The following is a 65,712-nucleotide window of genomic DNA, read 5'->3' as shown; positions in this document are numbered from 1 at the left end:
GGGGAATGGATCCCAGAGGGGAATGGATCCTAGAGGGAATAGCTCAAAGGGAGAATGGATCCTAGAGGGGAATGGATCCTAGAGGGGAATGGATCCCAGAGGGGAATGGATCCAAGAGGGAATGGATCCTAGAGGGGAATGGATCCCAGAGGGGAATGGATCCAAGAGGGAATGGATCCTAGAGGGGAATGGATCCAAGAGGGGAATGGCTCAAAGGGGGAATGGATCCAAGAGGGGAATGGATCCAAGCTAGAGGAGGGAAGATTGAGATTGGAGGTGAGGAAGAAGTTGTTGCCCATGAGGGTGGTGAGAGCCTGGCACAGGCTGCCCAGGGAGGAGGTGGAAGCCTCAGCCCTGGAGGTGCTCAAGGCCAGGCTGGAGGTGGCTGTGAGCAGCCTGCCCTGGGCTGAGCTGTCCCTGCCCATGGCAGGGGCTTGGAGCTGGCTGAGCCTTGGGGTCCCTTCCAGCCCTGACAGCTCTCTGTGTCTGTGGCAGGGCTCTGGGATGTCCCTGCTGGCTGCAGGGGGCTTGGACTGGGTGAGCTGTGGAGGTCCCTTCCAGCCCAGGGCTGTGAGCACCACAGCCAACATTTCACACCTGCAGGGCTCTGCCCTTCTCCTTCCCTTCAGCCTGAGGCAGTGCAGCTTGAAGCCTCCCCCAGAGGCCTTGAGCCTCTCTCTCTCCTCAGTGACAGACCAGATGGAGCTGACAAGCTCCAGACCTCTGCTGGGAGCTGCTGCCCCCTCCAAGGGCACCTTGGACCTCCCTGGGGGCTTTGGGTGAAGCTCTGCAAGGCCCCTGAGGGGCTGCTGGCAGCACAGCACCTCCCCCAGCTGTGTGGGAGCTGTCTAGGAAGGATGGCTCCAGCCCAGGCAGCCTCTCACCTGTGGGCTTCCACTCCCTGGCATTAGTGCTGCAGGTTGGGTAGCCACTGGCAGCTCAGCTGGGCTGCAGCAGAGGCTGAGCTGGGCTGCAGCAGAGGCTGAGCTGGGCTGCAGCAGAAGGCTGAGCTGGGCTGCAGCAGAAGGCTGAGCTGGGCTCCAGCAGAGGCTGAGCTGGGCTGCAGCAGAAGGCTGAGCTGGGCTGCAGCAGAAGGCTGAGCTGGGCTGCAGCAGAAGGCTGAGCTGGGCTGCAGCAGAGGCTGAGCTGGGCTGCAGCAGAAAGCTGAGCTGGGCTGCAGCAGGAGCTGCTTGGTTCCACCAGGAGCTGCTGAGTCTCACCAGGAGCTCCTTAACTGCACTAGGAGGCCCTTGGCTCCAGCAGAGGCTGAGCTGGGCTGCACCAGGGGCTGCTGGGCTGTAGCAGGAGCCCCTTGGTTCCAGCAGGAGCTGCTGGGCTGCAGCAGGAGCCCCTTGGTTCCAGCAGGAGCTGCTGGGCTGCAGCAGGAGCCCCTTGGTCCCAGCAGGAGCTGCTGGGCTGCACCAGGGGCTGCTGGGCTGCAGCAGGAGCCCCTTGGTTCCAGCAGGAGCTGCTGGGCTGCACCAGGGGCTGCTGGGCTGCAGCAGGAGCCCCTTGGTTCCAGCAGGAGCTGCTGGGCTGCAGCAGGAGCCCCTTGGTTCCAGCAGGAGCTGCTGGGCTGCAGCAGGAGCTGCTGGGCTGCAGCAGGAGCCCCTTGGTTCCAGCAGGAGCTGCTGGGCTGCAGCAGGAGCTGCTGGGCTGCAGCAGGAGCCCCTTGGTTCCAGCAGGAGCTGCTGGGCTGCAGCAGGAGCCCCTTGGTTCCAGCAGGAGCTGCTGGGCTGCAGCAGGAGCTGCTGGGCTGCAGCAGGAGCCCCTTGGTTCCAGCAGGAGCTGCTGGGCTGCACCAGGAGCCCCTTGGTTCCAGCAGGAGCTGCTGGGCTGCACCAGGAGCCCCTTGGTTCCAGCAGGAGCTGCTGGGCTGCAGCAGGAGCCCCTTGGTTCCAGCAGGAGCTGCTGGGCTCCACGTCCAGCATGCAGCCACCTCAGCCAGGCCACGTCCCTCCTGCAGCTGGCCCCAGCAGGTCTCTGCAGGGCAGGCTGGCTGCAGCAGGCCCTTTGTGCAACTCCCAGGGCAGGGGAGAAGCAATCCCAGCTCTCCTGTGGGGAAAAACATTCCCTCCCTTTCCAGGGGCTGGCTCCACAGCCTCTGCCATGATAATTAGCAGCAGTTTTCTGCTGAGCTTGCTGGCATGGAGGTGAAGTGACCTCCCCAAGCCCTCTCCAGACCTGCAGCCAAAGCAGTGTTTAAGGTCAGGATGGGCTCCACCTTCTCCTCATCCCCAGACAGGGCTCAGGTCCTCTTCCCTTGCAGCTATGGAAAGTGATTGTCTTGGCTCCCTGGGATGTTGCAAGGCTCTCAGGCTGCAAACTGGGCAGCCCAAACGCCCCAGAAGCCTCCCAGGTGGCTCCAGCCAGAGCTGGGTGTCCCAACAGGGCAGGCTGCACAGCCTGCAGCAGCCTCTGCTACGTGCAGGCTGCCTCCAAGCTGCTCTCCTCCATGGCCACCACCGAGGTTGTGACCTGGAGATTGCAGCTCCACTCCTGCAGGCTGGGGCAGTGCTGCAGCAGGAGGGCTGAGGGGGAGGAATCCACCTCCTCCTCCTCCTCCTCCTCCCCCCCTAAAGCTGCTGCTCTCTCCTCTCCAAGGTCCAGCTCCAACCCCCACTGCCTGCTCCCTCTGCTCTCTGCAGGGCTTGGTTGTGCTGAGGGTGGGAGGAAGAGCCTGGCCCAGGCTGCCCAGGGAGGGGGGAGCTGCCCCAAGGCTGGCACCAGCCCAGCTCAGCTCAGTTGGGGCTGGTGAGCAGCCTGCTCATGGAGGAGATAACCCCCCCCAGAGGTGCCTGGAACCCCCCCAGAGGTACCTGGAACCCCCCAGAGGTACCTGGAACCCCCCCAGAGGTGCCTGGAACCCCCCCAGAGGTGCCTGGAACCCCAACCCTTCTGTGATGCTGGGGATGTGCTGCTCAGCCTGAGCTGCCTGAAGCTGTCCCTGTTCTGCTGCAGGCCCTCTGTGACCTTCCCCCTACCCCCCTGGCAGGGCTGTGCTCCAGGAGCAGAGCTCAGCAGCAGCAGGAGGCTGCCTAGAAAGCAGCCAGGCAGGTTCTGCCCTGCTGGAAAGCATCCTGGGTCCTGCCCTCAGCAGAGCCAGCAGCTGAGGCCTGAGCCAAGGTCGGGGCTGGGACTTTCCCCTGGGCTGCAGCTGCAGCTCTGCAGCTTCCAGAGCCAGGGAGGAAGCTGCAGGAGTGAGGGCAGGGCTGCAGGAGAGGCAGCTGGGGACCCAAAAGGCCTTCAGTTGCCCAATGAGCATCAGCTGAGGGAGTTACACCACAGCTGGAGGCAGCTTCCCACCCTGGGATCCCAGCTGGAGCCTGGGTCCAGCCCAGCCTGCTGCAGTGATTGCATCTGGGGAGCCTGCACTGATTGGAGCTGTGGGCAGGTGGGGGAGACAGGACCCAGATAGGCCCCAGACAAGCCAGGGGTGATGAAACCGCCCTCAGTGTGGGCTGGAGGTGGCCCTGCTGCTGCCAAGAACCCCAGCAGCAGCCTGGGGAGCTGCTGGGCTGCCCCCCTGCCACCTCCCTCAGCCAGCCAGGGAGCTGCTGAGCTGCTCTGCTGGGACCTCACCTCCAGTTCTGCTGCCCCCACTCCAGCTGAGAGGTGTCCCTGCCCCTGGCAGGGAGCTGGGAGCTGAGGAACCTCTGAGGTCCCTTCCAGCCCTGAGCCAGAGCAGGATTCTGAGCCTCAGAAAGGTTGGACCTGGAAGGGACCTCCAGGACCACCCCCAGGAAGGTGGCAGCTGGGTGCTGGTTGGGCTTGAGAGGTGTCCCTGGTCCTGGCAGGGAGCTTGGAGCTGGAAGGGACCTCCAGGACCAGCCCCAGGAAGGTGGCAGCTGGGTGCTGGTTGGGCTTGAGAGGTGTCCCTGGTCCTGGCAGGGAGCTTGGAGCTGGAAGGGACCTCCAGGACCAGCCCCAGGAAGGTGGCAGCTGGGTGCTGGTTGGGCTTGAGAGGTGTCCCTGGTCCTGGCAGGGAGCTTGGAGCTGGAAGGGACCCAGGAGGGTGGCAGCTGGGTGCTGGTTGGACCTGAGGAGCTGAAAAGGTCTTTCCCATCCTGATTCTCTGACTCCATCCAGTCCCAACCCCCCCCTGCCATGGGCAGGGACCCCTCCCACCAGCCCACACTGCTCAAGGCCTCATCCAGCCTGGCCTTGCACAGCTCCAGGGAGGGGGCAGCCACAGCCTCCCTGGGCAGCCTGTTGCAGAGGGCCAAGGTGAGGTGAGGGGTCCTGGGGTGGTGCCAGGCAGCATGATTCACCCTCAGCCCATCCCTGAGTCACTTTGTGTCAGGTAATGGCCCTGCTGCCTAGGATGTGTCTGTGGTGCAAGAGCTGGAGCTTCATTTGGGCTTATCTCACCTGCTCCTCATCCACAGATCCCCCACCCCCACCCCCACCACTCCCTGAAGCAGTGTGGGCTGGTGGGAGGGGTCCCTGCCCATGGCAGGAGGGGTTGGGACTGGATGGAGTCAGAGAATCAGGATGGGAAAGACCTTTTCAGCTCCTCAGGTCCAACCAGCACCCAGCTGCCACCTTCCTGGGGCTGGTCCTGGAGGTCCCTTCCAGCTCCAACCTCCTTGCCAGGACCAGGGACACCTCTCAAGCCCAACCAGCACCCAGCTGCCACCTTCCTGGGGCTGGTCCTGGAGGTCCCTTCCAGCTCCAACCTTTCTGAGGCTCAGAATCCTGCTCTGGCTCAGGGCTGGAAGGGACCTCAGAGGTTCCTCAGCTCCCAGCTCCCTGCCAGGGGCAGGGACACCTCTCAGCTGGAGTGGGGGCAGCAGAACTGGAGGTGAGGTCCCAGCAGAGCAGCTCAGCAGCTCCCTGGCTGGCTGAGGGAGGTGGCAGGGGGGCAGCCCAGCAGCTCCCCAGGCTGCTGCTGGGGTTCTTGGCAGCAGCAGGGCCACCTCCAGCCCACACTGGGGGCAGTTTCATCACCCCTGGCTTGTCTGGGGCCTGTCCCTTCCAACCCAACCCACTCTGTGCATCCCCAAGGGGGGGGGGGAGGGGTGGGGAGGGGGAGGGGAGGGTCTGCATGGGAGAGCCTCACTTCTGTGGGCACAGGAAGCTCTGTGTGCAGCCTGGCTTTGGCCAGCCAGGGGCTGAAGGCACTCTCTGCACCTCCTTCACCTTGCCTACGTGTAGGACAAGCCTGGGGAGGAAGCAGAGGGCAGCAGTTGTGAAAGAGCTGGGAGCTGTGAGCTCATCCCCAGCAGGACTCAGCCCCAGGAGGCAGGGCCCTGGCACCATATAAAGGTTCTCCAATCTCCAGGCTCCATCACCCACTCCACTTGGAGCCTCTCCCTGCTGGCTGCCCAGGGGTAAGTCAGGGAGCACCAAGCCCTTGGAGGGGCTTTGCTTTGGCCTTGGGCTCAGTTTGCTGCCTGGCTCCTGGCAGGCAGAGTTCCTGGGGGCAGGGGGGGGGAGGTTTGGGGCTGGTGCCTCTGGAGGTGCCAAAAGAGGTCCTGCCAAGGAGAGGAGCTGAGGGCTTTGGGGGGGGTGGCAGAAAGCAGCCTGGGGATGGCTCTGGCAGGCTCTGTGTGGACCTGGGGGGAGTGAAGAGCTAAATTAGAGCCCTTCTGGGGCAGAGGTTAGAGAAGTGAGGTTGGGGTAAGCAGACCTGAGCCTGAAGGGCCTCCCAGAGCTCCTGCCCAGGCTCATTTGGGCCATGCACAACAAGAGGAGCTTCGAATCTTGGGTTGCCCCTGAGGGATCCTTGGGGCAGAAGGTGGATTGGGGAGGGGGAGAGGCTGCAGGGAGCAGGGTGGACAAATCCCTGCTGCCCATGGCCAGGGCAATGCCTCCCTTGGGCTGGAGATGCTCTCAGCTCCTCCTGAAGGCAAAGAACCAGAGGCAAGAGGGGGGTGGGGGGTTAGGGAGGGTGGTCTGGAGGTGCTGGGAGGATGCAGAGGGGAGGAAGGAGATGCTTTGAGGATGAGCTGAGAGGAGCAGGCAGCAGCAGCAGCAGCGAGGCAGCGTGGACCTGAGCACCCTCAAAGGATCCTCTGCCTTGAGGGGGCTTCAAAATGCCCCTCCCAGCCCCCAGGAAGGCTGGGGAGGGACTGCTGAGAAGGTGACAGCAGGAGGAGAAGTGGTTTGAAAGGGGAGCAGGGCTCAGCACTGCAGCAGGGCTCAGCACTGCAGCAGGGCACAGCAGGGCTCAGCACTGCAGCAGGGCACAGCACTGCAGCAGGGTGCAGCAGGGCTCAGCACTGCAGCAGGGTACAGCACTGCAGCAGGGTGCAGCAGGGCTCAGCACTGCAGCAGGGTGCAGCAGGGCTCAGCACTGCAGCAGGGCACAGCACTGCAGCAGGGTGCAGCAGGGCTCAGCACTGCAGCAGGGCTCAGCACTGCAGCAGGGCGCAGCACTGCAGCAGGGTGCAGCAGGGCTCAGCACTGCAGCAGGGCTCAGCACTGCAGCAGGGCACAGCACTGCAGCAGGGTGCAGCAGGGCTCAACAGTGCAGCAGGGCACAGCAGGGCTCAGCACTGCAGCAGGGCACAGCAGGGCTCAGCACTGCAGCAGGGCTCAGCACTGCAGCAGGGCTCAGCACTGCAGCAGGGCTCAGCACTGCAGCAGGGCACAGCACTGCAGCAGGGCACAGCAGGGCTCAGCACTGCAGCAGGGCTCAGCACTGCAGCAGGGCTCAGCACTGCAGCAGGGCACAGCACTGCAGCAGGGTGCAGCAGGGCTCAACAGTGCAGCAGGGCACAGCAGGGCTCAGCACTGCAGCAGGGCACAGCACTGCAGCAGGGCTCAGCACTGCAGCAGGGCACAGCAGGGCTCAGCACTGCAGCAGGGCTCAGCACTGCAGCAGGGCTCAGCAGGGCTCAGCACTGCAGCAGGGCTCAGCACTGCAGCAGGGCTCAGCACTGCAGCAGGGCTCAGCACTGCAGCAGGGCTCAGCACTGCAGCAGGGCTCAGCACTGCAGCAGGGCACAGCAGGGCTCAGCACTGCAGCAGGGCTCAGCACTGCAGCAGGGCTCAGCACTGCAGCAGGGCTCAGCACTGCAGCAGGGCACAGCAGGGCTCAGCACTGCAGCAGGGCTCAGCACTGCAGCAGGGCTCAGCAGGGCTCAGCACTGCAGCAGGGCTCAGCACTGCAGCAGGGCACAGCAGGGCTCAGCACTGCAGCAGGGCACAGCACTGCAGCAGGGCACAGCAGGGCTCAGCAGGGCACAGCACTGCAGCAGGGCTCAGCACTGCAGCAGGGCTCAGCAGGGCACAGCACTGCAGCAGGGCACAGCACTGCAGCAGGGCTCAGCACTGCAGCAGGGCTCAGCACTGCAGCAGGGCTCAGCACCTGAGGTTCCTCCTGCCCAGGAAAATGACTTCAAAAGAGGCAGAGTCAGGGACTGGGCTGGGTTGGAAGGGACCTTCAAGACCACCCAGCTCCAGCCCCCTGCCCATGCCCAGGGACACCTCCCAGCAGCCCAGGTGGCTCAAGGCCTCATCCAGCCTGGCCCTGAGCACCTGCAGGGAGGGGGCAGCCACAGCCTCCCCCTGAGCAACCTGTGCCAGGCTCTCCCCAGCCTCACTCCCAAGAATTGCTTCCTCCTCTCCAGCCTCAATCTCTCCTCTTGCAGCTCAGATCCTTTGCCTCTCCTCTCCTCCCACTACAACTCCCAAGCTCAGAGTTCTGTTTTCCTCCTTCTCTCTCTCTCTCTTTCCCCTCCCTGCCCCAAAACAGCCTCAGATGTTTGTCTGCAGCGTTCCTGCTCCTGTTCTGCCTTCCCCCAACCGTTACCTGCCAGCTCCTCTCATCCTTCCCCCGCTGGACAGCAACCGAGAGGCGCTTGGCAGGTTGGGAAGCGGCGAAGCAGCAGGGGGGGAGAGCTCTGAAGTGTAAATCAGCTCCGAGTTCAAAGGAGTGGCTCTGCCTCGGCGAGACCTGACAGGGCTGTCCCACGCAGCAGAGCAGGGAGGAGATGAAGGCAGAGAGGCAGAGCAGGAGATGAAGGCAGAGAGGCAGAGCAGGAGATGAAGGCAGAGAGGCAGAGCAGGAGATGAAGGCAGAGAGGCAGAGCAGGAGATGAAGGCAGAGAGGCAGAGCAGGAGCTGGAAGGCAGAGAGGCAGAGCAGGAGCTGGAAGGCAGAGGCAGAGCAGGAGCTGGAAGGCAGAGGCAGAGCAGGAGCTGGAAGGCAGAGGCAGAGCAGGAGATGAAGGCAGAGAGGCAGAGCAGGAGATGAAGGCAGAGAGGCAGAGCCGGAGCTGGAAGGCAGAGAGGCAGAGCAGGAGATGAAGGCAGAGAGGCAGAGCAGGAAGGAGATAGAGGCAGAGCAGGAAGGAGATGAAGGCAGAGAGGCAGAGCAGGAGATGAAGGCAGAGAGGCAGAGCAGGAGATGAAGGCAGAGAGGCAGAGCAGGAAGGAGATAGAGGCAGAGCAGGAAGGAGATGAAGGCAGAGAGGCAGAGCAGGAAGGAGATAGAGGCAGAGCAGGAGATGAAGGCAGAGAGGCAGAGCAGGATGGAGATAGAGGCAGAGAGGCAGAGCAGGAGCTGGAAGGCAGAGAGGCAGAGCAGGAAGGAGATGAAGGCAGAGCAGGAAGGAGATAGAGGCAGAGAGGCAGAGCAGGAGCTGGAAGGCAGATTGGCAGAGCAGGAGCTGGAAGGCAGAGAGGCAGAGCAGGAGCTGGAAGGCAGAGAGGCAGAGCCAGGAGCCAGGAGGAGAAAGGAAGAGCAAAACCCTCCCTGAGCCAACCTGCCCTGGGCAGCCCGGGGGGGGGCAAGCTGGGAGCAGTTTGCTCCCGGGCCGGGGTGGTTGTGACTCTGTCACCCTGCTGCCGCTGCAGTGACTCTCTGGCATCTCTTCCAGGTCCTTCTGCTGCCCTGCCAAGATGTCCCTGAACCAGATGCAGCTCAAGCAGGAGCTCTCCCTGCCCCCGGGGCTGGGCAAAACCCTCCCTGGGCAGAGCCAGGAGCCGGCGCCCTGCCCGCAGCAGCAGGATGAAGCTCCCCTCTCAACACCTTGCCCAGAACCAGTGCCAGTGCTAGTGGTGTGCCCAGAGAAAGCAGAGCCAGAGCCAGCAGCAGCCCTGGAAGCAGGCAATGGAGAAGTGCCTGTGGTCCTCGTGCCCCAGTGCCCACCCCAGGAGCAGCAGCAGCAGCAGCAGCAGTGCAAGCTTCCACCAAACCTCTCACCTGTTGCATGCCCTGAAGAGAAGAAGCCAGAGTGCAAAGAGCTGCCTGTGCCAGCCCCTGCCACCTGCTCTGAGCCAACCCCATGCCCTCAGGAGGAGCAGCAGTGCAAGGAGATCCCTGTGCCAGCCGCTGCTCCCTGCCCCCAGGAGAAGCAGCAGTGCAAGGAGGTCCCAGCGGCAACCCCTGCCCAGTGCCCTGAGCCTGCACCATGCCCTCAGGAGAAGCAGGAATGCAAGGAGCCCCCCGTGCCCACCCCACAGGAGAAGCAAGAGGGCAAGGAGAGCCCTGTGCCAGTCCCTGTTCAGTGCCCTGAGCCTGCTCCATGTGCCCAAGAGAAGCAGCAGTGCCAGGAGGTGCCAGTGCCAGCCCCTGAGCCTGCTCCATGCCCTCAGCAGAAGCAGGAGTGCAAGGAGGTGCCAGTGCCAGCCCCTGAGCCTGCTCCATGCCCTCAGCAGGAGTGCCAGGAGGTGCCAGTGCCAGCCCCTGAGCCTGCTCCATGCCCTCAGCAGAAGCAGGAGTGCAAGGAGGTGCCAGTGCCAGCCCCTGAGCCTGCTCCATGCCCTCAGCAGAAGCAGGAGTGCCAGGAGGTGCCAGAGCCAGTCCCTGTTCAGTGCCCTGAGCCTGCTCCATGTGCCCAAGAGAAGCAGGAGTGCCAGGAGGTGCCAGTGCCAGAGAGGTGCCCCCCCGTGGAGCAGCAGCAGGTGAAGCAGCTCAGCCAGTGGCCACCCGTGCAGAAGTAGCTGGCAGCTGGGAAGGGAAGCCCTGAAGAGAGGTTTGCAGCCCCAGAGCTCCTTGCAAGCAGAGGTCACCTTCCTGCCTCCCCCTTTCCTTCCCACCCCCCTGCAGAGTCTCTGCCAGCACCACAGCCCCCAGCTGCCCACCCAGCTTAGTGCCAGCCTCGCCCCCAGCCCCTCACCAGCTGACCCCTGGGCACCTTCCCCAGCTTCCAGCAGGGGTCTGGGCACCTCCTGCCCTCTCCCAGCCATCCCTTTTGGGGGGCTTTGAGAGGCCCCCAGGCGAAGGGGAGAGCCCCCAGAGCAGGGTGGCAGGCAGGGGGCTGAGCAGCCCAGCCCAGCCCAGGGGCAGCCAGGGCCCAAGAGCTCCATGGAGCCTCCTGGTGCTCACAGCCTCCTCCCTACCTCCTTCTCCTCCAGTGCCAGCTCCAAGCTCACAATTTAGGCCTGGAATTATGGGGGTGGAGGTTTGTGACTCATCCCAGAAAGGAGTTGGGTTGGAAGGGACCTTGGAGATCAGCCAGTCCCAACTCCCACCCCCACCCCCCCACCAGCCCAGGCTGCTCCAAGCCTCATCCAGCCTGGTCCTGAGCACCTCCAGGGCTGGGGGGAATCCACAGCCTCCCTGGGCAGCCTCTCCCCAGCCCTCACTGTGAGGATCTTCCTCCCTTCCTTCCTCCCTTCCTTCCTCCCTTCCTTCCTCCCTTCCTTCCTTCCTCCCTTCCTCCCTCCCTTCCTCCCTTCCTCCCTCCCTTCCTCCCTTCCTCCCTTCCTCCCTCCCTCCCTCCCTTCCTTCCTCCCTTCCTCCCTTCCTCTCCAACCTGACTCTCCCCTGCTCTGGATTCAAAGCACTGCTCCTGGTCCTGTCCCCTCCCCAGGGTCCTCCCAGCCAGCCCTGGAGAAGCTGCAGCTGAGGGCTTCTGGCAGGACTCAGGAGCCCTCAGTGCTGAAGGTGTCCTGGGCTGGAGGCAATAAAAAGGTTTTCCAACAGCTCTTCATTGTCTGCTTGGCTCCTGGGGGGGTGGGGGGGTGCCAGGGAATTGCTTGGGCTGGGAAGAGACCTTGCAGGGGGCTGGGGTCCAAGCCTTCAGCCAAGGCAGCTCAGAGCAAGGCTGCTGGCCACATTCCACCTCTGGGGCTGCAGCAGCTCCAGCTCCTGAGCTGTGGGGCTCTGATGAGTCCCTGAGGCAGAGAGAGAGAGAGAATCCTGAGAGAGCCAAAGCCTGAGGGTGAGGAGAGCCTGGCCCAGGCTGCCCCAAGCCCTTCCCACCTCTTGCCAGCCAAGGGGGATGTGGGGGGCTGAAAGGAAAGGCTTCCCCTCCCCCACTGAGCCCAGCCACAGCCAGGCCCAGCAGGAGAAGGCAGACTCTGTACTTGCAGGCATGCATAGGAAGCAGATCACACCCCACAAATGCAGGGATTGTACACCCCAGGCAGGAAAGGAACTCAGCCAGAAACCAGACCCCCAACAGAGGGGCTCTGTTCCCTCCCCATCCCCAGCTCCCTGTGCTGCTCCTCTCCCCAGCCCTCTTCTCCAGCCCCTTCCCCACCTTCCTTGCCCTTCCCTGTCCCTTCCCCACCCCAGCTCCCTGTGCTGCTCCTCTCCAGCCCCTTCCCCACCTTCCTTGCCCTTCCCTGCCCCTTCCCCACCCCAGCTCCCTGTGCTGCTCCTCTCCAGCCCCTTTCCCACCTTCCTTGCCCTTCCCTGCCCCTTCCCCACCCCAGCTCCCTGTGCTGCTCCTCTCCAGCCCCTTCCCCACCTTCCTTGCCCTTCCCTGTCCCTTCCCCACCCCAGCTCCCTGTGCTGCTCCTCTCCAGCCCCTTCCCCACCTTCCTTGCCCTTCCCTGTCCCTTGCCCATCCCCAACTCCCTGTGCTGCTCCTCTCCAGCCCCTTTCCCACCTTCCTTGCCCTTCCCTGTCCCTTCCCCACCCCAGCTCCCTGTGCTGCTCCTCTCCCCAGCCCTCTTCTCCTGACCCTTCCCCACCTTCCTTGCCCTTCCCTGTCCCTTCCCCATCCCCAGCTCCCTGTGCTGCTCCTCCCCAGCCCTCTTCTCCAGCCCCTTCCCCACCTTCCTTGCCCTTCCCTGTCCCCTCTCCAGCTCCTCAATATCCTTCTGGGAGCCAGGAGCCCAACCCTGCCCCCAGGCTTCCAGCTGTGCCCAGCCCAGATGGGGGGGGATGGGGAACAACCCCTGCCCTGCTCCTGCTGCCCACCCTGAGGCTGCTCCAGCCCCAGGGGAATGCCTGGGCAGCCTGGGCCAGGCTTGGAGCCCCCTTCCAGTGGAGAAGTTTCTCCTCATGGCCAACCTGAGGCCTCTTCCTCTTGCCCTCTCCTTGTCCCCTGGGAGGAGAGCCCAACCCCTCCAACCTTTCAGGGAGCTGCAGAGATCCAGGAGGTCTCCCCTCAGCCCCTCTCACCCCAGGCTCCACACCTCCAGCTCCCTCAGCTGCTCCTCCTCCAGCCCTGCTCCCAGCCAGGGGATTCCACCCTTGGACTCCCTGGGCTGTGGCAAACCTCCAGCTGAGGTTTCATGGAGCACCTCCAAGCAGCTGGCAGCCAGGCAGAGGAGTTGTGAAACCAATTCACCCCAGGTGTGGCTTCCCTCTGCCAGACAGGAGGAAGGAGGAAGCAGCCCCAGAGCTGTCTCAATCCCAAGCCTGGAGCATTTTTCCACCACCTGCTGCAGCTGCCTCTGTCTGCTGCTTCTCCTCTAATTGCTTGGAGGCTGAGCTTGGAGCCAGCATTGGCCTCCCTCTGGAGAAGCACCAACCAAAAGGATCCTTGGAGCAGCAGGTTGGGAAGGTTGCTCCCCCCCTGCTGCTGCTGCTGCCAGGAGCTCAGCTGCTGAGGCTCAGGAAGCCTTCTGGGGGGAGGGGGTTCAGAGGTGGCTGAGGGAGGGCCAAGAAACTCAAGTGGGTGCCTGAGACCCTGGGGCTGGTGGCCAGGTAGGGAGCAAGGAGGTCTCCCTCAGCCTCCCCTCCTCTATGCTCCCAGAGCTCTCTGTGCTGCTCCTCCCCAGCCTTCTTCTCCAGCCCCTTCCCCACCTTCCTTGCCCTTCTCTGCCCCTTCCCCATCCCCAGCTCCCTGTGCTGCTCCTCTCCAGCCCCTTCCCCACCTTCCTTGCCCTTCCCTGTCCCTTCCCCATCCCCAGCTCCCTGTGCTGCTCCTCCCCAGCCCTCTCCTCCAGCCCCTTCCCCACCTTCCTTGCCCTTCCCTGTCCCTTCCCCATCCCCAGCTCCCTCAGCTGCTCCTCTCCAGCCCCCTCCCCACCTTCCTTGCCCTTCCCTGCCCCTTCCCCATCCCCAGCTCCCTGTGCTGCTCCTCTCCAGCCCCTTCCCCACCTTCCTTGCCCTTCCCTGTCCCCTCCCCACCTCCTCAATGACCTTCTGGGAGCAAGGAGCCCAACCCTGCCCCCCCAGACTTCCAGCTGTGGCCTCCCTCTCTAACTCTACCAAGGCTGGGGCTGACCCCTGCTCCTCAGCACCACATCCCTGCAGCTTGGAGACCCCTCCAGGGGTGGGCATTCAGCCCCCTCCCTGGGCAGCCTGGGCCAGGCTTGGAGACCCCTTCCAGAGGAGAAGTTTCTCCTCATGGCCAACCTGAACCTCCCCTGGGGCAACCTGAGGCCACTTCCTCTCCTCCTGGCCCTTGGCAGAAGGAACTCACCTGGCTCCAACCTGCTTAGGAGTTGCAGAGAGCAAAGAGGTCTCCCTCAGCCTCCTCTCCTCTGTGCTGAACCCCTCCAGCTCCCTGTGCTGCTCCTCCCCAGCCCTCTTCTCCAGCCCCTTCCCCACCTTCCTTGCCCTTCCCTGTCCCTTCCCCATCCCCAGCTCCCTGTGCTGCTCCTCCCCAGCCCCCTTCTCCAGCCCCTTCCCCACCTTCCTTGCCCTTTTCTGTCCCCTCCCCACCCCCTCTATATCCTCTGGCCCTGAGGAGCCCAACCCTGCCCCCAGGCTGCCAGCTGTGCCCTCCCCAGTGCCCAGCCCGGGGGGGGCACAATCCCTGCCCTGCTCCTGCTGCCCACCCTGGGGCTGCTCCAGGCCAGGCTGCTGCTGCCCTTCTTGGCCGCCTGGGCACCCCCTGGGTTCACCTCCAGCCAGCTGGCACCGATCCCCCCCCAAGGTCCTTTCCCACTGCCCCCAGCCTGGAGCCTCCCTGGGGCTGCTGTGACCCCAAGGGCAGGACCCAGCCCTTGGAGCAGCCCTCAGCAGGATGCTCCAGAGAGTGGCACAGGGCAGCTGCTCACCCCCAGGCATGCCCACAGCCAGGCTGCCCACTGCCAGCTGATGCCCAGCTGCTCTGTGCCCTGCAGCAGGCACAGGGCACTGCCATGCCCAGCTGCTCTGTGCCCTGCAGCAAGCACAGGGCCCTGCCATGCCCAGCAGCTCTGTGCCCTGCAGCAGGCACAGGGCACTGCCATGCCCACAGCCAGGCTTCCCACTTCCAGCTGATGCCCAGCTGCTCTGTGCCCTGCTGCAGGCACAGGGCACAGTTGCAGGCAGAGGCCAACATCTGTTTCCCACACCTGAGGAGCTGCAGTTGCCCTTGCTTGGCCCTGGCCCTGCCAGGTGGGTGTCAGACAGCTCCAGCCCCCAGGTTGCTTTCCTGGGCTGCCCCCACAGCTGGACCATCTCCTGCAGAGCTCTGGGATCACTTTGTGCCCTCTTTCAGAAACCTGGGATCATTCTGTGCCCTCTTTCAATGGGTTGGGATCATTTGGTGCCCTCCTGCAGAGCTCTGGGATCACTTCATGCCCTCTTTCAGAGACCTGGGATCATTCTGTGCCCTCTTTCAATGGGTTGGGATCATTCTGTGCCCTCTTTCAGTGGGCTGGGATCACTTCATGCCCTCTTTCAATGGGCTGGGATCACTTCATGCCCTCTTTCAGAGACCTGGGATCACTTTGTGCCCTCTTTCAGAGATCTGGGATCACTTCATGCCCTCTTTCAGAGACCTGGGATCACTTTGTGCCCTCTTTCAATGGGCTGGGATCACTTCATGCCCTCTTTCAGAGACCTGGGATCACTTTGTGCCCTCTTTCAGTGGGCTGGGATCACTTCATGCCCTCTTTCAGAGACCTGGGATCACTTCATGCCCTCTTTCAGAGCTCTGGGATCACTTCATGCCCTCTTTCAGAGACCTGGGATCATTCTGTGCCCTCTTTCAATGGGTTGGGATCATTCTGTGCCCTCTTTCAGTGGGCTGGGATCACTTCATGCCCTCTTTCAATGGGCTGGGATCACTTCATGCCCTCTTTCAGAGACCTGGGATCACTTTGTGCCCTCTTTCAGAGATCTGGGATCACTTCATGCCCTCTTTCAGAGACCTGGGATCACTTTGTGCCCTCTTTCAATGGGCTGGGATCACTTCATGCCCTCTTTCAGAGACCTGGGATCACTTTGTGCCCTCTTTCAGTGGGCTGGGATCACTTCATGCCCTCTTTCAGAGACCTGGGATCACTTCATGCCCTCTTTCAGAGCTCTGGGATCACTTCATGCCCTCTTTCAGAGACCTGGGATCATTCTGTGCCCTCTTTCAATGGGTTGGGATCACTTCATGCCCTCTTTCAGAGCTCTGGGATCACTTTGCACCCTCTTTGCTGCAAGTACTTCAAGCTCCTGCTCTACCCTGCTCCTCCTATCCAGAGCTGAAGGTTCTCTGAGCCAGAGATATGGACACCCCCCTCCCCCAACCCCAAGTCCCTGGGGCAGCCTGGAAGGCAAAGGTGCGGAGGTGGTGTGTGTGGGAGCCTCAGGTGGTCCATGGAAAGGGCACAGAAGAGGCTTTGGGCCAGGGCTGAGTGGTGATGGAGGTGTTGGGCTGGATCTTAGAGGCCTTTCCCAGCCTCAGTGGCACTGAGAAGGGCTGAAAGAGAAGCAGGAGGCAGCGTGGGGCGAGGTCAGGCAGGAGTTTATTGCAGCGTGGCCCAGATTAAAGAGCAGAAGCAAGAGGCCCCATGATTACTGCTTTTAGTGGCAGAGGAGGGATGAAGCCAAGGCTCAGGAGCTTCTCCTCCTCACCAACCACCTCTGCTGGCAAGGACAGGAGGGCAGCCTGGCAGAGCCAGAAGGCAGGAGGAGAGCTTTGGAGAGCAGCGCCGGCAGCTCGCGGGGCGCTGGGGGAGCTCTGCTGCTGCTGCTGCTGCTGCTGCTGCTGCTGCTGCTGCTGCTACTTCTGCTTGGAGCACTGCTGCTGCTGCTGCTGCTGCTGCTGCTGGGGGATGCTCTTCACAGCACTCTTGGCCTGCCCCTTGGGGGCCTGGCATTGCTCCACAGCCTTTGCAGCACACTTCTCCTGGCACTGGGGAGGGATCTGCTGCTGCTGCTTCTGCTGGTGGGAAGACATCTCTGCTGAGCCTGCAAGGGGAGCAAGGAGCCAGGTCAGGCGTTTGGGAGCCTCACAGCCTCTTCCCCCCACCCCTTCCCTGGGCTTGCTGCCCTCTGAGGTCTTTTCCAACCTTCTTGATGGATTCTGTGCTCCCCAGACTCGGTCACAGAATCACCCAGGCTGGGAGAGGCCTCAGAGATCAGCAGGTTCCAACCTGCAGCTCTTCGGCTTGGCCACCAAGCCGAGGGTGAAGGGATGGCAAATGCAACCCCAAGAGCCAAACAGCACACAGGAAAATCCTCTCCTGCTTGGAAATCCCTCAGGCTGCTGCTGGCCAGAGCAGATTTGGAGCCCAGGCTGCTGCAGGAGCCTTTGAGCTCCTCTGGTCCAACCCTGCTGAGGCTGGGGCTGGACCATGGCCCTCAGCACCACATCCCCAGGGCTTTGAGACCCCCCCCCCCCCTCCAGGGGTGGCCATTCAGCCACCTCTGCTGGCCAGAGCAGATTTGGAGGCCCAGGCTGCTGTAGCTGCCCCAGGTGGCTTTCCTGGGCTGCCCCCACAGCAGCAGGGGCAGGCAGCTTGGTACCAAGGCCATGAGCCAAGCAGCTCAAAGGCTGCAGAGGAGGAGGGAAGGGAAACAGCAAGAGAGGTTGGCATAGGATCAAACCCACTTGGGTTGGAATAAGCCTTTGAGCTCCTCTGGTGCAACCCTGCTGAGGCTGGGGCTGGACCATGGCCCTCAGCACCACATCCCCAGGGCTTTGAGACCCCCCTCCAGGGGATGGGCATTCAGCCACCTCCCTGGGCCAGGCTTGGAGAACCCTTTCAGTGGAGAAGTTTCTTCTGCTGGCCAACCTGGACCTGCCCTGGGGGCATCCTGAGGCCATCTCCTCTTGTCCTGGCCCTTGTTCCTTGGCAGAAGGAGAGCCCAACCCCCACCTGGCTCCAGCCTCCTCTCAGGGAGCTGCAGAGACCCAGAAGGTCTCCCCTCAGCCTCCTCCTCTCCAGGCTGACCACCCCCAGCTCCCCCAGCTCCAACCTCCACTCAGGGAGCTGCAGAGACCCAGAAGGTCTCCCCTCAGCCTCCTCCTCTCCAGGCTGGCCACCCCCAGCTCCCCCAGCTCCAACCTCCACTCAGGGAGCTGCAGAGACCCAGAAGGTCTCCCCTCAGCCTCCTCCTCTCCAGGCTGGCCACCCCCAGGTCCCCCAGCTCCAACCTCCACTCAGGGAGCTGCAGAGAGCCTTCCTTCCCCTCTACTCCAAACCTTTCAGCTCTGCCAAAGCTGAGCAGCAGCACAAAGGTCGCTGAAGCCTCAAGGAGAGCCTCAAAGCAGCATCAGAGCCCAGCCCAGGAGCAGCAGAAGGAAGCTGCTGACAGCTCAGCACTGCAGATGGCTTGGAGAGGAAGACAAACCAAATCATTTGGTACCCAAAGCACAGCAGCAGCCACAGCCCTGCTGAGGTGATGGAAAGCCTCAGAGCAGGACCATGCCTGAGGTGGGGAAGTGTCCTCCTGGCCTGGCACCCTGAGGGGTGCAGCAGGCTGCAGCCATCAGCCCCTGGGTGCAAAGCAAGCTGCTGGGGGATGCCAGCCTCGGGGAGCTGGCCCTCAGCAGCCAGGGGTTACCCACGAGGGCTCTCAGCAGCTGAGGGCTTTGCTGACCTCTGGAGCCCCCAGAAAGCCTCAAAAGAGCCTGGAGAGGGTTGCAGCTGCCTGGAGGTGAAGCTGCCAAGGCCAGGAGGAAGCAAGAAGAGCACCAGGAGCCCCCTTCCCCGGGGGGCTGCCCAGGCACAGCACTCACCTCGGTGTCTGCTGCTGGTGGAGGACAGCAAGAAGAAGCCTCTCAGGTTGCTGAGGCTCCTGGGGGAGAGCCTTTTATAGGCTTCCAGGAGGCAGCCCAGGCAGCTGATGACATCAGATTAAGCTGATGCCCAGAATCTTTCACAACCAGAACCTGCTCCACTGACACCTCCATAGCAGCTGGACCTCAGTCAAGGGCTGGGAGATGCCTCCTGCTGCGGGGGCCTGGCTGTTGTGACTGCAGGGCACACCCAGGCTGCTAATTCCTGGCTAGCTCATTAACAGCTCAGCCTGGCCTGACCCCTGGGCAAAGATCCCACCCCTGAGCTCAGGCTTAGCAGAGCCCAGGGGGATGCAGAAGGCGACTGGGAGGGCTTGAGGTGCCCTCTCAGGAGGGAGTTGGATCCGGGCTCAGCAGGGGCAGGCTGCAGCTGGCACAGAGCTGAGTGTGGTGGGGGAGGTCCTGCAGGCTCTGTGCTTGGCTCCCTGTGGGCTGTGAGGGTTTGCCTCTGGCTTTGTCTCTGCTGCTTCTCCCCAGAGTGGAAGGAGAGGTTTGGTAAGGCCAAGAAAGCAGAAACCTTTCCCCTTGGACTTGAGCCCTTCCTAGATGCATGGAGTGGGGTGGGTTGGAAGGGGCCTTCAAGATCATCCAGTTCCAACCCCCCCTGGAGGATCATCCAGCTCCAACCCCCCCTGAAGATCATCCAGCTCCAACCCCCCCCCTGCCATGGGCAGGGACAGCTCCACTTGTCCAGGTCACTCCAGGCACTCATGGAATGGTTTGGGTTGGAAGGGGCCTTGAAGGTCATCCACTTCCAACCCCCCCTGAAGGTCATCCAGTTCCAACCCCCCCTTGAAGATCATCCAGTTCCAAACCCCCCTGAGGATCCTCCACTTCCAACCCCCCCTGAAGATCATCCAGTTCCAACCCCCCCTGAGGATCATCCAGCTCCAACCCCCCTGAAGATCATCCAGTTCCAACCCCCCTGAAGATCATCCAGCTCCAACCCCCCCTGAAGGTCACCCAGTTCCAACCCCCCCTTGAAGATCATCCAGTTCCAACCCCCCCTGAGAATCATCCAGTTCCAACCCCCCCTGAGGATCCTCCACTTCCAACCCCCCCTGAGAATCATCCAGTTCCAACCCCCCTCTGAGGATCCTCCAGCTCCAATCCCCCTGAAGATCATCCAGTTCCAACCCCCCTGAAGATCATCCAGCTCCAACCCCCCCTGAAGGTCACCCAGTTCCAACCCCCCCTTGAAGATCATCCAGTTCCAACCCCCCCTGAGAATCATCCAGTTCCAGCCCCCCCTGAGGATCCTCCACTTCCAGCCCCCCCTGAGGATCATCCAGTTCCAACCCCCCTGAAGATCATCCAGTTCCAGCCCCCCCTGAGGATCATCCAGCTCCAACCCCCCTGAAGATCATCCAGTTCCAACCCCCCTGAAGATCATCCAGTTCCAGCCCCCCCTGAGGATCATCCAGCTCCAACCCCCCTGAAGATCATCCAGCTCCAACCCCCCCCTGCCATGGGCAGGGACAGCTCCACTTGTCCAGGTCACTCCAGGCACTCATGGAATGGTTTGGGTTGGAAGGGGCCTTGAAGGTCATCCAATTCCAACCCCTGAGGCTGCCCAAGGCCTCATCCCACCTGACCTTGGACACCTCCAGGGAGGGCACATCCACAACCTCCCTGGGCAGCCTGCTCCAGGCTCTCCTCCCCCTCTCTGAAGCATTTCAAGCTTCACCAAGAGTGGTGCTGGCTGCCTGAGGCTGGGGGCAGAATCTCTTCCTCCTGGGGGTGGATCCATGCTTCAGAAACCTTTTTGTTCCCCTTGAAACTCTTCCAGGGAAGAAGAAAGAGGAAATGCTTCAACTGAAACTGCCCTGAGCTCGAATGGAAGAGGCAGTTTGGAGGTGTCCTCAGTGCTCTGCCCCTGTGGGGTCACATTCAGCCCTGGGATCTGCAGCCCAGTCTCCATGACAGAGGTGTGAGGCATGGAGGGATGATGGACATGGGTGTAGGAGAGCAGGAGATGCTAATGGAAGCATCAGCCCAGCCCTGAGCATCCCTTACTCATGGCTGGATGACCAGCAGGGCAAGGGAGGTTCTGCTGTCCCTCTGCTCTCTGCCCTGCTGAGGACACCTCTGGAGGGCTGCTGCCAGGGCTGGGCTCCCCCTCCCCACTTGCAGAGGGCCTGGGAGCTGCTGGGGAGAGTCCAGGGGAGGCTGGGAAGGTGCTGAGGGGCCTGGAGCAGCTCTAGGAGGAGCAAAGGCTAAGAGCTGCCTGGGGCTGAGAGCCTGGAGGAGAGCAGCCCCAGAGGGGAGCTGAGCAACGCTCAGCAGGAGATAAAGGCTGGGGGGGTGGGCAAGAGGCTGGGGCTGGCATCTGCTCAGTGGTGCCCAGAGCCAGGCCAAGGGGCACAGAGTGGAGCCCAGGAGGGAGAAAGTTGTTTGGTGTGAGGCTGCTGGAGGCCTGGAGCAGGCTGAGCCCAGAGAGAGTTGTAGAGAGCTTCCAACCCCCCCTGGGCACTGTGCCCCCTGGGCAAGCTGCTGGGGGGAGCCCTGCTGGGGCAGGGGGGGTGCAGGAGCTGCTCTCCAGGGGTTCCCTTCCCACCTCAGCCTTCCTGTGTGACATGGATCAAATGCCACCGAGGTGCTGTAAAGCTGGAAGGGAATCCCAGCAACGCCAGCCCTGACCACAGGCACCCAGGGCTGGGCTGCGGCAGGGCTTTTGCAACTCATCCTCCTAGGGGCACAGGAAGCTTGGTGAGCAAAACCCAGCAGGTCCCTTCCTCCCCTTCCTCTGGGCTTTGCAGGCTGCTCCTGCCTGTGATTATTGGGCCTGGTGCAACACTTGGCAGCGGGGAGGGGGGGAGAAGGATAAAGGTTTCAGTGACTAAGGCAGGAGGCAGAGCTGGGGGAAGATGCCTGGAAGCCGACCAGAGGTGACTGCGTGGTGTGGGATGGATGTCATTAGCATAGCACTTCCTGGCTGGGACTTCTTTCTCCCCCTCCCCCCATGGAAGAGGGCCCTGACCCCACACCTGAGGCAGCAGCAGGCAGCTGGGAGCCAGGCAGAGCTCCTTGCCGGGTCCCCGAGGCTCTGCGTTCAGCAGCGCGGGGGGCCGAGGCGCAGCTCCCGGGGCTCCATCCCCCTTCTGCTGCCGGGTCCCTGGGTCCCTCTCCTCCCCCCCCTCCACCCCTGCTCTGTCTGCCGGAGCTGCCAGGCGGTGCCGAAGCTGTTTGCCTGCCTGGGACGTGTTTTGCCTCTCATTATCCCCCCCCGGGGAGGGGGCGGTGGCAGCTTTTTGGTGTTGACAGCGCGGAGACAAAGAGGAACCCAGGGGCCGACCCTCTCCCGCGGCACGCAAGGGCTCATTAGCAGCTGATTTGGTAACCCTCTTGGCACACCCCTCAGGAGGACTCTCTCACCTGTGCCAGGTGAGATATTCCCCACCCTTGCCGTAATGACATGGTAGGGTGGAGAAGCGATCCTCCCGCAGCCCAGACGGGGAAGCGCTGCGGCCCTCCCGGGGAGACGGCGGTGAGCAAGTCCCATGCGTGGGGCAAAGGAGGCAGTGGAGCCAAGAGCACCGAAACTCGGCTCTGAGGGCCCTCCAGCCGGGGCTCCCTGAGCTCCCCGGACCCTGACTCCCGCTAAAGACTCGTTTAGGAGTCAATTAAAAGGCGATTGTGCCGGCCAGAGGTTAATGAGCCCAAAGTCCCAACCGCTCGCTCAGCCGGGGCTGTGCCTTCCGCTCCTTGCAGAAGGGGAAGGGAGAGAGGGGGAGAGGAGCCAGAGCTGCCCAGAGCCTCTCCAAGCACCTGCAGGAGGGCTGGGAAGAAGCCTGCAGCCCTGCAGGGCTCAGCCCTGCTCCCGAGCCAGGAGAAGATTGATCTCCTGCCGCCAAATCCTTTGTCCAGCCACCGAGGACCATGGCCAGAGGTTCCCCAAGCCCCATTTTGGCCTCCCCCAGGGTGGTCTTTAAGAGGCAATTGAGATGCCAGGAGGAACGGCATCAGCTCCTCCTGCCTGGGATCTGGGGCTTTGCTTCCCCTCCCCTTTGCCTTCGAATCTGCCTCCACGTGAAGACCAAAGCTCCCTCGGTGACCAAGGAGAGAGCTGAAGGTCTCCCCAAGCAGGACAAAGCTCTTTTGCTCTGCCCCTCTCTCTCTGTCGCCCAGCTGAGGGGGGGCTGCCTGTAGGAGAGGTCACTCCACCCTTGTGATGCTTTCCCTTCCCCTCTCCCCAGCTCCTTGCTGCGGGCACAAACCCACCCCGACCGCAGCTGCTGCCTGAGGGGAGCAGGAAGGGAAGGAGGGGAGGGAGAGGCTGCTGTGTCCCGAGGCATGGGAAGAGGGAGGGGAAAGAAAGGCAGGAGCCGGCCGGTGCCATCGATGGTCGGTTTTTATTGCTGCTGATAGACACTAGGAGAGAAGAGGACACACGTTAGAGGGTGGGAAAGCAGAGAAGAGAAGAGGGGGACAGCTCCCAACATCCGCTGCCTGCATCACCTCCGATCCTACATCCCATCCCGGGCCGCCCGGCAGGGCAGCGCCGGCCGCCGGCGGCGGCAGAAGAGGCAGAAGAGAGAGGCTGGGAGCGCTCAGCACGGAGACAGCTCAGGGCAAGCAGCTGAGGAGAGGCCTTGGTCCGTCGCAGGTGGGTCAGGAAGGCGGTGGTCGTGCCGGGGGAGGGGGTTGGTGGGGGGGCGGCCCGGGAGCCTGCGCGCCAGGCCGGCGCCCCCCGGGGGGGTGCCGCTCAGCACTGGCGGGAGCAGGCGGTGCTGCAGGGCTCCAGGCACACGGTCTCGCAGGTGTCCACGCACTTGGTGGTGCAGACCTCCACGCACTGCGGGGGGCAGGGCTCCACGCACTTGGTGGTGCAGCACTGGGTGGCGCAGGGCTCCGGGCAGGGGCACTGCGGGGCGCAGGGCTCCGGGCAGGGCTTCACGCAGACGTCCACGCACTGGCTGCTGCAGGGCTCCGCGCACTGGGGGGCGCACTGAGGGGGGCAGGGCGGGGGGCAGACCTCCACACACTGCGGGGGGCAGGGCTCCACGCACTGGGGGGCGCACTGGGGGGCGCAGGGCGCGGGGCAGACCTCCACGCAGGGCTCCACGCAGACGGTCTTGCAGGGCTCCACGCACTGGGAGCACTTCTGCAGGCAGATGGGAGGGGGCAGGCAGGGCTGCTTGCACTGCTGGAGGTAAGACATCCTGCTGGGGTGCTGGGAAGGCTGAGGAGCGGAAGAGAGGGAGAGACAAGACACCAAATCAGGACCCTGGGCAAGCTGAGCTCCTGGAGCAGCTGCAGGGCTGAGCAGAGGGCTGGTGGAACCAGCTGCTGGGGGAAGGAGCTCTGCCTGCAGCTAAGCCTGCCCAGGGTGCTCCTTCCCTCCTTGGGAAGCTGCAGCCATCACTGGGGGGGAAGGACCCAGAGCCAAACCCCTCCCTGAGCTGGGTGGCAGAATGGTCAGGGCTGGAAGGGACCTCGAAGCTCAGTCGGTTCTGGGGGCAGGGACACCTCCCCCTGGAGCAGGGACACCTCCCCCTGGAGCAGGTGGCTCCGAGCCACCTCCAGCCTGGCCTTCAAAAGCTCCAGCTGAGCTTTGCAGAAGCTGCAGCAGGGACAGTTGGTCCTCTCCTGCTCTCCCTAATGACCCCAGCAGGCAGCCCAGGGCCAAGCTTTCCCTTCCCACTTCTGCAGCCCCTCAGGCACAGCCCAGAGCACATCACCCTCTGGGCAGAGGCTGAGCTGCTGATGCCCAGGGGGGAAGCCCAAAGCCCGGAGGCTGTCCCCACCGTGGGCGCTGGAGCTGGCTTGGGCCTCGTCCTGTCGGGAGAGCAGGGGTGGCCCAGAGCTTGCAGAGCTCCTCCCAGCTCCTTTCCTCCTCTTGGCTTCTCCCAGCTGCCTCCTGCAGCTCTGCCCCCCCCAGGTGCTCTGCAGCATTCTCCTCCCACCCATCCCCTTTGAAGTCCCAGGAGCTGCACCGCAGCCTCTGCTCCTTTGCTTGGCTTCCAGACTTAACGAGCTCAGGAGATGATGAACGAAGACAAGAAGAGGAAGGAGGCTGAGAGACCCCCCCCCACAGGCCCTGGGAGAGCTGGCAGGACCCTTGCAAACCACCCCCTGGCTAAACCAAGCTCTAGATGAGAGCTGAGCTGAGCCCTCCCCAGCTCCAGGCCAGACCCCGCAGCAGCTCCTGGGAGGGGGCGGAGGGGAGGGGAGGGGGGAAGCGAAGTCCTCCTGCTGCAACCCAGCAGCAAAACCTCTTGAGCAGAAGAGAGCCAAGCCCCAGGCACTCACCAGTTCACCAGGGCAAGGAGAGGAGCCAAGGGAGCTTGGGGGGTGAGCAGCCAAGTGCCAACCTTTATATAGGGCTGGCCGGAAACAAAGGGAGCCCGGGGGGGGTGACCTCCTGACCACTAACTGCCCCAGCAGCTCCACCCCCCTCATGCTTCCCATAGTTGTTGACATCCTGAGTGGTTTTCTGGGGGTGGGAAACCCTCTTCCAGGGTGGAACATGTGATGCTGAGCAAGCCCTGCTGCCCACCTTTCCCCCCCCCCAACCCCATGCCAAGTGATGCTGAGGTCCCCAAGGGGGAGCTGGCAGCCTAATTAGGCCCTGCATTAATTGCTTCTCCAAGGGGGAGGTTTAATGTGCTTGGGATGGTTCCCATCTCCTTGATTTCCCTAAGTGTCTGAAGTGAGACCTTGGCTCTTGGCAGGGCTGTGGGAAGGGATGACTCTCATTTAGAGGAGGAGGAGGAGGAGGAGGAGGGGGACAATGGATCTCCTTCCCTGTGAGAAAGCTCAGCCCCAGAGCCCCCGGGGCTGGAGCAGCCCCAGGGTGGGCAGCAGGAGCAGGGCAGGGGTTGTTCCCTGTCCCCCCACTCTGGGCTGGGCACTGGGGAGGGCCACAGCTGGAAGCCTGGGGGCAGGGTTGGGTTCCGTGCTCCCAGAAGGACATTGAGGAGCTGGAGAGGGGACAGGGAAGGGCAAGGAAGGTGGGGAAGGGGCTGGAGAAGAGGGCTGGGGAGGAGCAGCACAGGGAGCTGGGGATGGGGAAGGGCAAGGAAGGTGGGGAAGGGGCTGGAGAAGAGGGCTGGGGAGGAGCAGCACAGAGAGCTGGGGATGGGGAAGGGCAAGGAAGGTGGGGAAGGGTCAGGAGAAGAGGGCTGGGGAGGAGCAGCACAGGGAGCTGGAGGGGTTCAGCACAGAGGAGAGGAGGCTGAGGGAGACCTCTTTGCTCTCTGCAACTCCTAAGCAGGTTGGAGCCAGGTGAGTTCCTTCTGCCAAGGGCCAGGAGGAGAGGAAGTGGCCTCAGGTTGCCCCAGGGGAGGTTCAGGTTGGCCATGAGGAGAAACTTCTCCTCTGGAAGGGGTCTCCAAGCCTGGCCCAGGCTGCCCAGGGAGGGGGCTGAATGCCCACCCCTGGAGGGGTCTCCAAGCTGCAGGGATGTGGTGCTGAGGAGCAGGGGTCAGCCCCAGCCTTGGCAGGGTTGGGCTGGAGGATCTTGAAGGGCTTGAGGACCTCTCCAAGCCATTCAGGGCCCCCAGCCCCCAAGGCATTTTGCAAGGGGCTGGATCCCCAGGGGGATTTAGGCTCAGCATTCCCAGCTGGCTTCCTGGAGCCTTCTGCTGGGCTCCACAGCTCAGGAGCTGAGCTGCTGCAGGCCCAGAGGTGGAATGTGGCCAGCAGCCCTGCTCTGAGGGGAGCAAATTCCCCTCTGAGCTCTCTCCCAGAAATGCTGAGCAGGCCAAGGAGGAGCAAGCAAGCCCTCCAGCAGGAGCAGCTCATCCTGCTGACACTGGGAAGCAGGAATCCCCCTGGAGAATGGCATCAGGCTCCCTTCCTGCCCTCAGCTCCTGGGGGGAGCTCCAGCAGGGCTCTGCAAGGCTCCTGGCACCCTCCCAGCATCACCTCAAGCTGTGCTCAGTCTTTCCATTCCTCTCCCCTTACTGGGCAGGCAGCTTGGGATGGCTTTCCCCCGCCTCCCCCTCCAAGGCTCTGCCCTGGTGGCTTCTAGAGGTGCTGAGGAGGGCCATGGGGACTTGGGCAGTGCTTGTCTGGGACCCCTGCTGCAGGGTGAGGAGCAGCAGCCCTGGCTGCAGCAGAGAGAGCCTGTGGGGTGCAGAGGGAGCAGAGAGCAAGCAGCTGGGCTTTGGCTCTCTCAGGAGTCTCTCTCTGCATCTTGGGATCCTCACAGCCCAGGCTGGCTTGGGTTGGAGGAGCCTTCAAAGCACCTCCAGCCCAACCCTGCTGCAGCCAGCAGGGCCATCCCCAAGCAGAGCAGGCTGCTCAGAGCCCTGTGCCAGCCAGGGGGCATCCCCCACCTCTCTGGGCAGCCTGGGCCAGGCTCTCCCCACCCTCAGGGTGAAGAGTTTCTTAGATCCTCTCCTGGGGCTGCCCCTGCTGGGTGGTGCTGAGCAAGCAGCTCTGCTCCAGGGCTTTCAGCTCCCTTCACAGCAGGACCCTCCACCCCTCCCTCTTGCTGAGGAGCTTCTCCTGGTCAGGTTGAGTAGAGCTCTTGCTGCTCACCTCTAAAAGCCAAGCCAAGGGCTGCTCCCACAGCTCCCTTTCTGCTCCCCCTCGGCTGGCAGGAGGTGGGAAGGGCTTTGGTGGGGACCAAACCTCTGAGGAGACCTCAGCTGAGGCTCTCCTCAGCTCCTCAAGGCTCTCCTCAGCTCCTGTCTGAGGCTCTCCTCTACTGTGTGGATTATTGGCCTTAACTGGCAGCTCCTTGAGGAGCAGTGGTGAGCAACGTGGTCACTTGACCCAGCACACTAACTGCAGTGAGTCAGCAGCCCACACTGACATCCTTGGGTGGCCATCAGCAGCCCTTGGTGGCCATCAGCAGTCTCAGCAGCCCTTGGTGGTCATCAGCAGCCCTTGGTGGTCATCAGCAGTGTCATCAGCCCTTGGTGATCCTCATCAGCCCTTGGTGATCCTCATCAGCCCTTGGTGATCCTCATCAGCCTCATCAGCCCTTGGTGATCCTCATCAGCCTCATCAGCCCTTGGTGATCATCATCAGCCTCATCAGCCCTTGGTGACCACCATCAGCCTTTGGCCACCACCAGCCTTTGGTGGCCATCATCATTGCCTACCACAGCTCCCTGGGGAAGCTGCTGTGAGGCAGCACCTAGGGAAGCTTCCAGGTCCTCCAGCCTGCTGCTCCCTTTCCACTGGGGACATGGCTGCATAGCTGAGATGCCAGGAGGCTGAGAGCAGAGGACAATTGGCCTCCCAAGGACATCAAGTGACTGCTCTGGGCCGTGCCCTGGGGGGCTGGTGGCTCAAGTGATTAGATCCTGGCCTCCGGGGTCAAGAGGGACCCAAATGGGGCTCAGGTTCCCTCTTTTCCTGTTTACTCAGGAAGGGCTTGGGAATGACAAGAGAGCTTCTGAGCACAGCCACAGGAAGAGGAGAAGAACCAGCTGTGAGCAGGGGGAAGACCTCACTGGGTTCCTCTGCTGCCCCTTGCAGTGATTTCCTTGGATTTCCCCCCATGATGTTGAGCAGGAATGGAGCTTTCCTTAGGGATCTTCCATGGAGAGGTTTGTCTTGGAAGGGACCTTGAAGCTCATCCAGTTCCAGCCCCAACCCCCTGCCATGCCCAGGGACACCTCCCAGCAGCCCAGGTGGCTCAAGGCCTCATCCAGCCTGGCCTGGAACACCTCCAGGGAGGAGGCAGCCACAGCCTCCCCTGGGCAACCTGTGCCAGGCTCTCTTCACCCTCACTGCCAAGGATCTCTTCCTCCTCTCCAGCCTCAATCTGCCCCAGCCTGGGCTGCTGGGAGGTGTCCCTGCCCAGGGCAGTGGGGCTGGAACTGGATGAGCTTCAAGGTCCCTCCCAACCCAACCCAACCCATTCCATGAATCCCTGAATTCTGTTGCTTCCTCCTGGCTGAGCAACCCACAGAGCAGCCTGGTGGAGGAGGAAGCCCTGGGACCTTGTGAGCAGATACCATGCAGGGTCACCCAAAAGCACCCAGGGCACCTTCCTGACCCCAACCACAGACCTGAGAGAATCCTCCTTGCCCACCCCAGCTGATGGCACCTGCCCAGAGGCCACCAGAGGCAAGGAACCAGCAGCTGCAGGAGGCTGAGGGAGGACCTCTGAGCCAGGGGTGGCAAAGTCACGAGGCAGAGCCTCCCAGCCCTGCTCATCTTCCTCTGGCCAGGGCCTCCCCTCCACATTGCTCATGGGGAGGGGGGAAAAAAACCTCCTTCCTGCCTGTGGGCTGAGGCTGCAGCTGGCCCCCAGCTCCTCCAGCTTCAGAGGAGCACAGCACCAAAGTTTTCCAAGCCCTTCCACACCTCCCTGTGACTTGGAGCATCCCTCCTGCCAGCAGGCAGCCTAAGGGGGGGGAGCCCAGGTGAACCCCAGGGGCCCTTGGACCTCCTAGCAGCAGCTGCCCCTCTCCAGATCAGGCTTTTAGGAGGCAATGGAAGAGTCCTGGGAGGACACAAGAGTGAAGGAGCCAGTTGGAGAGGGCTGGTGATAAGGTCTCTTTATTGCTGTTACTGCTTCACACATGAAAAGGAAGGGGCAAGGAAGGGGAAGTGGAGAAGTCTCTCTCCGTCCACATCAGTGCAAAGAAGAGTTGCAGAACCTCTCTCCCAGGGGACAGCCCTGGGGGCACAAAATCGCTGAGTTGCATGGCCCAGGGCAAGGTGGCAGTGGAAAGGACAAAGAACATCGAGGAGAGCCTCAGGGGGGAGCTGAGGAGAGCCCCGGAGAGGAGCTGAGGAGAGCCCCAGAGAGGAGCTGAGGAGAGCCCCAGAGAGGAGCTGAGAGGAGCCCCAGAGGGGAGCTGAGGAGAGCCTCAGAGAGGAGCTGAGGAGAGCCCCGGAGAGGAGCTGAGGAGAGCCTCAGAGGGGAGCTGAGGAGAGCCTCAGAGAGCCCCGGAGAGGAGCGGAGGAGAGCCCCAGAGGGGAGCTGAGGAGAGCCTCAGAGAGCCCCAGAGAGGAGCTGAGGAGAGCCCCAGAGGGGAGCTGAGGAGAGCCCCGGACAAGAGCAGAGGAGGCAGGAAGGGCCCCAGGAAAGCAAAGCTGTGAGGAAGACCTTGGGAAGTTCAGGGATCTGCAGCCCCCCCCCCTCCCATTCCTGGGGTCCCACCCCAGCAGCCCCCAGCCGGAGCCGCTCAGGGAGCCAGACGCTTCCTGCAGCAGATATCTGCGCAGCTGATGGAGCAGCGCTGGCCGCAGGCAGGGCTGCAGACGGCTCCGCACCGGGGGCTGGCCTGGGTCACACAGGGGGTGGGGAAGGACTGCACGCACTTGGTGACAGCCTGGACAGCTCCGCAGCAGGGATCCGCGCAGCTGGGGGCGCACTTGGTCACCTCCTGGCAGCAGGGATCCGCGCAGACGGTGCTGCATTGGGTCGCCTGCCCGCAGCAGGGATCCACGCAGCTGGTGGTGCACTTGGTCACCTCCTGGCAGCAGGGATCCACGCAGCTGGTGGTGCACTTGGTCACCTCCTGGCAGCAGGGATCCACGCAGCTGGCGGAGCACTTGGTCACCTCCTGGCAGCAGGGATCCACGCAGCTGGTGGAGCACTTGGTCACCTCCTGGCAGCAGGGATCCACGCAGCTGGTGCTGCACTTGGTCACCTCCTGGCAGCAGGGATCCACGCAGCTGGCGGAGCACTTGGTCACCTCCTGGCAGCAGGGATCCACGCAGCTGGTGCTGCACTTGGTCACCTCCTGGCAGCAGGGATCCACGCAGCTGGTGCTGCACTTGGTCACCTCCTGGCAGCAGGGATCCGCGCAGCTGGTGCTGCACTTGGTCACCTCCTGGCAGCAGGGATCCACGCAGCTGGTGCTGCACTTGGTCACCTCCTGGCAGCAGGGATCCGCGCAGCTGGTGCTGCACTTGGTCACCTCCTGGCAGCAGGGATCCACACACTGGGCAGCACATCTGGGCAGCTGCCCACAGCAGGGGTGCAGGCAGCAGGTGGCACACTTGGGCACTCCACAGCAGGGAACCAGGTACAGGGTGGCATACTTGAGCACGCCGCAGCAGGGATCCACATACCGGATCACCTGAGGGCAGCAGGGATCCACACAGCTGGTGGTGCACTTGGTCACCTCCTGGCAGCAGGGATCCACACACCTGGTGGTGCACTTGGTCACTTGCTCACAACAGGGATCCACACACCTGGTGGTGCACTTGGTCACCTCCTGGCAGCAGGGATCCACACACCTGGTGGTGCACTTGGTCACTTGCTCACAACAGGGATCCACACACCTGGTAGTGCACTTGGTCACCTCCTGGCAGCAGGGATCCACACACCTGGTGGTGCACTTGGTCACTTGCTCACAACAGGGATCCACACACCTGGTAGTGCACTTGGTCACCTCCTGGCAGCAGGGATCCACACACCTGGTGGTGCACTTGGTCACCTCCTGGCAGCAGGGATCCACACACCTGGTGGTGCACTTGGTCACTTGCTCACAACAGGGATCCACACACCTGGTGGTGCACTTGGTCACCTCCTGGCAGCAGGGATCCACACACCTGGTGGTGCACTTGGTCACCTCCTGGCAGCAGGGATCCACACACCTGGTGGTGCACTTGGTCACTTGCTCACAACAGGGATCCACACACCTGGTGGTGCACTTGGTCACCTCCTGGCAGCAGGGATCCACACACCTGGTGGTGCACTTGGTCACCTCCTGGCAGCAGGGATCCACACACCTGGTGGTGCACTTGGTCACCTCCTGGCAGCAGGGATCCACACACCTGGTGGAGCACTTGGTCACCTCCTGGCAGCAGGGACCCACACACCTGGTGGTGCACTTGGTCACCTCCTGGCAGCAGGGATCCACACACCTGGTGGTGCACTTGGTCACCTCCTGGCAGCAGGGATCCACACACCTGGTGGTGCACTTGGTCACTTGCTCACAACAGGGATCCACACACCTGGTAGTGCACTTGGTCACCTCCTGGCAGCAGGGATCCACACACCTGGTGGTGCACTTGGTCACCTCCTGGCAGCAGGGATCCACACACCTGGTAGTGCACTTGGTCACCTCCTGGCAGCAGGGATCCACACACCTGGTGGTGCACCTGGTGGCACCTCCACAGCAGGGATCCACATACTTGGTCACTTTCTTGCAGCAGGGATCCACATACTTGGTCGCTTTCTTGCAGCAGGGATCTACATACTTGGTCACTTTCTTGCAGCAGGGATCCACACACTTAGTCATTTTCTTGCACCAGGGCTTCCCACCCTTGGTGGTGTACTTGGTCACCTCATACCAGCAGGGATCTACACACCTGGTGGTGCACTTGATCACTTCCTTGCAGCAGGGATCCACACATTTGATCACTTCCTTGCAGCAGGGATCTACACACTTGGTCACTTGCTTGCAGCAAGGGTCTACACATCTGGTGGTGCACTTGGTCACCTCTTGGCAGCAGGGATCCACACAGGTGGTGCTGCACTGGGTCACTTGCTTGCAGCAAGGGTCTACACACTTAGTGGTGCACTTGGTCACCTCTTGGCAGCAGGGATCCACACATTTGGTCACTTGCTTACAGCAGGGATCCACACACTTGATCACTTCCTTGCAGCAGGGATCCACACAGGTGGTGCTGCACTGGGTCACTTGCTTGCAGCAAGGGTCTACACACTTGGTGGTGCACTTGGTCACCTCTTGGCAGCAGGGATCCACACACTTGGTCACCTCTTGGCAGCAGGGATCCACACACTTGGTCACTTCCTTGCAGCAGGGATCCACACACTTGGTGCTGCACTGGGTCACTTGCTTGCAGCAAGGGTCTACACACTTAGTGGTGCACTTGGTCACCTCTTGGCAGCAGGGATCCACACATTTGGTCACTTGTTTACAGCAGGGATCCACACACTTGGTCACCTCTTGGCAGCAGGGATCCACACATTTGGTCACTTGTTTACAGCAGGGATCCACACACTTGGTCACTTCTTTGCAGCAAGGATCCACACACTTGGCCACCTCTTGGCAGCAGGGGTCCACACACTTGGTCACTTCTTTGCAGCAGGGATCCACACACTTGGTCACTTCTTTGCAGCAAGGATCCACACACTTGGTCACCTCTTTGCAGCAGGGATCCACACACTTGGTCACTTCTTTGCAGCAGGGATCCACACACTTGGCCACCTCCTGGCAGCAGCTGCTGCACTCCGGCAGCCCGCAGCAGCAGCAGGGCTCCGGGCGGCTGGCGGCGCAGAGCTGGGCGGCGCAGAGCTGAGCGGCGCAGAGCTGAGCGGCGCAGGAGCCGAGCCCCAGGCTGCAGGGGTCCAAGCGGCCAGCAGCCTGCCTCACCCCGAGGCTGCCCAGGTTGACGTAGGTGGTGGTGCCCTGAGCGATGCCGGGGCGGCAGCAGGGATCCGGGCGCGGAGAGAGGCACTGGAGCTGGCGGAGAGCGGCGCAGGGCTCCCCGCGGGGCTTCACCGGGAAGCTCCTGACCAGCACGGAGGGAGGGGGGATGCAGAGCTGCCGGAGCTGGAAGCCATTCTGGTGACACATGGTGGAGGGAAGGGTCGTGTCTGAAAGCAGGGAAGGGACAGAGACACTCAGGAGGCTGCCTCGGACCCTAGGCTCTGCTTTTCCCGCTGGAATAGTGGGCAGAAGACAGGGAAGAGAGCCCAAAACGCAGAGCAGGGCACCCAGCCCACATGAAAGCCTTTCAGACCTGGGAGTCGTCAAGGTTGGGGAAGCTCCCTGAGATCACCCAGCCCAAGCAGCAGCCCAGCCCCACCGCGGCCCCAAGTGCCGCGGCCGCGGGTTTCTTCAACACCTTCCTGGCTGGGGACTCCACCACTTCCCTGCTCCAACCCCTGACCCCCTCCTAGAGGACAGGAGTGGAGGCTTCATGCTGGAACTCCCCCCCCCCAGGGTAGGACCTGACCCTGCCAGTGCTGCTGCCTTGCCACCAGCCCCACAGCTCCTCCTCGTCCAGGCTTCCTTCCAGGCATGGCTCAGCCTGGCAGCCTGCAAGGCTCCGCTGCTTATCTTCCCTCCCACTTCGGCCCTTTGAAGTCCTGGCCCTTGCCCTTTGATCTGCCTCAAACCCAATCATTTCCTGGCTGGAGCAGGGCAGCAGCTGTCCTGCTGGGCAAGGAGGGAGCTCAGGCCACTTCCAACCCCCATCAGAGCTGCACCTAGGTGAGGAGAGCTCAGCAGCTGCACAGCAGCCAGCTGGGCAAGGAGGGAGCTCAGGCCACTTCCAACCCCCATCAGAGCTGCACCTAGGTGAGGAGAGCTCAGCAGCTGCACAGCAGCCAGCTGGGCAAGGAGAGAGCTCAGGCCTCTTCCAACCACCCTGAGGGCTGCACCTAGGTGAGGAGAGCTCAGCAGCTGCACAGCAGCCAGCTGGGCAAGGAGGGAGCTCAGGCCACTTCCAACCACCCTCAGAGCTGCACCTAGGTGAGGAGAGCTCAGCAGCTGCACAGCAGCCAGCTGGGCAAGGAGGGAGCTCAGGCCACTTCCAACCACCCTGAGGGCTGCACCTAGGTGAGGAGAGCTCAGCAGCTGCACAGCAGCCAGCTGGACAAGGAGGGAGCTCAGGCCACTTCCAACCACCCTGAGAGCTGCATCTTGATGGGGGAGAAGCTCAGCAGCTGCACAGCAGCCAGCACCTAGAGCCTGGGAGAAGCTTGGGAGGCTGCTGAAGCCTTGCTGGGAGCCATGCCCAGAGCTCAGCGAGGAGCCCAAGGGCTCCTGCAGCCCTCTGCAAAACAAACCCCCAACCACCACCTCCCTGCCTCCCAGGGCAGCCAAGGAAGGAACTCACCCAGCTCTGCAGCAGCAACTAGAAAGGAAACCAAAATGGCTTGAGGAAGACAGCAAGAAGAAGGCTTTTATAGGGCTGCAGCGTCCCTGGCCAGGAAGTGAGACACCTCAGGGGTATGGAAATACAACTTTTTAATAATCCAGGCCCTGCTCCTGCTCCACTCCTTCAATTAGCTGCTAAATTATCCTTTTTTAATGGAACCTGACCCTTGAGGTTGGGAGGTCCAACCCCATGACTGCTGCCTGCCTGCGAGCTGCCATTCCTCGGCCACCGATCTCCTAGAGGGGGGGAAGATGAGGAACCAGGAACTGATGACCCAGCCTGGAAACCATCTTCCCCCTCAGGATTAAGCTTCCTGTTCCCAGCACTTCCTCAGGGCCCCTCTCAGCCTTCTCTCCTCTCCAGACCAAGCAGTCCCAGGGCTCTCAGCCTTCCTTCACAGGAGGGATGTTCAGGGCCCTTCATCGTCCTCGTAGACTCTTGGACTCTTGGCTTGGCCTTGGAAGCTCTCCAGAGGTGGAGACTCCACAGCCTCTCTGGGCAGCTCTGCCACCCTCACAGCAAAGGGTCTCCCCATGGGGAGGTGGAGACTCCACAGCCTCTCTGGGCAGCTCTGCCACCCTCACAGCAAAGGGGCTCCTGATGGGGAGGTGGAGACTCCACAGCCTCCCTGGGCAGCTCTGCCACCCTCACAGCAAAGGGGCTCCTGATGGGGAGGTGGAGACTCCACAGCCTCCCTGGGCAGCTCTGCCACCCTCACAGCAAAGGGGCTCCTGATGGGGAGGTGGAGACTCCACAGCCTCCCTGGGCAGCTCTGCCACCCTCACAGCAAAGGGTCTCCCCATGGGGAGGTGGAACCTCCTGGGCTCCAGCCTGGGCTCCTTTGCTCCTTGGCCTGGCCCTGGGCACCGCCACTAAGAGCCTGGGCAGGGACCAGGTTCCCCTCTCAGCCTTCTCCTCTCCAGACCAAGCAGTCCCAGGGCTCTCAGCCTTCCTTCACAGGAGAGATGTTCAGGGCCCTTCCTCATCCTCACAGCTCTCCTGTGTGACTTCATCCTCCTGCAGCAGAGCCCTGAAGAGCAGATGGGTGACAGAGGAGTGACCACCACCCTCTCCCCTTCCACCCCCACAGCTTGACCAAGGCCACCTGAAGGACCCTGAGGGAGAGCTCAGCTCCCTGTGGCCAGCAGGAGAAGCAGTGCTTCTGCCCCTCTGCCCTGCCCTGCTCTGCTGAGCCCTCACCACTGAGCCTGCCTCCAGCTCTGGTGTCATCTCCTCCCCCCACCCAGCATGAGAAGGACACAGAGCTGCTGGAGTGAGTCTGGAGGAGGCCACAAAGTTGAGCCAAGGGCTGGGGGGAAAAAAATCCCCCCTCAGCTCATCCCACCAGGACCATGGCCCCCAAACCATGGCCCAAAGTGCCATGGGCAAGCGTGGCTGGAACACCTCCAACCATCAGCCTTGCAGGTGTTGCCTCTCCCCCTGCCTCTGGGCACCTCTGAGAAGAGCTCTCCACCAGGAGCTCTCCACAAGGAGCTTTTAGGCAGCTGGGAGAGGCTCCAGGATCTCCTCCAAGGCTTTTCCTTTCCAGCAGGAGCAGGTCCTGCAACCTCTTTCCACCAACCATCTCAGGGCCCTTGGACTGCCTCTGGCCTCACTCCACTTCGGTGGAGACTCTCTTGTGCTGTGGGCTCCACGTTGGGCTTGGTGTCCAGATGTGGTCTCCTGGGTGGCAGACAGAGGGGAGCAGCCCCAAAGGTGCTGAGATCCAACCAGCCCCAAAGCTGCTGAGATCCAACCAGCCCCAAAGGTGCTGAGATCCAACCAGCCCCAAAGCTGCTGAGATCCAACCAGCCCCAAAGCTGCTGAGGTCCAACCAGCCCCAAAGCTGCTGAGATCCAACCAGCCCCAAAGGTGCTGAGGTCCAACCAGCCCCAAAGATGCTGAAATCCAACCAGCCCCAAAGGTGCTGAGGTCCAACCAGCCCCAAAGGTGCTGAGATCCAACCAGCCCCAAAGCTGCTGAGATCCAACCAGCCCCAAAGGTGCTGAGGTCCAACCAGCCCCAAAGGTGCTGAGATCCAACCAGCCCCAAAGATGCTGAGATCCAACCAGCCCCAAAGCTGCTCAGGTCCAAGCAGTCCCAAAGGTGCTGAGATCCAAGCAGCCCCAAAGGTGCTGAGGTCCAACCAGCCCCAGAGGTGCTGAGATCCAACCAGCCCCAAAGATGCTGAGATCCAACCAGCCCCAGAGGTGCTGAGATCCAACCAGCCCCAAAGATGCTGAGATCCAACCAGCCCCAAAGGTGCTGAGGTCCAACCAGTCCCAAAGCTGCTGAGATCCAACCAGCCCCAAAGCTGCTGAGATCCAACCAGCCCCAAAGCTGCTGAGATCCAACCAGCCCCAAAGGTGCTGAGGTCCAACCAGCCCCAAAGCTGCTGAGATCCAACCAGCCCCAAAGCTGCTGAGGTCCAACCAGCCCCAAAGGTGCTGAGATCCAACCAGCCCCAAAGCTGTTGAGATCTGAAGAAAGCCAAAGCTGCTGAGATCCAGAGCCAGGACTTCTCCTGGGGTGATGCTGCAGGGTGAGGAACCAACTGTGCCTGGCTCTCTGCCCACAGTGGTTGTGGCAGTGACCCTTGGCTGCTTTGCTGCCTGCATTTGCATTGCACAGGAGGCCAAACCAAGAGGGAGAGGCAGCAGCACTGATGACTCTGCTTGGAGCAGCAGCCACTTTCTACCTTGCCCAGCTGTGGTCAGGTGGAGATGCTGCTGTCTGGAGATGCCTCATTAGAAGAGAGAAGGCAGAGCCAAGAAGCCTGAGAGACATCAAAGCCTGCAACCTCCTCCCCTGCTCACTCCCAGGTAGCCTTCAGCCTCTTGGTGCCAGCAGGATGGAACCAGCATTAATTGCAGGAAGGGAGGAGGACTCAGAGCTCCTGGGGACGAAGGCTGTGTCCTGCCTGCACACTCTGCTCCCTCTGAGTGTGGCCAGCTGCTGGTGTCCAGCCCTGGTGGCTTTTGGTTGGGTTGAAACAAACCCTTCTGGGGTGGGTGAGCTCTTGGGTCTCCTGCTGGCCACAGGGAGCTGAGCTCTGCCTCAGGGTCCTTCAGGTGGCCTTGGTCAAGCTGTGGGGGTGGAAGGGGAGAGGGTGGTGGTCACTCCTCTGTCACCCATCTGCTCTTCAGGGCTCTGCTGCAGGAGGATGAAGTCACACAGGAGAGCTATGAGGATGAGGAAGGGCCCTGAACATCCCTCCTGTGAAGGAAGGCTGAGAGCCCTGGGACTGCTTGGTCTGGAGAGGAGAAGGCTGAGAGGGGAACCTGGTCCCTGCCCAGGCTCTTAGTGGTGGTGCCCAGGGCCAGCCCAAGGAGCAAAGGAGCCCAGGCTGGAGCCCAGGAGGTTCCACCTCCCCATCAGGAGACCCTTTGCTGTGAGGGTGGCAGAGCCCTGGGGCAGGCTGCCCAGAGAGGCTGTGGCTGTGGAGAGGCTGTGGAGAGGCTGTGGAGCTTCCAACCCCCTCCTGGGTGCTCTGGCAGGCGGGGAGGGGTCGGGCTGGGTGATCTCTGGGGGTCCCTTCTGCCTCTGCGCTGCCGGTGAGGGAGCTGCTGCGCTTGGAGCTGGGGCTTGAGGGGAGGAAAGCCAAGCAGCAGGAGGCTGCTGAGGGCAGAAGGGTTTCCAGAAGCAGGTCAGGCCACTCCTGGCAGCAGCAGCAGGCCCGGAGGGGGCTGCTGGCAGCCACAGCAAGAGGTCAGAGGAGGCTGGGGAGCAGAAGAGCCTCCCAGGCGCCCAGCTCCCACCCCGGCTGCGCCGGCCCTGGGGATGCGCCGGGCTGGAGGAGCTTTGAGCAGCGTGGCACAGCTGACCCGGGGCTGGGGGGAACTCCTGGGGAGGCCAAGCCAAGAGTCCACTCATTGCCCAAATTCCTGCCTGCTGTCATCCCCAGCGAGGGCCACGTGGAGCCAGGGGCCGGCAGCCAGGGGCCAGGAGCCGCCGGAGCCACGCGCCGCAGCTGACGCCGCGGAAATTGCTGCTTCCCACCGGGAATAATTAAGGCAAATCCTCCCTCATCACGGGGCAGAGGTGGAGCAGGGCCTGCTGAGCACGGGGTGGCTTTGTTGGGCTGCCTGGGGCAGCTCACTGCTGAGCCCAGGCTCTTGGGAGCGTACAAAGCAGGTTCGCAGGTTGGAGCTGCTGCTGCCTCTCCTTTAGTCGCTGGGAGCGAGCTGGGTGAGTAGCTTCGGGGTGCCCCAGAGCTCAGCAGCTTTGGGGTGCTCCAGAGCTCAGCGGCTTTGGGGTGCTCCAGAGCTCAGCAGCTTTGGGGTGCCCCAGAGCTCAGCGGCTTTGGGGTGCTCCAGAGCTCAGCGGCTTTGGGGTGCCCCAGAGCTCAGCAGCTTTGGGGTGCTCCAGAGCTCAGCGGCTTTGGGGTGCCCCAGAGCTCAGCAGCTTTGGGGTGCTCCAGAGCTCAGCGGCTTTGGGGTGCTCCAGAGCTCAGCAGCTCAACAGCTTTGGGGCTGTTGGGATCTCAACAACTTTGGGGCTGGTTGGATCTCAGCACATTTGAGGCTGGTTGGACCTCAGCACCTTTGGGGCTGGTTGGATCTCAGCAGCTTTGGGGCTGGTTGGATCTCAGCACCTTTGGGGCTGGTTGGATCTCAGCACCTTTGGGGCTGGTTGGACCTCAGCATCTTTGGGGCTGGTTGGACCTCAGCATCTTTGGGGCTGGTTGGATCTCAGCACCTTTGGGGCTGGTTGGACCTCAGCACCTTTGGGGCTGGTTGGACCTCAGCATCTTTGGGGCTGGTTGGATCTCAGCACCTTTGGGGCTGGTTGGACCTCAGCACCTTTGGGGCTGGTTGGATCTCAGCACCTTTGGGGCTGGTTGGATCTCAGCACCTTTGGGGCTGGTTGGATCTCAGCATCTTTGGAGCTGGTTGGATCTCAGCACCTTTGGGACTGGTTGGACCTCAGCAGCTTTGGGGCTGGTTGGACCTCAGCACCTTTGGGGCTGGTTGGATCTCAGCACCTTTGGGGCTGGTTGGATCTCAGCATCTTTGGGGCTGGTTGGACCTCAGCACCTTTGGGGCTGGTTGGATCTCAGCATCTTTGGGGCTGGTTGGACCTCAGCATCTTTGGGGCTGGTTGGATCTCAGCACCTTTGGGGCTGGTTGGATCTCAGCACCTTTGGGGCTGTTGGGATCTCAGCACCTTTGGGGCTGGTTGGATCTCAGCACCTTTGGGGCTGTTGGGACCTCAGCACCTTTGGGGCTGTTCAGCCCTAAGCCCATGGCTGATGTGAGTTTTTCTCCTGCCTGCTTCAGCAGGCTGAGGGAAGTTGGTTGTTGGCTCTTGCAGCTCCTCGGAGCTAAGGCTTTGAAGCAGCCATCAGTCACCTCCTGAGGCTGCTGAGCCACTGGAACAGCTTGCCCAGGGAGGCTGTGGATTCCTCATCCCTGGAAGTGCTTAGGATCAGGGCTGGATGAGGGTTTGAGCAACCTGAGCTAGCAGGAGGTGTCCCTGCCCATGGGCTTGGAGCTGGAGGAGCTTGCAGGTCCCTTCCAAGCCATTCTCTGACTCTTCCTTGGCTGTGCCTGCCAGGGATGCTCTGCAAACCCTTCCTGCTCTCCCAGCACTGGGTTTGGAGGGCTCAGCCCTGCCCTTGCTGATGGAGCCAGGGCTGCTCTGGGTGGTGCTGCCCTCTGAGAGGTGAAGCCACTGCAGCATCACACCAAGGGCCCAGGGGAGAGCTCTTCAGCTCCGGGGAAACCTGACCAACCACCTCTGGCTTCCAGCTGGCCCAGCCCTGTTGGTGCTCTGAGCCCTGCTGAAGGCAGGGCAGCAACAGCTTCACCTCCTGCAGGCTGCCCTGAGCTGGGGCTTGTCCTCCAAGGGTGGTGCAGGGCAAGGAGGAGACCTCTGGGAGGATAAAAAGACAAAAACCCCAAAGTGAGGGAGGATTAAGCCAAACTCGCTGAACCTGCTGAAAAGGTTTGCTCAGCTCACAAGCAAAATGCTGCTGGTTGGCTGGGAGCTGCTTTTTGAGGCAGGAAAGAGGAGTTTGGAGGTTTGTGGAGAAGAAGAGAAGGACCCAAAGCCTTCTCTCAATGAGAATTTGGGGGGGAGAGGGGGAGTGGGACCCCCAACCACCACTTTTCCTCTCTGTTCTTTGTGCTGTGACCCAACCCTGGCACCCACCCTGTGGGATTCACCGCCCAAGACAGTGAAGCTTTGGCTTGGCAGCCCCCAACCCTCTCCTGTCTCTTGCCTGCAGAGCAGAGGATGTCCTCCCGGTGCCAGCTGCCCTGCCTGCCTCACCCTGCCTGTGCCGGCGGCCGCCCAGCGCCCTGCGCCCCGGCCGGCCCCGCGCAGGATGTGCCCCCCCGTCCTGAGCAGGCTTCCCGAGGTGCGGCCAGCAGCTGCCTGGATGATGGTCCTCAGCCTCTCCCCAGCTGCCCACCTCCTGTTCTCCCCATTCCCGCGGCCCCGGGGCGGGCAGCCGCCTGCGGCTCCTCCGCTGCTCCCCGGCCGCCTGCCTGCGGCTGCCCGGCAGCCTCCGAGCCTCCTCGAAGCGAGGGAGGCTCCAGCTTGCCGCTCCAGCCCACGGCCTCCCCAGCGGAGCCCTGCGGCCCCGAGGCGGCTGTGAGATGCGTGGACACCTTCCCCCCCGGCTCCCCTCGGGGGCCCTGCGTGGAAAACATCAGCGTGAAGGGCTCGGCCCCGGCGGCGGAGCCCTGCGCCCCGGGGGCAGCCGGGACCTGCGCGGAGACCTTCCCCCTCCAGCACCTGATCTCCATGGAGGACCTCTGCCTGCCTGCCACGGCTGGGCCACGCGTGGAGACCTCTGCCGTGGAGCCGAGCAGCTCCCAGACAGCTGAGACCTGCGTGGGGAGCATCTGCCTGCAGCACCCAGCCTCAGCCGGGGAGCTCTGCACCCTCGAGGTGCTGGAGCCCTGCAGCGAGGAGGAGCCTTGGGCCAGGCTTGGGATCCGTGCTGAGCCTTGCCCTGAGCACAGCTCAGGTGCATGGGTGGATCCCTGCAGATCCCAGGCTGTGGATCCCTGCAGCTCCCAGGCTGTGGATCCCTGCAGCTCCCAAACTGTGGATCCCTGCAGACCTCAAACTGTGGTTCCCTGCAGCTCCCAAACTGTGGATCCCTGCAGACCTCAAACTGTGGATCCCTGCCCACCCCAAACCGTGGATCCCTGCAGCCCCCAGAGTGTGGTTTGCAGCCCAGAGCTCTGCACCTCCCAGGGCCCTGCAGCGCCCCCAGGGGCACTGGCAGCCCAGAGCACCCCGAAGCTGTGCCCAGGAGCTGCAGAGCCCAGCTCCAGCCAGGACCCCAGCAGGACCCCCTTCCCGCGGGGCTCCAGCCAGGACCCCAGCAGCGCCCCCTCCCCACGGGCACCTTTCCACCTCTCCACCCGCACGGCTGCCCTGGTGGAGCGCTGCCTGTCCAGGTGCCAGGGCTGGCTGAGAGGCAAGAAATGAGAGTGGCAGCAGCAGGCCCAGGAGCTGTTGCCCTGCAGGACCATGGAGCCAGAGAACCATTTGGGTGGGGGGCAAAACAAAGCCCTCCCAGACCGAGTCCAGCCACCGGCCACTAAGCCCTGCCCCGAAGTGCCTCCTGGGGGAGGTCTCTTTGGGTCCTCCTCACAGCAGGACAAGAAGAGAGGCAAAGCTCCTCAGGTTTAATAAAGATCAGTCCACTTTTCAACCCTCTGTTGCTGACAGCTTGGGGCTGGTTTGCCTTTTCCTTGCCTCCTCTTGGCTGCTGCCACCGTGGCAAAAGGGGCAGCGCAGGGAGGAGCTGCACCCAGAGAGTCTCCATTTCATCACCTGCCTCCTCTGTTGCCACCCACTTCGGCCTGAAACTCAGGCAGGGCTTTGCCTTTGGCTTTTCCAGCCTCTCATTCCCATCTGACTCTCTGGTGGGAGGCTGCAGGAGGCCTGGAGGTTGTGGAGACTCCTTGGCTGGAGAGCTTCCAACCACCCTCTGGCCACTGTGCTGCTGTGGGTGCCCCTGCTGGGGCAGGGGGAGGGGGAGGGGGGTGCAGGAGATGATCTCCAGAGGTTCCCTTCCCACCCTTAGACTCTGTGACCCTCTTCACCTCGTTGAGTGCTGCCTTGCCAGTGCCAAGCACAGCTGCCTGCCAGGCAGGCTGCCTCTTGCCCCAGAGCAGCAGCTCCAGTCCTTGGCTGCCAGCCCAGCCCAGGCAACTCCTCGTCCCTGCCCAGTGGCACCTTGCCCAGACAGATGCCCCACGCTGCCAGGCTGCCTGTGCTGGGGTTTCCACCAGGTCATGTTTCCCAACAAGCCCTCCCTGCCCTCATCCACCCTCTGCTCCAGACGACACTCCTGGGGTTGCAGCACAGCCAGCCCTGGGCACCTCTGGGCTGCTTCCCCTCCACCTGCCCTCCCTGCTCCTGCAGCAGCTCCTTGGTGCTCAGAGCTGCTTTGCAGGGCAGCAGGAAGCAGCTTCCTGCCCCAGCTGGAGCAGGCACCGGAGCTGGGACCTCAGGCCCCTGCCTGAAGAAGCAGCTTAGCAAAAGGAGCTGAGGTCCTCCTGCTGCTGGGCTGGGCAGCCAAGAAGCAAAGGGGCACCAGGACTGAAGAGGCTCCAGGAGAGCTGGGGAGGGACCTGGGATAAGGGCTGGGAGTGCCAAGCCAGGGGACAATGGCTTTGAGCTGGGAGAGAGGAGACTGAGAGTGGAGAGGAGGAAGAAATCCTTGAGAGGGAGGCTGGGGAGAGCCTGGCACAGGCTGCCCAGGGAGCCTGTGGCTGCCTCCTCCCTGGAGGTGTTCAGGACCAGGCTGGATGAGGCCTTGAGCAGCCTGGGCTGGTGGGAGGTGCCCATGGCAGGGGGATGGAACTGAATGATCTGCTGAGAGCCTTCCTGCAGCACTGGGGCAGCTCTGGAGTCCTCAGCACAAGAAGGACCTGGAACTGTCAGAGCAGATCCTCCTCACAAGCTCTCTGCTGCAAGGACTGGGGCTGTGCAGCCTGGGGAGGAGAAGGCTCCAGGGAGACCTCAGAGCAGCCTTCCAGGACCTGAAGGAGCTCCAGGAAAGCTGGGGAGGCACTTTGGACGAGGGCTGGGAGTGACAGGATGAGGACCATGACTTTGAGCTGGGAGAGAGGAGACTGAGAGTGGAGAGGAGGAAGAAATTCTTTGCAGTGAGGGTGGGGAGAGCCTGGGGAGGAGAAGGCTCCAGGGAGACCTCAGAGCAGCCTTCCAGGACCTGAAGGAGCTCCAGGAGAGCTGGGGAGGCACTTTGGACGAGGGCTGGGAGTGCCAGGACGAGGACCATGACTTTGAGCTGGGAGAGAGGAGATTGAGAGTGGAGAGGAGGAAGAAATTCTCTGCAGTGAGGCTGGGGAGAGCCTGGCACAGGCTGCCCAGGGAGCCTGTGGCTGCCTCCTCCCTGGAGGTGTTCAGGACCAGGCTGGATGAGGCCTTGAGCAGCCTGGGCTGGTGGGAGGTGTCCCTGGGCACGGGCAGGGGGCTGGAGCTGGCTGAGCTTCGAGGTCCTTCCCACCCCAAAGCCACTGAAGGATCCTCTGCTAGCTAACATCTGCCTGGAGCCTGCCTCAAGAGCAGCCAAATCTCCTCGGGAAAAGAGGGGGGGAAAAGGGGGGGGGGGGAGGGAAGAGGGAGAGGGAGATAAAAAAGGATAAAAAAAACCCACCCAAAAGCCTCATTTCAGCCCAGAGATTAATTCCTAATTTTACTAATGAGCTTATTCCAGGCTGGGAAGAGCCTTTGGGATCAGCAAGGCACAGCTCAGAGGGGAGCCACGGGGTGCCTCCAGAATCCAATTATCCCCCGGGGAGGGGGGAGGGGGGAGGGGGAAATGCCTCAAATCTGCTCATTAGCATCAAAAAAACAACCCCACCCCCACACTAATAAAAGTGGAATCAGGAATTAGAGCCAAGGCTGCTGCTGCTCTGCCACCTCTTCGTGGCACCAGGAGGCAGCAGGCAGGGAGGAGGTGGCAGCAGCTGGCAGCCAGTGCCAGGCCAGCACAGGGGCACTGAAAGCATTTGGGCTGCAATTAGTCTTAGTTCCAGCTCATGGCAGAGAGGGGCTGATGAAAGCCTCCCCCCTGCAGGGGGTTCCAGCCCAGGGGAAAGGCTCTGGAATTCTCCTTCCCGGAGGGAATGAGGCAGGGAAAAAAGGGAGCTGAGCCCTCGGGGGGGGAAGGAGCCCTCGGGGCTGAGCAGGCAGTGGGGAGAGGGAGGGCAAAGGGGGAAGGGAGGAGGAGAGCAAAGGGTGGAGTGAAGGAGAGGAAAGGTGGAAGGAAGGAGAGGAAAGGGTGGAAGGGAGATGGAGAGGAAAGGGTGGAAGGGAGATGGAGAGGAAAGGGTGGGAGGGAGATGGAGAGCAAAGGGTGGAGTGAAGGAGAGGAAAGGTGGAAGGAAGGAGAGGAAAGGGTGGAAGGGAGATGGAGAGGAAAGGGTGGAAGGGAGAAGGAGAGCAAAGGGTGGAAGGGAGAAGGAGAGCAAAGGGTGGAAGGGAGGAGGAGAGCAAAGGGTGGAGTGAAGGAGAGGAAAGGTGGAAGGAAGGAGAGGAAAGGGTGGAAGGGAGATGGAGAGGAAAGGGTGGAAGGGAGAAGGAGAGCAAAGGGTGGAAGGGAGAAGGAGAGCAAAGGGTGGAAGGGAGGAGGAGAGCAAAGGGTGGAAGGGAGAAGGAGAGCAAAGGGTGGAAGGGAGAAGGAGAGCAAAGGGTGGAAGGGAGGAGGAGAGCAAAGGGTGGAGTGAAGGAGAGGAAAGGTGGAAGGAAGGAGAGGAAAGGGTGGAAGGGAGATGGAGAGGAAAGGGTGGAAGGGAGATGGAGAGGAAAGGGTGGAAGGGAGATGGAGAGGAAAGGGTGGAAGGGAGATGGAGAGGAAAGGGTGGGAGGGAGATGGAGAGCAAAGGGTGGGAGGGAGATGGAGAGCAAAGGGTGGAGTGAAGGAGAGGAAAGGGTGGAGTGAAGGAGAGGAAAGGGTGGGAGTGAGATGGAGAGGAAAGGGTGGAAGGGAGATGGAGAGGAAAGGGTGGGAGGGAGATGGAGAGGAAAGGGTGGGAGGGAGATGGAGAGGAAAGGGTGGAAGGGAGATGGAGAGGAAAGGGTGGAAGGGAGATGGAGAGGAAAGGGTGGAAGGGAGATGGAGAGGAAAGGGTGGAAGGGAGATGGAGAGGAAAGGGTGGAAGGGAGATGGAGAGGAAAGGGTGGGAGGGAGATGGAGAGGAAAGGGTGGAGTGAAGGAGAGGAAAGGTGGAAGGAAGGAGAGGAAAGGGTGGAAGGGAGATGGAGAGGAAAGGGTGGGAGGGAGATGGAGAGGAAAGGGTGGGAGGGAGATGGAGAGCAAAGGGTGGGAGGGAGATGGAGAGGAAAGGGTGGAAGGGAGGAGGAGAGGAAAGGGTGGAAGGGAGAAGGAGGCAGCCTGGGAAGGAAACAGCCACGGGGGGGAACAACTCCCCCCGGCCCCCCCAGATCCCAGAGCAAGCCTCAGCCATCCCAGCCCCATGGAATTCCAGCTCTCCAAAGCCCACCCTGAAAGGTTTCCTCACTCTCTGCAGCTCCCTGAGTGGAGGTTGGAGCTGGGGGTGGACAGCCTGGGGAAGGGGAGGCTGAGGGGAGACCTTCTGGGTCTCTGCAGCTCCCTGAGAGGAGGCTGGAGCCGGGGGGGGGGGGGGGTTGAGCTCTGCTGCCAAGGAACGAGGGACAGGACAAGGGGGGAAAGCCTCAGGGGAGGTTCAGGTTGGCCATGAGAAGAAACTTCTCCCCTGCAAGGGATCTCCAAGCCTGGCTCAGGCTGCCCAGGGAGGTGGTGCAGTCCCCACCCCACCCCCGGAGGGGCTTCAGAGGTGCAGAGCTGTGGTGCTGAGGGCCGTGGCTCAGCCCCAGACTTCACAGGGTCAGAGAAGGGTTGGACTTGAAGACCTCGAAGGTCTTTTCCGACCCCAAACCCTTCCAAGACTCCACGGACGGAAACCGAAGGGGCACTGCCCAGGAGGGCTTCGCTGCGTGCCTCAGGTTCTCCTGCTGGCAGAGGGCTGCAGCCCGCCGTGGGCACCGTGCCCGGCTGCTGGCTGGCTCCGGGGCACTCCGTGTCCCCCTCCTGTCCGCCTGCGGTGCCACTTGGTGGCACTCTTGGAGAAGGTTTCTCTGCTCTCTGCCCGTCGGGATCCGGGAGAGGGAGCTCCTGGAAGGCAGCCTGGCAGGATCCTCATTTCCCTGCCTTTGCTCTTCCTCCCCAGCCCTGCCGGCAGCTCTCCTCCCTCCGTGGCGGCCGCTCGGGGCCCTGCTCCTCAGGGAACTCGCCTGCCGGGCTGCGGAGTCCCGGGTGTTGCTCAGGCATCCCCTGCAAGGCAAGAATCCGGCGGCCAAAAATAGCTTTTGCCTGCCAGATTCCTCTGCAGGTGGGGCAGGGCTTGGGAAGGGGCAGAGACAAAGCCCAGAGCTTAAGGGAGTGAGAAAGAGACAGCCGAAGGCAGGGCCCTGACAGGGTAATTAGGGGGGGGAACGGTCCCTGGTCAGCCTGCTCTTGGGGTGTCTCCTCTGGAAGCTGCAGGCTGTCATCCTCAGCTCTATATAAAGATGGCCAAGGGCTGAGCTGCTCCAGGCTCTGCTCCCCAGGCTCACTGCTCTTGGTCTTCACCCAGGTAAGCCTGGACAGGCTCCCCTCAGCCTGCCTGCCCAGGCTGCCCTCACCCTGCCCAGGCACCCCTCACCCTGCCCAGGCACCCCTCACCCTGCCCAGGCTGCCCTCACCCTGCCCAGGCACCCCTCACCCTGCCCAGGCTGCCCTCACCCTGCCCAGGCTCCCCTCACCCTGCCCAGGCTGCCCTCACCCTGCCCAGGCTCCCCTTGCCCTGCTGGTCCTCCCCCCAACCACCTCTCAGCTTCATCCTTCAGCTTCCTCACCCTGTGAGGAGCTTCTTGCTCTCCCTTTCCCTTCCCTGAGGCTGCTCCACTTCCCCTCTGCCCTTCTCTGGCTCTTCTGCCTCCCTCCACCTCTCCACTCGTGTTGGTTAAGAGCAAACCTTCTGCAATCCACCCAACCCAACCCAACCTTCCCCCCTCCCAAGAGGTCTCTTTTTGCCCCTCTTTGCCTCTCCTCAGTTGTGCAGGGAGATGTCCCAGCTCCAGGAGAACATCCACAGCATCATCACTGCCTTCTACCCCAGCAGCAGGGGCGAGGGCAGCTGCAGCCCCCTGAGCAGGGAGGAGCTGAGGCAGCTCATGGAGCAGGAGTTTGAGGATGCAATGGAGGTGAGGACCTGGACCCCCCCACCCCAAGCTGCTGCCCACCATGGGTCTGCTTCGGGCTGGCACTGGGAGCAGGGAGGGGTGGGCAGAGCCAAGCACCTCTTGAGCAGGTGGAGAGGACATCTGGGAAGGGCAGAGATGCCTTCAAAGCCCAGGGGAGAGGGAGAAAGGAGGGGAGAGGGAGAAAGGAGGGGAGAGGGAGGGGAGAGGGGGGGAAGAGGGAGAGGGAGAGAAGAGGGAGAGGGAGGGAAGAGGGAAGAGGGAGAGGGAGAGGGAGAGGGAGAGGGAGAGGGAGAGGGAGAGGGAGAGGGAGAGGGAGGGAAGAGGGAGAGGGAGGGAAGAGGGAGAGGGAGAGGGAGAGGGAGAGGGAGAGGGAGAGGGAGAGGGAGAGGGAGAGGGAGAGGGAGAGGGAGAGGGAGAGGGAGAGGGAGAGGGAGAAGGGAGAAAGAGGGGGAGAGGAGACAGAGAAGGAGGGGGAGAGGGAGAAGGGGGTGGAGGTTCTTCACCCTCAGCTTGGAGAGCTTGGGGTGGGGAGCAGCCTGGGGCAGGAGGGGCTGGGGGCAGGGGGCTGGGGGTTTCGGGGGGGGGGGGTTCTGCCCTGAGGCTGCTCGACCGCTCCGGGGGGGGCGCGCTGCCAACAACTTCACCTCCCCAGAGCCCCCAGGACCCCACCACTGTCACCAAGGTGCTGTGCTTCCTGGCCGACGACAGCAGCTGCAGGGTTGACTTCAGGGAGCTGCTCAGCCTGGTGTTCCGGGTGGCCAAGGCTTGCTACCAGCCGCGGCCGCCGCCGCCGGGGGCTGCTCCGGAGCCGGCAGCGCCGGGGAAGGCAGCGGGGGAGCGGCTGCCGCCGCGGCGCTCCCGGGGGAGGACCTCTCCCGAGCCCCAGCTCCCCGAGCGGGCTCTGAGCAAGCAGGACCCTGAGGCGGCAGGGCAGGACCCTGAGATACCAAAGCAGGACCCAGAGACAGCAGAGCAGGAGCCTGAGGCAGCAGGGCAGGACCCTGAGAACTACCAAAGCCAGGAGGCTCAGACAGCAGAGCAGGACCCTGAGACCCCAGAGCAGGACCCAGAGACAGCAGAGCAGGACCCTGAGACAGCAGAGCAGGATCCTGAGACAGCAGAGCAGGACCCTGAGACAGCAGAGCAGGACCCAGAGACATCAGAGCAGGACCCTGAGACATCAGAGCAGGACCCTGAGACAGCAGAGCAGGACCCTGAGACCCCAGAGCAGGACCCAGAGACAGCAGAGCAGGACCCTGAGGCAGCAGAGCAGGACCCTGAGAACTACCAAAGCCAGGAGGCTCAGACAGCAGAGCAGGACCCTGAGACAGCAGAGCAGGATCCTGAGATACCAGAGCAGGACCCAGAGAACCATCAAAGCCAGGAGGCTGAGGCAGCAGAGCAGGAGCAGGACCCACAGCAGGAGGATGGCACTGAAGCACCAGGAGGGGATCCAGAGGTGGATGAGGTGCTGGACACTGCAGCTCCAGGGCAGGGCAGAAGTGAGGCTGAAGAGGCTGAGACACCAAAGCAGGAACTCAAACCCTGCGAGGTCCAAGAGGGACCAGGGGAAGGCTCAGGCCACCCTGAGAGAGAGGCAGCAGAGCAGGACCTGAGCTTTGCCTCTGAGACACAAGGCAGAGACCCAAACAACCAGAGCCAGGTCTGCAAGGGCCCTTGGCAGGACCCCAGCCTCGGTGAGCCCCAGAAGCTGCTGCCCCAACAGGGGGGGGGTCCAAGCCCCTGCTGGGATGCCAAGGCCTGGGGGCTGTGCCAGGAGGCAGCTTTGCAGCAGCTCCCTGACTCCAAGGAGCTGGAGCAGGGGCAAAGGGAGGCAGAGGCCCCACCTCGCCCAGCTCAGCACCAAGGAGATGCTCAGCACCAGAGACAGCCTGCAATGGAGCAGCAGCTGCTGCAGCCTCTGTGCCAGTGGCCACCACAGCAGGGGTAAAGGCTGCAGCAAGCCCTGGGAGGCTGCTGGGACCTCCTGCCCAGCCCCACTCTGGGCTTTGCTTTCCTCTCTGCCAGCTCTCTGCCACTTCCTTCCCGGGTGCTGAGCTCTAGCATGAGCCCAGCCCTTCCCCCCTGCTCTCTGCCTGTGCAAGCAAAGCAATAAAGCTGAAGGAAAGCAGCAACTCAGTGTCCTGCTGGGGTGTGCCAGGGTGCAGAAAGATGCCAGCATGGCCTGAGGAGGGGCAGAGGACCTCAGTGTCCTGCTGGGGTGTGCCAGGGGGCAGGAAGCTGCCAGCATGGCCTGAGGAGGGGCAGAGGACCTCAGTGTCCTGCTGGGGTGTGCCAGGGGGCAGGAAGCTGCCAGCATGGCCTGAGGAGGGGCAGAGGACCTCAGTGTCCTGCTGGGGTGTGCCAGGGGGCAGGAAGCTGCCAGCATGGCCTGAGGAGGGGCAGAGGACCTCAGTGTCCTGCTGGGGTGTGCCAGGGGGCAGCCAGCAGCCAGCATGGCCTGAGGAGGGGCTGAGGACCTCAGTGTCCTTCCAGGTGGCTGCAGGGATGGCTGCAGAAGTTCAGAAGGGTCTTGGATCCTCAAGTCCAGCCATTAAGAGCTGACATCCAAAGCATGAACCAGCAGAGCCCATCTCAAACTCAGTTCAGGTCCCTCCTTGGGCCACATCTCAGAGCATGGCTCAGGCTGGAAGGGACCTCAGAGCTCATCTGCTCTGCCCCCCTGCCGTGGGCAGGGACACCTCTCAGCTAGACTCAGCTGCCCAAGGCCTCCTCCAGCCTGGCCTTGAACACCTCCAGGTGGCCTCCCTGGGGCACCACAGCCTCTCCCCCAGCCTCACACTGCAGAGCTGCTTCCCCAGCTCCAGCCAGGAGCCCGTGGGGATGGGGCTGACTGGGAGGGGTGAAGTCAGAGGGCTTCATCAGGAGGGTCAGAGGTGCTGCACCACCCCAGGCTGCCTGATGCCCAGCCTGGTTCCCCCCACTGCTGCCCTCTCAGCCACCATCAGCAGCTGACAATGCCCCCACAGGGAGCCACAGGCTGCACAGGGGCTGAAGCCACTCCCATGGGACACCCCCCCCCCCCCAAGGATGCCAGCAGCTGCTGGGTGCTGAACCAGAGAGGCCAAGGCTTCCAACCTGCCCCCAGATGTCCCTCACCCGAAGTGACTCAGTGTCCTCCACCTCGGCAGCGAGGCCACCACTGCCCCACTGCTGCTGGATTCCTTCTGAGCCACATCATGATGGCCCTGGACAGGGCCAGGAGCTGCATTTCATCATCTGTCAGTCAAACCAAACACCAACAGCAAGGCACAAGCCCAAAACAAACTCAGCCCAAGACCCAACTCAGCTCCAAACCCAAACTCAGCTCCAAACCCAAACTCAGCCCAAAACCAAACTCAGCTCCAACACCAAACTCAGCTCCAAACTCAGCTCCAAACTCAGCTCCAAAACCCAAACTCAGCTCCAAACTCAGCTCCAACACCAAACTCAGCTCCAAACTCAGCTCCAACACCCAAACTCAGCTCCAAAACCCAAACTCAGCTCCAAAGCCCAACTCAGCTCCAAAGCCCAACTCAGCTCCAACACCAAACTCAGCTCCAAAGCCCAACTCAGCTCCAACACCAAACTCAGCTCCAAACTCAGCTCCAACACCAAACTCAGCTCCAAAGCCCAACTCAGCTCCAACACCAAACTCAGCTCCAAACTCAGCTCCAAACCCAAACTCAGCTCCAAACTCAGCTCCAAACCCAAACTCAGCTCCAAAACCCAAACTCAGGTCCAAAGTCAGCTCCAAACCCAAACTCAGCTCCAAACTGAGCTCCAAAGTGAGCTCCAACAGCAAACTCAGCTCTAAACTCAGCTCCAAACCCAAACTCAGCTCCAAACCCAAACTCAGCCCCAACACCAAACTCAGCTCCAAACTCAGCTCCAACACCAAACTCAGCTCCAAAACCCAAACTCAGCTCCAAAGTCAGCTCCAAACCCAAACTCAGCTCCAAACTGAGCTCCAAACTCAGCTCCAACAGCAAACTCAGCTCCAAACTCAGCTCCAACACCAAACTCAGCTCCAAACCCAAACTCAGCTCCAAACTCAGCTCCAACACCAAACTCAGCTCCAAACCCAAACTCAGCTCCAACACCAAACTCAGCTCCAAACCCAAACTCAGCTCCAACACCAAACTCAGCTCCAAACTCAGCTCCAAACTCAGCTCCAACACCAAACTCAGCTCCAACACCAAACTCATCTCCATTCCCCCTGGAGCCACTGCCCCAGATGCTGCACTGGGCTGAGCCCCAAGCTCCCTGCTGCCCAGAGCCCTTCCATCAGCTTCTGGGGGGGGGACTTCCTTTTTTCCCCCCCAAGAGAGGTCTCAGGTAGAGGTTTGTCCCTGAGGTCTTCTGCTGCTCAGCTCTGGAGTGAGGGCTGAACCCCCTAAATCCCCCCAAGCCCAGCCTGGGGAGGCTGGGAGGGAACCTCTGCAGAGCATCTCCTGCTCCCTCCCCTGCTCCAGCAGCTTGCCCAGGGGCACAGTGCCCGGGGTGGGGTTGGAAGCTCTCCACACCAGGAGGCTCCACAGCACTGGGATGGTGCTGAGGGGCCTGGAGCAGCTCTGGGAGGAGCAAAGGCTGAGAGCTGCCTGAGGCTGAGAGCCCTGGAGGAGAGCAGCCCCAGAGGGGAGCTGAGCAGTGCTCAGCAAGAGCTCAAGGGTGGGGGGCAAGAGGCTGGGGCCAGCCTCTGCTCGGTGGTGCCCAGGGGCACAAAGTAGAGCCCAGGAGCTTCCACCAGGAGAAACTTCTTGGCTTGGAGGCTTCAGAGCCCAGAGAGGTTGTGGAGAGCTTCCAATCCCCCCCCCCCCGGACACTGTGCCCCCTGGGGGGAGCCCTGCTTGGGGCAGGGGGAGAGGGGGGGTGTGCAGGAGCTGCTCTCCAGAGGTTCCCTTCCCACCTGGACCTCTCTGTGACTCTGTGCCTGGCCCCAGCCTGCCCTTCCCTCTTCCTGCATCCCTCCCTCTGCTCTGCTGGGTGGGAGGAGGGGGGGGGGGGGGGAAGGAGGGGAGGTGGGATGGGATTAGTGCCTGGTCAGAGGCCACCAAACCACACCATAGGACTCTAATTTTCCTAATAACCCCAATCCAGCCGAAAATTACAGCTGCCCAGGGCTGTCATTAGCCCTGCAGCTGGGCTGTAATTTGCCCTTTTAATGGGGGGGGAGGGGAGAAGGGGGGGGGGGGGGCAGGGAAGGGAAGGGGGAGGGGGGGAAAAAAAAGAAGGAGCTGAAAGAAAAAAATGAAGTGAGGTAGGGTGAGGAAGGCCTTTGGTGTGCACCTCTCTGAGTGTCCCCAAGGTGTTACCAGCACTAATTAATTAGGGCTCCTACACCCAGGATGAGAGATGAGCCACTCCCCCCCCCCACCCCACCCCCCCCCCAGGCTGTGTGACAAGTTCATGCTCCAGCAGCTCTCTGCCATGGCTCCCTGGCACAGCTCCACAGCCCTCAGGGGCAGGCTTGGGGGCTCCCTGGCACAGCTCCACAGCCCTCAGGGGCAGGCTTGGGGGCTCCCTGGTCTGCTCTGCATCCTGGGAGAAGCTTGAGGGGGGAGAGGGGGGGGAAAGGAAGGAGCTTGAGGAGGGCAGACAGAGCCTGGGGAGGAGGGAGAAATTCCTCCCAGGGAGGAGGTGGAAGCCAGAGGAGAGGAGTCTGAGCCTGGGAGGAGGAAGAAATTCCTCCCAGGGAGGAGGCTGAAGCTTGAGGAGAGGAGATTGAAGCTTGAGGAGAGGACATTGAGCCTGGGGAGGAGGGAGAAATTCCTACCCAGGGAGCAGGTGGAAGCTTGAGGAGAGGACATTGAAGCTTGAGGAGAGGACATTGAGCCTGGGGAGGAGGAAGAAATTCCTCCCAGGGAGGAGGTGGAAGCCAGAGGAGAGGACATTGAAGCTTGAGGAGAGGACATTGAGCCTGGGGAGGAGGGAGAAATTCCTCCCAGGGAGGAGGTGGAAGCCAGAGGAGAGGATTGAAGCTTGAGGAGAGGATTGAAGCTTGAGGAGAGGAGATTGAGCCTGGGGAGGAGGAAGAAATTCCTACCCAGGGAGCAGGTGGAAGCTTGAGGAGAGGACATTGAAGCTTGAGGAGAGGACATTGAGCCTGGGGAGGAGGGAGAAATTCCTCCCAAGGAGCAGGTGGAAGCCAGAGGAGAGGATTGAAGCTTGAGGAGAGGATTGAAGCTTGAGGAGAGGAGATTGAGCCTGGGGAGGAGGAAGAAATTCCTACCCAGGGAGCAGGTGGAAGCTTGAGGAGAGGACATTGAAGCTTGAGGAGAGGACATTAAGCCTGGGGAGGAGGAAGAAATTCCTCCCAGGGAGGAGATTGAAGCTTGAGGAGAGGAGATTGAGCCTGAGAAGGAGGAAGAAATTCCTCCCAGGGAGGAGGTGGAAGCCAGAGGAGAGGAGATTGAGCCTGGGAGGAGGGAGAATTTCCTCCTAGGGAGGGTTGGGAGAGCCTGGCACAGGCTGCCCAGGGAGGTCCTGGGTGTTCAGGGCAGGGGACAACCACTGCCAGCTCTGAGCAGGGCCTCAACTCAGAGCATTGGGCTGGAAGGGAGCCTAGAAGGTCCCCTGCAGTGAGCAGGATGAGAGGCAAGGGGCTGAGGCTTGAGGAGAGGAGATTGAGCCTGGGGAGGAGGGAGAATTTCCTCCCAGGGAGGGTTGGGAGAGCCTGGCACAGGCTGCCCAGGGAGGTCCTGGGTGTCCCCTCCCTGGAGGTGCTCAAGGGCCAGGCTGGATGAGGCCCTGGGCAAGCTGGGCTGGGGGGAGCTGTCCCTGCCCATGGCAGGGGGCTGGAGCTGGCTGGGCTTCAAGGTCCCTTCCAACCCAACCCATTCCCTGGAGCCATGGCAGTGCCTTGGCCGTGGTTGGGTTGCTCTGGGCTGGGGGCCAAGGAGTGGGGGCCAGTGGGGGCACAGGGGTGATGCCCATGCTGGAGAAGGAGGAGGACCTTCCAGCTGGGCTGCTGGGAGCCTGAAGATCATCCAGCCCCAAGCCCCCTGCCCTGGGCTGACCTTCAAGGTCCTTTCCAACCCAACTCACTGCACGAGTGCCTTGAGCAGCCTGGGCTGGGGGCCTGGAGCCTTTGAGGTCCCTTCCCAACCCAACCCAGTCCATGAGCCTCTGACTGAAGGAGCTGTTTGGTTTCTGCTGTCAAAAGGTGAAGGCAAAGGGGGCTGGGAAGCACAGCAAGAGCTGCTGAGGGCAGCCAGCTGAAGAGTCAGCATGGGCCAAGCTCTCAAGCAGGGAGGTTCCTGCTGTCCCCCTCACAGCTCCATGGAGTTCCTTTGCTTGGAGGAGGTCTTTAAGGTCATCCAGGCCAACCCCTGACACCAGCAGTTTGGAGGCCAAGCAGAGCTGAGCTGAAAGCCACTGCTGGGAGACCTCCAGGTGGCCCAAGGCTTTGGTCTGGCTTCTCCCAACCGTTCCTTAGGAGGCTTCTCCTTGGCACCAGCCCTCAGCTGCCTGCAGGCTTCAGCACTTCAAAGCCTCCTGCTGGGGGTTGAGGTGGCAGAACACCCCCCAAAAAAGAGAGCTCCTGGAGAGAAACCCTCCCCAAGGCCCTGCTCTGGCAGGGGTGGGGGTGGGGGGCTTGGAGGGGGTGACCTCCAGAGGTCCTTCCCAACCTCTGCCACAAGCCAAGCCCTGGAGGTCTCTGCTGCCCTCCTGCGCTTCGCCCCTTGGCGCCAGGCTGAGGTCTCCCTCCTGCCCTTCAGGCAGCAAAACCTTCACCCAGAGCCCTCTGACCCGGTGGCCAAGGTGCTGAAGGGGCTTGGAGGCTGCCCAGGGAGGCTCAGCAGCCCTGGGAGGCGGTGGGGGAGGCTCAGCAGCCCTGGGAGGCAGTGGGGGAGGCTCAGCAGCCCAGGGAGGCGGTGGGGGAGGCTCAGCAGCCCTGGGAGGCAGTGGGGGAGGCTCAGCAGCCCTGGGAGGCGGTGGGGGAGGCTCAGCAGCCCTGGGAGGCAGTGGGGGAGGCTCAGCAGCCCAGGGAGGCAGTGGGGGAGGCTCAGCAGCCCTGGGAGGCGGTGGGGGAGGCTCAGCAGCCCTGGGAGGCAGTGGGGGAGGCTCAGCAGCCCTGGGAGGCAGTGGGGGAGGCTCAGCAGCCCTGGGAGGCAGTGGGGGAGGCTCAGCAGCCCAGGGAGGCGGTGGGGGAGGCTCAGCAGCCCAGGGAGGCGGTGGGGGAGGCTCAGCAGCCCTGGGAGGCGGTGGGGGAGGCTCAGCAGCCCTGGGAGGCGGTGGGGGAGGCTCAGCAGCCCTGGGAGGCGGTGGGGGAGGCTCAGCAGCCCTGGGAGGCGGTGGGGGAGGCTCAGCAGCCCTGGGAGGCAGTGGGGGAGGCTCAGCAGTCCTGGAGGCACTGGAGACACCTCGTGGCCAGGAGCCGGTTGGGTGGCCCCGGGGGGGCTCCAAGCTCCCAAAGGCTTTTCCCAGCCCAAAGCAGGGCAAGGAAAGCAGGACCCCCCCTCTGGGGCTGAGGCAGCAAAGGGGACGGTGGAGGAAGAGCCTGGGTGCGATTCACCTGCCGGCAGCGACCTCCTCCCACCCTCCTGCCCACCTCCCCCAGCCCCCAGCCCCGCGGCTCCATCCTGCCAGCCCTGCAGGCAAGAGCCGGGCAGAGGCACCTCTGCCACCCTCCCATTAGAGACTCATTAACTTCGGATCGACTTGAAAGCCGCCACAGATCGCTCCAAACACCTCCTGGGCTGCCAGCAGCCCCGTAAAAGAACTTTACAGGGCGAGGTGGAGGCCAGCAGGGCCTGGATTGCCACACGGCAGCAAAGCTATTTCGGGGTTAAAATGATAGGGAAGGGGAATGATAAGTGAAAGAACTCGTTTGAGGACGTGGAGGTGCAGCTGGGCTTGGCCCAGGGATGAATCAGGGACAGCGTCCACAAAGGGGCAGGCTCCTGGCTGCAGCCCCAGCCAGGGACCCTATAAAAGCACCCAGGTCCTCCAAGCACCCCACAACGGCTCCACAGGAACCCCCAACTCCAGCCCCTGGGTGCACTTGGGTGAGTTGCTCCTGGGAGCTCTGCCCTGAAGGAGCTGGGCTTGGGCAGCCTGGAGAGGAGAGAAGGCTCCAAGGGGGGACCTCAGGGCAGCCTGGAGAGGAGAGAAGGCTCCAAGGGGGGACCTCAGGGCAGCCTGGAGAGGAGAAGGCTCCAGGGGGGACCTCAGGGCTGCCTGGAGAGGAGAAGGCTCCAGGGGGGACCTCAGGGCAGCCTGGAGAGGAGAAGGCTCCAAGGGGGACCTCAGGGCTGCCTGGAGAGGAGAAGGCTCCAAGGGGGACCTCAGGGCAGCCTGGAGAGGAGAAGGCTCCAGGGGGGACCTCAGGGCAGCCTGGAGAGGAGAAGGCTCCAGGGGGGACCTCAGGGCTGCCTGGAGAGGAGAAGGCTCCAAGGGGGACCTCAGGGCAGCCTGGAGAGGAGAAGGCTCCAAGGGGGACCTCAGGGCTGCCTGGAGAGGAGAAGGCTCCAAGGGGGACCTCAGGGCTGCCTGGAGAGGAGAGAAGGCTCCAAGGGGGACCTCAGGGCTGCCTGGAGAGGAGAAGGCTCCAAGGGGGACCTCAGGGCTGCCTGGAGAGGAGAAGGCTCCAAGGGGGACCTCAGGGCTGCCTGGAGAGGAGAAGGCTCCAAGGGGGACCTCAGGGCAGCCTGGAGAGGAGAAGGCTCCAGGGGGGACCTAAGGGCAGCCTGGAGAGGAGAAGGCTCCAGGGGGGACCTCAGGGCTGCCTGGAGAGGAGAAGGCTCCAAGGGGGACCTCAGGGCAGCCTGGAGAGGAGAAGGCTCCAGGGGGGACCTCAGGGCAGCCTGGAGAGGAGAAGGCTCCAAGGGGGGACCTCAGGGCAGCCTGGAGAGGAGAAGGCTCCAAGGGGGACCTCAGGGCTGCCTGGAGAGGAGAAGGCTCCAAGGGGGACCTCAGGGCAGCCTGGAGAGGAGAAGGCTCCAAGGGGGACCTCAGGGCAGCCTGGAGAGGAGAAGGCTCCAAGGGGGACCTCAGGGCTGCCTGGAGAGGAGAGAAGGCTCCAAGGGGGACCTCAGGGCTGCCTGGAGAGGAGAGAAGGCTCCAGGGGGGACCTCAGGGCAGCCTGGAGAGGAGAAGGCTCCAGGGGGGACCTCAGGGCTGCCTGGAGAGGAGAAGGCTCCAGGGGGGACCTCAGGGCTGCCTGGAGAGGAGAAGGCTCCAAGGGGGACCTCAGGGCAGCCTGGAGAGGAGAAGGCTCCAGGGGGGACCTCAGGGCAGCCTGGAGAGGAGAAGGCTCCAAGGGGGACCTCAGGGCTGCCTGGAGAGGAGAAGGCTCCAGGGGGGACCTCAGGGCAGCCTGGAGAGGAGAAGGCTCCAAGGGGGACCTCAGGGCTGCCTGGAGAGGAGAAGGCTCCAGGGGGGACCTCAGGGCAGCCTGGAGAGGAGAAGGCTCCAAGGGGGACCTCAGGGCTGCCTGGAGAGGAGAAGGCTCCAAGGGGGACCTCAGGGCAGCCTGGAGAGGAGAAGGCTCCAGGGGGGGACCTCAGGGCTGCCTGGAGAGGAGAAGGCTCCAAGGGGGACCTCAGGGCAGCCTGGAGAGGAGAGAAGGCTCCAAGGGGGACCTCAGGGCAGCCTGGAGAGGAGAAGGCTCCAGGGGGGGACCTCAGGGCTGCCTGGAGAGGAGAAGGCTCCAGGGGGGACCTCAGGGCAGCCTGGAGAGGAGAAGGCTCCAGGGGGGACCTCAGGGCTGCCTGGAGAGGAGAAGGCTCCAGGGGGGACCTCAGGGCAGCCTGGAGAGGAGAAGGCTCCAAGGGGGACCTCAGGGCAGCCTGGAGAGGAGAAGGCTCCAGGGGGGACCTCAGGGCTGCCTGGAGAGAAGGCTCCAAGGGGGACCTCAGGGCAGCCTGGAGAGGAGAAGGCTCCAAGGGGGACCTCAGGGCAGCCTGGAGAGGAGAAGGCTCCAGGGGGGACCTCAGGGCAGCCTGGAGAGGAGAAGGCTCCAAGGGGGGACCTCAGGGCAGCCTGGAGAGGAGAGAAGGCTCCAAGGGGGACCTCAGGGCAGCCTGGAGAGGAGAAGGCTCCAGGGGGGACCTCAGGGCTGCCTGGAGAGGAGAAGGCTCCAAGGGGGGACCTCAGGGCAGCCTGGAGAGGAGAAGGCTCCAAGGGGGACCTCAGGGCTGCCTGGAGAGGAGAAGGCTCCAGGGGGGACCCCAGAGCTGCCCCCCAGCACCTGGAGGGAAGGCTGCAGAGGGACTCTGCATGAAGGGGGCTGAGGCAAGCCCAGGGGGAAGGGTTTGGGGCTGAGGCAGAGCAGGGTTGGAGTGGAGCTGAGGGAGAACACTTCAGCCCCGGGGTGAGGAGGCTCTGGAGAGAGAGGCTGTGGCTGCCTCCTGCCTGGGGGTGCTCAGGGCCAGGCTGGATGAGGCCCTGGAGCAGCCGGGGCTGGCTGAGAGCTGTCCCCGGGCAGGGCAGGAGGTTGGAGCAGGAGAGCTCTGAGCTCCCTTTCCACCCCGAGCCACGCTGGGAGCCTTTGCCAGCCGCCTCAGGTTCTCCCTGGGGGCTTCTCAGGCTGGGGGCTGGGTGGGCAGGGGGTCCCCCGGGCTCCCCCCCCCACCCCTGCAGCAGGCACAGCTGGCCAGCTGTGCTGCCCTGCAGCTGCAGCCGGGGCCGTGCCTCGCCGCACGTTACCCAGGCCGCCAGGGCACAGCTTCCCCAGCTGCACCCCAAGATCCCAGCCCTGATAGCAGCCTTGGGGATCCTCTGAGCAGGGAAGGAAAGCAGGAGGTGGCTTCTGAGGTTTGCAGGCTCACAGCTCCAGCCAGGAGCTCCCAGGGAGGAGCTGAGCCCCAGGGGACCTGGCCCAGGGCTCTCTGCTGGCTTGGAGCAGCAGAGAGGAGGGCTGGGGGTGGGGGGCAGCCCTGGGGAGCAGAGCACAGGGCCAGAGGAGGCCAAGCTGGGGGAGATCAGCCTGGAGGGGAGGAAGGCTCCAGGGAGAGCTTCCAGGGCTGAGCAGAAAGCTGGGGACAGAGTCTGGAGCAGGGCAGGACAAGGGGGGAGCTGGTTTGGAAGTGCAAGAGGGGAGCTGGAGGGTGGAGGGAAGGAGCAATTGGTGCTGCTGTTAGACATCCCCTGCCTCACCTGCTAGACACTGCTGCACCCCAGAGCCAAGCTGAGGCAGCAGCAAGGGTCCTGGGAACAGCAGCAGCTGCTGCAGCCCCCTGAGGAGGGCTTCTTGGGCACCTCCTGAGCCAGCAGCCCCCTGAGGAGGGCTTCTTGGACACCTCCTGAGCCAGCAGCCCCCTGAGGAGGGCTTCTTGGGCACCTCCTGGGTCAACAGGCCCCTGAGGAGGGGTTCTTGGGCACCTCCTGGGTCAGCAGCCCCCTGAGGAGGGCTTCTTGGACACCTCCTGAGCCAGCAGCCCCCTGAGGAGGGCTTCTTGGGCACCTCCTGAGCCAGCAGCCCCCTGAGGAGGGGTTCTTGGGCACCTCCTGGGCCAACAGCCCCCTGAGGAGGGGTTCTTGGGCACCTCCTGGGCCAGCAGCCCCCTGAGGAGGGGCTCTTGGGCACCTCCTGGGCCAGCAGCCCCCTGAGGAGGGGCTCTTGGGCACCTCCTGAGCCAGCAGCCCCATGAGGAGGGGCTCTTGGGCACCTCCTGGGCCAGCAGCCCCCTGAGGAGGGGCTCTTGGGCACCTCCTGGGCCAGCAGCCCCCTGAGGAGGGCTTCTTGGGCACCTCCTGGGCCAGCAGCCCCCTGAGGAGGGGCTCTTGGGCACCTCCTGGGCCAGCAGCCCCCTGAGGAGGGGCTCTTGGGCGCCTCCTGAGCCAGCTGCTCCCTGCAATCCGTGACCGCAGGCACCCTGCCCTCCCCTGCCCAGCATCACTCACCCACGTCAGCAGGCAGGCTGCAGGGCACTCCCCATGCCACCAAAACCCCAGGGGACAGGAAAGCCTTCCCATGGATGCATAGACAGGGTTGGGTTGGGTTGGATTGGGTTGGGTTGGATTGGGTTGGGTTGGGTAGGGTTGGGTTGAACTGGGTTGGGTTGGGTAGGGTTGCATTGGGTTGGGTTGGAAGGGACCTTGAAGCTCAGCCAGCTCCAACCCCCCCTGCCATGGCCTGGGACACCTCCCCTCAGCCCAGGCCTCATCCAGCCTGGCCTTGAGCTCCTCCAGGGAGTGGGCAGCCAGAGCCTCCCTGGGCAGCCTGGGGGCAGAGGCTCCCTGGGCAGCCTGTGCCAGGCTCTCCCCAGCCTCCCTCTCAAGGCTTTCTTCCTCCTCTCCACTCTCAGTCTCCTCTCTCCCAGCTCCAAGCCATTGTCCCTCCTCCTGGCACCCCCAGCCCTTGTCCCAAGTCCCTCCCCAGCTCTCCTGGAGCTCCTTCAGGCACTGGAAAGCTGCTCTGAGGTCTCCCTGGAGCCTTCTCTTCTCCAGGCTGCACAGCCCCAACCTGGCCCCACAGGGGAGGGTCTGCAGCCCTCTGCTCATCCTGGTGGCCTCCTCTGAAGCCCCTCCAACAGCTCTGTGTCCTTCTCATGCTGGGGGCAGCAGGGCTGTGGTGAAGCAGAGCTGGCTCTGGCCCTGCAGTGAACCCCCCACGGTGGCACCCAGCGCCCCCAGGTCCCCTCCTGACGCTCAGAGGAAGCAAATCTCCCACCCTGAGGCCTCCTCCCTCCTCCTTCTTGCAGGTTTGCTTGAGTCTGCAGGACAATGCCTGGCTTCTTGGACAGCATTGCCACCATCATTGGCCTCTTCCACAAGCATGCCAAGGAAGATGGAGGCTGCTCCAGCCTCAGCAGGAGGAGGATGAAGGAGCTCATCGAGGAGGAGTTTGCAGATGTCATAGCTGTGAGTGCTGCTGCCAGGGGCTGCAGGCCAGGGCTGGGCTGGAGGGACCACAACATCTCCTTATGAGAGTGGGATGGGGAGGAAGGCTCAAGAGGGCCTGGGAGCTACTGGGGAGGGTGCAGGGGAGGCTGGGAAGGTGCTGAAGCAGCTCTGGGAGGAGCAAAGGCTGAGAGCTGCCTGGGGCTGAGAGCCTGGAGGAGAGCAGCCCCAGAGGGGAGCTGAAGGCTGGGAGGGGGGGCAAGGGGCTGGCATCTGCCCAGGGGTGCCCAGGGCCAAGGGACTGGGGCTGGCATCTGCCCAGGGGTGCCCAGGGCCAAGGGGCTGGGGCTGGCATCTGCCCAGGGCTGCCCAGGGAGGCCAAGGGGCTGGGGCTGGCATCTGCCCAGGGCTGCCCAGGGCCAAGGGGCACAGAGTGGAGCCCAGGAGGGGGAAAGCTGTTTGGGCTGAGGCTGCTGGAGGCCTGGAGCAGGCTGAGCCCAGAGAGGTTGTGGAGAGCTTCCAACCCCTCCCTGGGCACTGTGCCCCCCTGGGCAAGCTGCTGGGGGGAGCCCTGCTGGGGCAGGGGGGGTGCAGGAGCTGCTCTCCAGAGGTTCCCTTCCCACCTCAGCCTTCCTGTGTGACATGGATCAAATGCCACCGAGGTGCTGTGCTGCTGGGCAGGCAGCAGCTGTCCCCTTGCCTGTGTTTCCCTGGGGAGGGGCAGAAGGGTGACCTCTCCTCCTCCCTTCCCTGCCTTTCCCCTGCAGAAGCCACAGGACCCTCAGACAGTTGAGAAGATTCTGCAGTTCCTGGAGTGGGAGGGGGATGGGAAAATCGACTTCACCGAGTACCTGCTCTTGGTGTTCAAAGTGGCCAGGGCCTGCTACTGGTACCTGCCCAAGGGCCCAACCCTGCTGCAAAGAACCAAGCTGACAGCCCCCAGCAAGTCCCTCCAGGAAGCTGAAATCAAGAGCAGGGGCAGCCGTCGGCAGCTCCAGGAGGAAGAAGAAGGAACCCAGGAGAGCAACCACCCCCGGGGCGAAGCGGAGCTGCAACGAGGCACCAGGGTCAACGAGCTGGAGAGGCTTGAGGCAAGCAGGGGACAGCGCCAGCGACGGAACCAAGGCGGCAGAGACGACACCGAGCGAAGCAACGAGCAGGAGGAGCTCCGAGAGGAACGCAGCCGGCAGCCCCCGGAGGCAGCCAGGGGAGAGGCAGAGCTCAGCAGGCACAGCAGCAGAGCTGGGCTGCGGGCAGAGGAGAGGCGACAGCGAGAGAGGGCTGGTCCGGAGGAGCTGGGAGACGTGAGGAGGTGCAGCCGGGGCTGCGAACCTCAACCACGGCCGGACCGGTGGGGTGGCCATGGGCCACAGGAGCTGGCGTGGCCGGCACAGCATCAAAGAAGCCAATGGCCACAAGAAGCAGATAGAAGAAGGTCCAACCAGCCACGTAGAGAGCAGAGAAGCCGCTACCTGCTACGTGAGCCGGACCAAAGAGCAGCCGAAGGCAGCAGCCGGGAGCCCGAGAGCCTGGCCCGGGGACGCCCGCACCAGGCACGCCTGGAGGAGCCGCTAGGGTTCGACCGCAGCTGCTGCGAGCCGCAGAGGCAAGTCCCGGAGCAGGAGGAGATCCAGCAACAGGAGGCTGACTACGAGGAAAGCGAGAGAGAAATCCGGGAGGATCAGGAGTGGGAGGAACGAGCTGATGGAAGGAGGAGGGACGGGAGGAGGAACAGGGAACGGGAGCTGGACCTGGAGGGCTACGAGCGCCGCAGCCGGGAGACAGAACAGAGGGAAGAGCAACGATCCAGGAGAGAGAAAGGAGATGGAGAAAGGAGGCAACGAGAGTCAGAGAGGTACGAGAGGAGACGAGAGGCTGAGAGGGCAGCAGCTGAAGCTGATGTGAGGATCCACCGTGAATCCCGGCAGCTGGAGCCCGTTGAGGAGGTCGTGGAAAGGAGAGACCGTGCCCGTGTCCGGGAAGATCTAGAGGATGAGAGGAGGATCAGAGTGGACCGAGAGAGATCAGAGCCTGTGCGGGAGAGGAGAGTCGACCGGGATGGGGAGCTGGTCCTGGAGGGCTACGAACGCCAGGTCCGAGAGAGGCGAGAAAGGGAAGAGCAACGATCCAGGACAGTCCAAAGAGACAGAAGGGAGCCTGAAGATGGTGAAAGGAGGCAACGAGAGTCAGAGAGGTACGAGAGGAGACGAGAGGCTGAGAGAGCAGCAGCTGAAGCTGATGTCAAGATCCATCGAGAGTCCCAGCAGCTGGAGCCAGTTGAGGAGGTCGTGGAAAGGAGAGACCGTGCCCGTGTCCGGGAAGATCTAGAGGAGGACAGGAGGCTCAGAGTGGACCGAGACAGATCAGAGCCTGTGCGGGAGAGGAGAATCGACCAGGAACGGGAGCTAGAGCTGCAGGGCTATGAGCGCCGCATCCGGGAGACACAGGAGAGGGAAGAGCAACGATCCAGGAGAGAGAGAGGAGATGGAGAAAGGAGACAGCGAGAGTCAGAGAGGTACGAGAGGAGACGAGAGGCTGAGAGGGCAGCAGCTGAAGCTGATGTGAGGATCCACCGTGAATCCCGGCAGCTGGAGCCAGTTGAGGAAGTCGTGGAAAGGAGAGACCGTGTCCGGGAAGATCTAGAGGAGGAGAGGAGGATCAGAGTGGACCGAGAGAGATCAGAGCCTGTGCGGGAGAGGAGAATCGACAGGCAACGGGAGCTGGACCTGGAGGGCTACGAACGCAGCATCCGGGAGACACAGGAGAGGGAAGAGCAACGATCCAGGGCCGTCCAGAGAGACAGAAGGGAGCCTGAAGATGGTGAAAGGAGACAGCGAGAGTCAGAGAGGTACGAGAGGAGACGAGAGGCTGAGAGAGCAGCAGCTGAAGCTGATGTGAGGATCCACCGTGAATCCCGGCAGCTGGAGCCAGTTGAGGAGGTCGTGGAAAGGAGAGACCGTGCCCGTGTCCGGGAAGGTCTGGAGGATGAGAGGAGGATCAGAGTGGACCGAGAGAGATCAGAGCCTGTGCGGGAGAGGAGAATCGACCAGGAACGGGAGCTAGAGCTGCAGGGCTATGAGCGCCGCATCCGAGAGACACAGGAGAGAGAAGAACGATCCAGGAGAGAGAGAGGAGATGGAGAAAGGAGACAGCGAGAGTCAGAGAGGTACGAGAGGAGACGAGAGGCTGAGAGAGCAGCAGCTGAAGCTGATGTCAAAATCCAACAGGAATACAGAGAGTTGGAGCCAGATGATGTCGTGGAAAGGAGGGAGCGTGCCCGTGTCCGGGAAGATCTAGAGGAGGAGAGGAGGATCAGAGTGGACCGAGAGAGGGCAGAGCCTGTGCGGGAGAGGAGAATCGACCGGGATGGGGAGCTGGTCCTGGAGGGCTACGAACGCCAGGTCCGAGAGAGGCGAGAAAGGGAAGAGCAACGATCCAGGACAGTCCAAAGAGACAGAAGGGAGCCTGAAGATGGTGAAAGGAGGCAACGAGAGTCAGAGAGGTACGAGAGGAGACGAGAGGCTGAGAGAGCAGCAGCTGAAGCTGATGTCAAGATCTATCGAGAGTCCCGGGATGTGGAGCCAGTTGAGGAGGTCGTGGAAAGGAGAGACCGTGCCCGTGTCCGGGAAGGTCTAGAGGAGGAGAGGAGGATCAGAGTGGACCGAGAGAGATCAGAGCCTGTGCGGGAGAGGAGAATCGATCGGGAACGGGAGCTGGACCTGGAGGGCTATGAACGCCGCAGCCGGGAGACACAGGAGAGGGAAGAAGAACGATCCAGGAGAGAGAGAGGAGATGGAGAAAGGAGGCAACGCGAATCAGTGAGGTACCAGAGGACACGAGAGGACGAGAGGGCAGCAGCTGAAGCTGATGTGAGGATCCACCGTGAATCCCGGCAGCTGGAGCCAGTTGAGGAGGTCGTGGAAAGGAGAGACCGTGTCCGGGAAGATCTAGAGGAGGAGAGGAGGATCAGAGTGGACCGAGAGAGATCAGAGCCTGTGCGGGAGAGGAGAGTCGACCGGGATGGGGAGCTGGTCCTGGAGGGCTATGAACGCCGCACCCGGGAGACACAGGAGAGGGAAGAGCAACGATCCAGGGCCGTCCAAAGAGACAGAAGGGAGCCTGAAGATGGTGAAAGGAGGCAACGAGAGTCAGAGAGGTACGAGAGGAGACGAGAGGATGAGAGAGCAGCAGCTAAAGCTGATGTCAAGATCTATCGAGAGTCCCAGCAGCTGGAACCTGTTGAGGAAGTCGTGGAAAGGAGAGACCGTGCCCGTGTCCGGGAAGATCTGGAGGATGAGAGGAGGATCAGAGTGGACCGAGAGAGATCAGAGCCTGTGCGGGAGAGGAGAATAGACAGGGATGGGGAGCTGGTCCTGGAGGGCTACGAGCGCCAGGTCCGAGAGAGGCGAGAAAGGGAAGAGCAACGATCCAGGACAGTTCAAAGAGACAGAAGGGAGCCTGAAGATGGTGAAAGGAGACAGCGAGAGTCAGAGAGGTACGAGAGGAGACGAGAGGCTGAGAGAGCAGCAGCTGAAGCTGATGTCAAGATCCAACAGGAATACAGAGAGTTGGAGCCAGATGATGTCGTGGAAAGGAGGGAGCGTGCCCGTGTCCGGGAAGGTCTAGAGGAGGAGAGGAGGATCAGAGTGGACCGAGAGAGGGCAGAGCCTGTGCGGGAGAGGAGAATAGACCGGGATGGGGAGCTGGTCCTGGAGGGCTATGAGCGCCAGGTCCGAGAGAAGCGAGAAAGGGAAGAGCAACGATCCAGGACCGTCCAGGGAGACAGAAGGGAGCCTGAAGATGGTGAAAGGAGGCAACGAGAGTCAGAGAGGTACGAGAGGAGACGAGAGGCTG

The 65,712-nt window shown here is 62.6% G+C and overlaps 5 protein-coding genes across 5 annotated transcripts in view; 3 read left to right on the top strand and 2 right to left on the bottom strand.

Annotated features, from left to right (window-relative positions):
- The first annotated feature begins 8,849 nt into the window (after positions 1-8,849).
- On the top strand, positions 8,850-9,893 carry LOC104297481 (uncharacterized). The gene is made up of 3 exons (XM_054177522.1): positions 8,850-9,200; positions 9,372-9,578; positions 9,621-9,893. Exons 1-3 carry the CDS (start codon positions 8,850-8,852, stop codon positions 9,891-9,893), a joined length of 831 nt encoding a protein of 276 aa, XP_054033497.1.
- A 12,891-nt stretch (positions 9,894-22,784) lies between these two features.
- LOC104297482 (proline-rich protein 9) lies at positions 22,785-23,240 on the bottom strand. Its single transcript, XM_009897419.2, has one exon. It carries the CDS (start codon positions 23,238-23,240, stop codon positions 22,785-22,787), a length of 456 nt encoding a protein of 151 aa, XP_009895721.2.
- A 5,934-nt stretch (positions 23,241-29,174) lies between these two features.
- On the bottom strand, positions 29,175-40,604 carry LOC128899176 (keratin-associated protein 16-1-like). The gene is made up of 6 exons (XM_054177521.1): positions 40,268-40,604; positions 32,328-32,563; positions 31,899-31,967; positions 31,743-31,790; positions 30,045-31,055; positions 29,175-29,915 (listed from the first exon to the last, which is right to left on the bottom strand). Exons 1-6 carry the CDS (start codon positions 40,602-40,604, stop codon positions 29,175-29,177), a joined length of 2,442 nt encoding a protein of 813 aa, XP_054033496.1.
- A 6,328-nt stretch (positions 40,605-46,932) lies between these two features.
- Positions 46,933-49,021, top strand: LOC128899175 (cornulin-like). Its single transcript, XM_054177520.1, has 3 exons — positions 46,933-47,070; positions 47,723-48,086; positions 48,210-49,021. Exons 1-3 carry the CDS (start codon positions 46,933-46,935, stop codon positions 49,019-49,021), a joined length of 1,314 nt encoding a protein of 437 aa, XP_054033495.1.
- Positions 49,022-60,741: 11,720 nt separating this feature from the next.
- The window catches only part of LOC104297484 (trichohyalin-like), an 8,072-nt gene continuing 3,101 nt past the window's right edge, over positions 60,742-65,712 (top strand). The window contains exons 1-4 of the mRNA XM_054177519.1: positions 60,742-60,879; positions 61,626-63,230; positions 63,447-64,538; positions 64,755-65,712. The exon at positions 64,755-65,712 is cut by the window's right edge and continues 1,169 nt beyond it. Coding sequence (XP_054033494.1) covers positions 60,742-60,879; positions 61,626-63,230; positions 63,447-64,538; positions 64,755-65,712 — 3,793 coding nt within the window. The remainder of the gene's footprint in view (positions 60,880-61,625; positions 63,231-63,446; positions 64,539-64,754) is intronic.

Source organism: Dryobates pubescens, chromosome 41 (genome assembly GCF_014839835.1).
Source record: "Dryobates pubescens isolate bDryPub1 chromosome 41, bDryPub1.pri, whole genome shotgun sequence".
NCBI classification, from domain to species: domain Eukaryota; kingdom Metazoa; phylum Chordata; class Aves; order Piciformes; family Picidae; genus Dryobates; species Dryobates pubescens.
The sequence above is the reverse complement of the archived record's forward strand: the minus strand, read 5'-3'. Positions and strand labels throughout refer to the sequence as shown.

Excerpts from the sequence above, each read along its gene's own strand:
- LOC128899176 (XM_054177521.1), bottom strand. The coding sequence starts at position 40,604 with ATGGAGATCAGGTGCTGGAGGGGGAAGGTCTCCGCGCAGGTCCCGGCT. Across the intron at positions 32,564-40,267 it reads GGGAATGGGGAGAACAGGAG|ACACGACCCTTCCCTCCACC; the intron begins GTGGGCAGCTGG and ends CCCTGCTTTCAG. Across the intron at positions 31,791-31,898 it reads GCCAAGAGGTGACCAAGTGT|TGCAGCACCAAGTGTGTGGA; the intron begins GTGGATCCCTGC and ends CAAGTGACCCAG.
- LOC104297482 (XM_009897419.2), bottom strand. The coding sequence starts at position 23,240 with ATGTCTTACCTCCAGCAGTGCAAGCAGCCCTGCCTGCCCCCTCCCATC.
- LOC128899175 (XM_054177520.1), top strand. The coding sequence starts at position 46,933 with ATGTCCCAGCTCCAGGAGAACATCCACAGCATCATCACTGCCTTCTAC. Across the intron at positions 47,071-47,722 it reads AGTTTGAGGATGCAATGGAG|AGCCCCCAGGACCCCACCAC; the intron begins GTGAGGACCTGG and ends TCACCTCCCCAG. Across the intron at positions 48,087-48,209 it reads GGACCCTGAGAACTACCAAA|CAGAGCAGGACCCAGAGACA; the intron begins GCCAGGAGGCTC and ends ACCCTGAGACAG.
- LOC104297481 (XM_054177522.1), top strand. The coding sequence starts at position 8,850 with ATGTCCCTGAACCAGATGCAGCTCAAGCAGGAGCTCTCCCTGCCCCCG. Across the intron at positions 9,201-9,371 it reads CAGAGTGCAAAGAGCTGCCT|GAGAAGCAGGAATGCAAGGA; the intron begins GTGCCAGCCCCT and ends CCATGCCCTCAG. Across the intron at positions 9,579-9,620 it reads GCAAGGAGGTGCCAGTGCCA|GTGCCAGTGCCAGCCCCTGA; the intron begins GCCCCTGAGCCT and ends GAGTGCCAGGAG.